This window comes from Eleutherodactylus coqui, chromosome 6, assembly GCF_035609145.1.
Source record: "Eleutherodactylus coqui strain aEleCoq1 chromosome 6, aEleCoq1.hap1, whole genome shotgun sequence".
NCBI classification, from domain to species: Eukaryota; Metazoa; Chordata; class Amphibia; order Anura; family Eleutherodactylidae; genus Eleutherodactylus; species Eleutherodactylus coqui.
The window spans coordinates 173,515,090-173,587,178 of record NC_089842.1 but is presented as its reverse complement, the minus strand read 5'-3'; the positions used below and the strand labels follow the sequence as shown (position 1 = coordinate 173,587,178).

Sequence of the window (72,089 nt, the reverse complement as noted above, 5' to 3'; positions counted from 1 at the left end):
CAACTTCACCAGAATCCAATTGTATGATATCTGGCAAAAAGTATTGTCCATCAGGATGGCTTTATAAGATCTGCCCTTCAGTTTGGAACCTTAGAACAGTTTAGGACTTTCTGAACATTCCTTCTGAAGTTGCCTTTTTTTTTGTCGGAGGAAATTGGCATTTTTCCATTTTTATATATTTTTTTCTCTTTTTCTGAAGGATTGTGAATCCAGTGATGCATATAGAATTTGCCAGCCTCACAGAATGGGAGGAACATATCACACGCTCTCCCAGTATAATGGTTGAGTCCCTTCTGTTAGATATTTGCATGCATTATGCATGGAAAGTATTGGCTCCCATATGCCTTTTATTATGGGCTTTATGTATACTATAATCCTATGTATTTTATATATTTTGTAAATTATATAATACATTTTACATGGTAATAAACTGTCTCTGCTTTAATGCTGTTTAAGATTATTAAATTGGAAAGGAACAAGCTCATCTTCTCTTGTTGTGAAGCCTTATTAAATCTGATCTTTATCTCAAGGAAGACAAATATCCTGTCGGACACCTCCTTTTTGTTCATTTAAATGCAAAATACAGAAAGGGGTCTTTAAGGTGGAACAGTCATAAACAAGCTAGTCTCCATTCCAGGAAATGCCTCATGTCTCCGCTGCCGCTAGTTTCTAGTGAAGTAATGGGTAGCATTCTTATGATTATTAGCTTGGCCAATACAAATGGTGGTCTTTCAAAGGCGATTTCCTTGGGTCTATGTTAGTACTTCATTCTCTCAGAATTTTGCATGTATGTTGGAACATAGTTTTAGCATATGCAGGTCAAGCTTTGTAGTCAGTTTGAGACAACTGAGAAAATGACTTCATTGTTATACAGCAGAAGTTGTGGTGTGCTAAGTTTTGGAGTCTTTATATTGATTTTAGATTTTTTTTTTTAATGTACTTTTTAAGCCTTGTATATTCTCACAAAACGCTAAAGTGATTTGTATCTCTAGATGTTGTATGCAATTGCCTCACCGCTTTTAGCCTTGCCACCAAATGCTACATTACGACTTTCAGGGAAATCCTATACTCAACAGGAGACTTGAGATTTCCTGTTAATTGTGGAACAATTTGCTGCCTTTAGGGTATTTTCACATATAGGTCATAAATAACCATTGCCTTTCTCTACCCCACCCCCCAAATACCTCTTCTATGCAGCATTTTCAAAAACATTAACAAAGGCAATCCACTAGAGTAATGGGATTTTATAATCACTCTGATGTTAAATTGTTTGCTCATGGATTTAAGGTTTCAAAAGGGTAAACACTGCATTTGTCTAGAATACAGACTTAATTCAAAGGATTTGTGTGTCCTTGCCTTAGACCTAGATGGAGTCCCTTGATTTTTCTTTGAAAGTGACAACACTGGGTGTTGACTCCACTACAAAAATTTGCACATTGAATGATTTTGTGCGTTTGTACTCTTGCTATCCAATTGAATGTTAAAATGTATATATTACACTTTTCTATGGCCTTCCAGACTCAGGGCAGCTAACTGCAAACAAGCATAATTTGCTGCGGGCTGCCAATCTTAGTGTGTATGCATGCGTAATATGTGGTCCAAGATCGAACATGTGATCGGCAGCGTGGGAGTCTATGGCAGATTGGTGCAGCGTGCAAAACCTGCGCATGGAGTATGCTGCAACATTATGTTCGCTTGAAGGAGCCCTTAACCACAATAAATAATGCAAGGCTCTGTTCTTCCTTGTGTATTCGTTCACATTTCTGTGAAATAAGCCCCCCCCCCCCCCCCCCCCTGAAAATAGGCCATAGCTTTACCTCATGAAGAGAAAAAAAACCTGCAATACTAACCTAGCCGGCGGAGTCCCTTGCGCTGGTCTCCGGCACTGTGGCAGGCGGCTGTGTCCTCCACGTTCACACAGTACACTTTCTGGTGACGGGGCTTTGAATACCCTGCCTCCAGCAAGCGAATGCTGTGATTGGATCACAGCACCAGAAAGAGTGCTGTGTGAACGCGGAGGATGCAGAGGCTGAGGGCCAAGTGAGTATAAGACATCGCGTCTTTTGGCGCAAAAATTTATGTAAGGCAGTAGCTTATTTTTTGGGAAATGGGGTAGTGTTACTCCAACAAAACATTTATTTGTTGAATGGCTTTATGCAAGAATAAAAGTGATCTCCAGCCCTTAAACAGGGTTGTCTGGAGACAAAAAAAACCTAAGCAAGTGTTTAAGAATAAGTAAAAACTTAAATTAATACACATTACTTGAACTTTGCAGATTTTGTCTTGATGGCATGCTGCTGCAGCAATGATACCGCAACCCTAAAAACGTGTAAGCCAATCATTGGATGCCCTCTGCCAGAGATTAGCTGCAGCAGTAAAATCTCAGGAGCAGGACGCCTTTTGGTATAGAAAGAGCAATTTTTTTTTGTGTGCACAATACTGAGCAGGTTTTAATTTTCTTTTCCCTCTAAATAGCCCTTTTAAAACAGAGCACATTCCAAAGCTACAATATAACAAATGGTCCATCTGTTTATGTAAATGGGAATCTAAAACCTGGAAATGCAGTTTGGGAAGTTAGTCAAGCTGAAAAATATTATAAACCAGGAAGTCCGATGCCAGAACTTCGAGTTTTAAGTTTTTTTTTTTTTGTTTGTTTTTTTTTACATTTTTATTCTTGCAGGGGTTAAGGACCTTTTTAGACGAACTATTCAAGTTCAAACAATTGAAAGTGAATGAGAATAGTTCAGTCTAAACACACACATCACTGAAGGATAACCGTTCATTTTATGCCTAGAAACCATCACTCTCTCATTCAGTTGTTCTCATTCACTTTTATATAGTGACTGAGCGAGCCAAGGATGCGTGAGCGAACAAGCAAACGGTCATTCGCTCGTTCAAACTATAATCATTGTTTGTAAACAGACCCTTATTCAAACAGCAGGATTTGTAGGACAAGACCAGAAATAGGTTAAAAATACGAAAGTGCCGATCTGCTATTTTTCTCTGCAGGTTCCAATCCTGGTTTTGGCTTCCAAACACTAAATGGGGTTTAAGTCTGTAACAATTGCATGATCTTTCGGAGCTAATTATATTTCAAAAGCTAGCAAGAAAGAATACAGATAATGGCATTTGAGCCAGTCCGAAGTGAAACTTTTTTTCTGTTTTGTTGGGGGGTGGGCTGCTTGAACACCCTTCATAATTCAGTCTTCCTATTACATAATGGGAAACCCCCTGTGCTGGGAAGCGGTAACACATTTTAACTTGATCGATTTTTACCTTTTGACTCAAATCTTATATACTGGACAAGAAACTTGATACATATGTTAGCAAAAGTTACTGCCTATGCATGTTCTCTATGCTCACTGTTATTATTGAGGCTGTAGAGAGAAATTTAGAAGCATTCCCTTCTCGGGAATCTTATTTCAATGTGTTCAAAATTGCAAAACATTGTACTCCCCCATAAGATGTCCATTTCCAAAATCCTCCATTCTCCAGATATTGATTCCTCTGTTTACTGCTTTGTTTCCAGGTAAACAGACCAACCCTTTTCTAGAAAGAAATGACAGAGTAGGCTGGCCCATGCGCGGTTCTCTAATGTAAATCTAAGGGCCAGGATCTCGGGAGCGCATGCTCCCCAGCTTTCAGTCCAGTTACCATTGTGTTCTATTTCTTTCTATAGAAGACGTGGTCTGTTTCCCTGGCAACAAGCTCTAAACAACTAGAGGACAGAGGAACCAATATCTGGAGAATGGGGCATTTTGAAAATAAAGCTCCTATTGGTGAAGGCATACTTTTGTGAGGTCGAGTAGATTGAAATAGGATTTTTGAGTTGAGAATACCCCTTTAATCAATATATAAATCTGTTTTTGAAGGACTATCATATCTTATTTCTCCACTGTATGCACTGAACAGATTTGTAGGCACCTTTTTAGGAAGGTTGTACCAAAATTACAAGTTATCCCTTGCCCACCGGATCGGGAATAACTTGCTGATCGATGGGCTCTTGCTGCAGAGACCCCTGCCACTCTTCAGTGCCACTCTGCAGTCGGGGTCGCTTGTGATGTCAGAATAAGGCTAGGGTCACACAGGGCGGATTTGCTGCGGTTTTTCCGTTGCGGTTTTGACGCAGAAGAACTGCTTCTGCGGCAAAACCACTTCAAAGGTTAATTTGGGCTTGCGGATTTTCGTGCAGAAAAATCCGCAAGCTGTTTTTTCCACTGCGCTTTTTTACTTTGTCGCGTATTTGGTGCGGTTTTGGCTGCGTCCATAGAGGTCTATGGACAAAAAAGCGCTGCGGAAACGACCGTAGAATGAACATGCTGCATCTTTTAAAACCGCGACGCAGTTGCATTTCTGCACTGCGGCTGTGCGGAAAAAATCCGTCCTGTGAGAACAGCTTTTTGGCAAATCTCATTTGTGCTGCATTGCACTACAAACGCAACGGTTTTGCCGCAGTGCGGATATGCAACGGCAATCCGCGGCAAATCTGCCCTGTGTGACCCCAGCCTAAATGGAACTCTAGCCAAGCATGTGGGGTTGGGGGCAACATTCATTGCAGGGGGCCTAATGGAAATGCCATACATCATGTTTGAGGTTTGGCTGTCTCCGCAGTCCTATTGAAAGTGAATGGAGTATTATAATGCTTGTGTGTCCAGCGTTCCCTGCAGTCTCCTCCCCACTGCAGTGGGGTACAATAACCCTGCAATGAAGATGATTGGGGCTACAGGACCAAACTTCACAACACAATCTGCACCAAATGGTGCAGACTTTTTCAGCGATCATGCAAGCGATCATCTACCTTGTAAGTGGCAGCAAGAAGTGCCAATCCACATGCAATATTGTTGATCGGCCCTCATTAGAATATCTGCCTGTGTAAAAGGCTCCTTGGGGTACTTGCACATAAGCAAAAGAGTGATTATGGGTGACTTGTTCCATGAAAACACCAGACCTGACTGGACAAGAATCGTTCACTTCTCCTAGTTTCTTGGTTTTCAGCTCTCTTATAAACCAAGAGACTGATGGCCTGTGTAAATGGGCAGTTTATCTATGAACGACTGTCTGGAAGAGATCTCCTGCACGCTCTGTCTCTATTCCATTCAGTGAGTGATCATAAGTCTTGTGTAAAAGCACAAGAGTGATATAATCCTTGGCACAGCTTACCCCATGTAAAAGTACTTAGTTACAGGAAAAAATGTGTTCATCCACTTTTTGGTGTTTCATGGAATGCTAGTTGACCGCCAATACAAATACCACATGGGTCATTACTAAGTTTTACTGTACCAGTGAATGACAAACGAGCCATGTTTTACATGGGCATGATGTCTTTTCACCTTCAAAAAGCTAAAGTTTTTGGCAACCCACTGGGAACTGTAATGGCTACCATATAGGTTTTCCTCAAGCATTTCCAAAGAACTGAAGAGTCTAAAAATATCTAGAAACTGTTAAAGCATTTATTTACAATGATTTTTTTTTTCTCCCAAAATGTTTCAATTCAACTTTTTGGCGGTTTCTTCCGAATTGCTGTTTTGAAATATTAGTTTTGATATATAAATATATAGTAACACACATGACCCTGTAAACAAGTTCTAGCTCTTACATATGGCAAGTGTTGGTCCTTAGAAATGACCAAACCTTTGCCCTTGCTGAACTCTCATGAATAATGTATACTGTGTCTTCAGGGATTGCTATGCAAGGTTATACAATAGCACCGTGGACATTTTTTCTCTTTTCCTGGACAGTTTCCAGAGTAAAATGTATTCGATGGGGGGGCTTTATATGTATTCATGTTTTGGCTCCTGTACATGGAAGTTTATTGGTACAATTTAGTATCCCTAATTGCCGTTCAGTCACATGTTTGACATAATCAATCTGCTGCCTCCTTTTGTTCCTTCACTGGTTTCCCTAGGAGAAAGAATCCCTTTGTCTCTGAAGTTACATAAAAGGCAGGTCACATATTAGGTACTTCCTAGCCGGCATATCATGTCTGGAGTAAATCCAAGGTTTTATGTGTCTGGAAAAAATTTGGCTGATGCATCATGGTCATTTCTTTCTGGAACATGTAATAAAATGCTTACGGTCCAATGTTCACAGGCAGATTTGAATTGCGGATGATCCGCATTTCAAGCCGCCCATAGGGAAACATGGGCGTCCACAACTGAATAAAAGCAAGTGGATTTGACTTGCGGACCTCTTGGGTGTGGAAATCCTATTGCAGTATAATCCATTTCAGTGCGGTTCCCACACGAACAGCTTCCATCGAAGTCAATGGAAGCCATCCAATCCGCTGCCCGTCCATAATTAATGGATTCCCCTGGAAAGCAGGAGTTTGAAAAAAAACAAACTCTACTGCGCACGTGCGCTGGCCAGCACTTCCGTACACATCCGTAGTACAGAAAAAAAATACTACCTGGATGGGTAAGCAGGGTCCTTGGCCACATGCGAAATCCGACCTGCACATGGACTCTTACTATGGGTTTTTTCTTTTTTTTTTTTTTTTTTACATCGAATATGTCTATAGTCTTGAAACTATACTCGGGCTTGTGAGCGTTTTACAGAACATGCAAGCTTTAAAATCAATATAATTTCTAGACCACACATATAACGACCGTGTTTAAATAGCTCATTGTAAGGAGGAAGAACCAATGTACTTAGCAACAAGCTTCTGACATATATATGATATCAGGTGATGCAATACTGCCACCATCTTGAGCTACTAAAATTGCCCCACCGCACGACTAAAAATTAGTGTAGCTCTGGAGTCCGGCATTCTGTCACGTCGTGTGAGGTATCGTTTGATTTAGGCTTCAGTGAGTTCTACAAGTATATGGCAAAAAAAGCAAGTGGTGAACATTTTGAGAAAATTGTGGTGCAAAGAAGTGCGAAAAATTTCTTTCACAAAATGTCATGACATAGGGCTAATAAATGGCTTCAAAATTCTCAAAAACTCTTTAGAGAGGATAGAGTGACCTGTGAGAGTTACAAAAAGTCTAAAATCACTAATGCTGAAAGTCAAAAGGCTTATTGGGAAAGTCTCAAAGTTAAAGCAGCCGAGTGTCACGTCTCCATCTCTGATTTGGAAATGCTGCTGTTCGGGGTGGTGGAATGATGGCTTACTCTCAGACTACAAAGCAGATCAGTAACAACATGATGGTCAATACACGTGCCCATCATACTAGTCGGAGAGTTCATTAACTATGCCAAACTGAACTTGCACGCTTTAACCTTCATAAAACCACATTTTAATTTAGATTATCTGCCCATCGACGCTCCCATGACTCTGCGGGGTACAAATATGGATTTAACTTTTGCCCCTAATATTGACGTTGACCTCTTACCGCACTACGTTACTATCACAGGCACATTGTACGCGGTTTGTATTCTACGCTCCTAAATACTTGCGCACCTGACACAGCCCTGTTTTAATTTTAAAAAAACTAAACTTATTTTAAATCACAATTTTTAATTAGTTTCTCATTTTTATTTACCTTTTAAACATTTTCTAGCTTCCCTAGATTTAATTGATTTTTCCTAACACTTCTATTTATCATGTAATATTCTTCTAGCGCTTTATATGTACAGTATAAATGAATACTCTTTTTTTTTTTTTTTTTAGCTTTGCCATACTAATTACGGCAATTTTCATCTGTCCATTTCATTTATCCTATTTATCTATAAATTCATATACTACTGGATAAAATCCCAAGATAAATGCTATTGATAACAATTTACTTATTTTTTTGTCATAATATATATTTTCGTGGCTTCAATAATGGTCCCAGAGTTGGAATTATTCCATTAGATCAACTTTTAATGGCCTTCAATAAAGACTGAAGACAGTGTGTGATAGAGTACTCAGTGCCTAACCTCAGTGGCACCCCAGGGGCCCTACTGTGCTGCTTTGAGGGTAATATAATGATAGGATTGCCTTCAGTTAGTGGACTTTTCCAAAAAAAAAATTTCTACTCTCTATCTTCTGCCAGCAACCATTTCACACAATTAGGGATACTTGACACCCCATCACCCTTCACTTCCTTTTGTCTTATATTCACTTGCAAAATAAACACCCTGTATACTAAACATTGCACATGTTGTCTCACTTACATGTCCTTTATCTCAGTCAACATTAAAATGTGTATGTAAATGCACATGGATCCATCTGTATTGTCTTGGTTTCATTTGGCTAGTTATATATAGTTCAATAAAAATCCACATTTTATCTTTTTTCTATTTTTTTTTCTCTAAACCTGTAAACATTAAAGAAGAAAAACATTAAAAATTTAGTAGAAATTCAGCTTTGGCTATAATATTTCCTTACTGGCTATAATGTGGCCTCCTATTAGCATTGTATTATATGGCAGTAATTCCTGGTCCTACTGTGGACTTATTACTTGAATGAGCAACATCATAGGGATCTATAATGCTGTTAGTTTGGGTCATTAGACCCGCAATCAGGCAGGAGTTGTGACCACAATACAAGCGCAAAAATATGACCACGGTTCAGTCGTCTAAATAGAGTCTTCCTCTTTAATCTGAATGCTTTATCTGGCATCTGGGTATATTTAGTTTGGTAATCTCTGCCGTGTCCTCTAGTTTGTAAGCGTAAAATAGGTTGCTAGGAGTTCGGGAATGTAGCCCTCCAGCCTCTGATTGGCTCCAGCAGTCACCTGACTTGCTGTGATGGCAGCTTTCGCAACATGGCGGGAGCACAGCGGGGTTGCAGTGCTGGATCCTGGCAGCGGTGGAGAGGTAAGTTTAGCTCAGTTTATTACTTTACCCAAGACGTCTCTATTGAGATGGGGGTGTCCGGTAACTGGACAACCCCTTTAAGTATGCTCCATGCTATCCATTAGAACATTTTGTTCCCAAACCTGAGCATAACCTGAAAATGTGAAAGCCCTGCCTTGACTGTTTGAAGAACAACCATGTTCCTTTTAGTTTCTTTTTTGGCCAAGAATGTCTAAATGTTTAGACTGTTCAGTACGTCCTATTGTTGTTTTTTCTAGGTCACTGATTCTTGTATATACATTGGAGATGATTACACAGCTTCAGATTTCATGAAGTGTAATCTTTTGCATATTACTTATATTATTAAGGTATAATTGAATTGTGGATCATCTTAAGTAAGACACATGGACCACATGTTCTTAAGGATAACACTGCACCCCCTTGTAAGAGACAAAGGAACAGCCAATTCCATATAAAGGTCACAGTGAGAGGTTAGATGCAGCATGCTCGCCCTAGGCAAGATAGGAGAACCTAATACCTGGGCAACTGGTGATGGTATTGGATAGACCTCTGTGTGATTTTTAAAGTGGGCTGCTGCCATTGCGATTTATACATCAAAGAGCTGGGTTAAATGTGACAACAGCATCCAGATTTCTATCAGTGAGCCTGTGGCAAGAGTAATAAGCTTTTTCTGTTGCAGGTAAAAAGCTCCATTATGAACAGATGGCCAGTTAGAAGTTATGCACCTTTCATCTGAGACAGGGAGTATAAAATAAAGATCATCATCAAAGACTAGGGCTTAATTGGTGGCAGAATGAAAAGTGACAATCAACTGGAGAGATCATTGGGTTCTAACTGTATAAACAGGAGTAATTGTATTGTTTGTATATAATAGCATTTATTGCATCAGTCATTATTAACATAATTATATTTTTCACCTTGTTTATCTCTTCATTTAAATGTAAATGTCATCCAAGGGTCCTTTTAGATGAGCCGATTCTCATTTGAACGAGCGGGTGACGACGCTGCTAACTCGTTCGCACTTGGCAGTTTAGATAGGCAAATGTATTGTTGGATCATTCAAACGAGAGTCGTTCAGAATTGTTCAGTTCCAATGAGAGGGACTGAACGAGCGCTGTTTTAGCCGAACGAGAAGCGAACAAGCCGACAATTATTTTTATACCTGCAGAAAATGGACAATGAATCAAACGTGAACGATTCTCGCTCGTCGTTGGCTTGTGATTTAGACCAAACGATAATGTTCACTTTCGCTCATTTGGATGATAGCCTTTCCATCTAAATGCAGCTAAACCCCTTAGTGACCACCCTATAGTGTTTTTATGTCCAGCCGTGCCATCGATGGGGGGCTGTTAACCCTTTAAATGCTGCTGTCAATTCTAACAGCGGCATTTAAATTCCTCTACCGATGTTCAGGGGTCCCACATTCCCTCCCCCCCATCCTGCGATGAGATCGCAGGGCACCGTGCAGGTGTCATGGCAGCCCCAAGGCTGTCTTAGCAGTATGCCTATCAAGCCATCCCCGTGGTGCATTAAATGGTTCCATTGAAAAATACAACTCATCCCGCAAAAAACTAGACCGCATACAGCTACATCGATGGATAAAGGGGTTATTTTTTGAAAGGGGGGGACGAAGAAATGGAAAAAAACAAAAAAGCTCTGTCGCTAAGGGATTAAAACTAGACAGCAGAACAAAAGAGGTCACATCTCGCAAGCTGTAGTGCAAGTCACAGCTATATGTATGAACCTTGTAGGAGCTGTAGTAACCACTTTTCATTGCTGATTGATTCGTCCGGGTACATTCTCATGTAGAAATGATGCTGATTTTCCACAGTGGAAAATCTGCACCAAAATCCACATCAAAACCATTGGTGCTTATTTTGATGTGGATCCACAGAAAACCACACCTTCAGTTCAGCGGATAATATTTGCTGCAGATTCGCATCAGAAACTCCATCAAAATCTGGTGCAGATTTTAGGGATGCTTTGGTGTGAATTTTCTGCTGCAGAAAATCTGCACCATTTCCGCTATGTGTGAACATACCCTTTAAAGCAGTTTTCCAGGGCCAGGCCATCAATGTGTGACAAGTGCTGGGGTCCAACATCCGGAAACCCAGTTGTCACACATGGATGGCATAGAATAGCTGTCATTCTGGCTGACTCGAGCCTTCCGTGTATTATATGGAAAGCCATTCATCTATATCTCCATCATTTAATGCTACATTTCCCCAGCAATAGCCACTGCAGGGTAAATGGCCGGTTAGCCTCTGATGATCAACCCCCTTTAAATGCAATTAATCAGAATTCTACTGTACTATGCAAACACGCCCTCAACTTTGCTTGGATCTACATCTCAAATAGGATGTTTTATAAATAGAACCTTCTGAATGTTTTTGGTATTTTTATATGCTCCATTTCCTTTGCACTGTGTAATATCTTATTGATAGATTAATTGTCCTTAAATATACCAGATGAGTGGCTATTGGAAGTCGAACTACTCTATATTTTAGAGATTAAGACCACCACCGAGCTGCTTCCAAGGAACTTCGTCATTATCATCTATGCACAGCATGATGAAAAAATTGCCTCAGGAAGGAAGACTTAATCATGATACATTTTCATAACGATGTTTAATTGTACATTTCAGTCATCCAATGAATACAATTTCAAAACAGCTGATTTCCATTGCTTGACCTCCAACAAAGCACATGAAACAAGTTCGATAATTGCAGCTTTATGATATACCTTTCTATGATGTCTTAATAGTACTTTACACTGTAGTTCTAGTTGCAATTTATGCTTTCCTAAATCAATTATAAATCACCTTAATGATTATTTAAATAAAAAAGTTCATCTATAGTAAATCAAAGGTGAAACCATTGTACATACAACAGTTCTTTAACCCTGACGAAGGTCATTGATGCTCCTGTGTCCGGGATATGTTCTACTGTTCTTGCATTCCCACTTTCCAATAATTTAAACTTTTTAACTTTTCTGTTATTTGGGCTGTGTGAGGGCTTCTTTTTTGCAAGGCTACCTGTAGTTTTTATTGGTAATTTGGTATCGTATTGAATTTTTTTTGGCATTTTATTCAATTTGTTTCTTGAAGGCAGGTGACCAAAAAAAGTGCAATTCTGGCATTGCATATTTTGCTTTTGATGGCGTTCACCTCGCAGGATTAAAAATTTGATATTTTAATTAATTAGACTTTATGGACACCACAATGCCAATTTAAACTGTTTTTAATTCTTTTTATGCAACAACTAGGAAAAGGTTGTTTTGTTTTTTTTACTTTTAATATTTTTTGTAATAATTAAAAGGTCTTTTATTTTATTTTATTTTTTTAAGTTTATTTTAGTCCCCATAGGGGACTTGAACTTATAATCATTTGATCACTTATACAGTATAATTTAATACTATGGTATCGCATTATACTGTATTACAGGCGGCCTAATAAAGGGAATCTCTCAGCTTGAACAGCCTGTCAAAACTGCAAGCATCATGTTATAGAGCAGGAGGAGTTGAGCAGATTGATATGTAGTTTTATGGGGAAGATTCCGTAGAATTTGTATAATTTTTGCTTAAACCTTTGTTCATTTGAAGTTGAATAGTCCAGTGGGCGGTCCTATCAGTGATTGACAGCTATCTGTGCATGACAGTACATACAGAGGTAGCTGTCAATCACCGATAGGACCGCCCCTTGGACCACTCTGCTTCCAATGAGCAAAGGTTTAAATGAATAAAATGCAGGTTATATGGAATCTTTCTCCATAAAACTATATGTCAATCTGCTAAGCTCCTCCTTCTCTGTAACATAATTGCTGCAGTTTGGAAAGCTGACAAGTTTCCTTTAGGGTGCGTTCACACGAGCGCATAAACGGCGCGTTTTTGCGCCCAATCGTATAAACGTGACCATCTGAGGCGTTGGTTTCCAATGTATTCGTTCGCACGGGCGATTTTACGGCGCGTAAAAACGGCAACCCGAAAAAAAATGGAACATACGCGACCAAAATACACGCCAACGCATATTTGATGGCCGATAGTTTGCAAAGTAGGAACAAACGATAATACGCTTTCTAGCTCTGGTCATGATCGCCGAAAAACGTTCTTTCCGGCGATTAAACGCTGCGCACGTGCGAACGTAAATACGCCTACGCTCGTGTGACCGCGCCCTTAAAGATATGCCACAGGGACATGTTAATAGGCAAACAATCCTGGCAGCCCTGGGAGTTTTCATAAGGCCTCAAGCTGCTATGACACCGGCATGGAAAACCCATGATCTTATCTCAGCTGGGCCATTTGGGCTATTTAAATGCCGCTGTCAAAATGGGTTAACAGCCGCAATCTGTGTTATATCTGATCAAGGCTGTTACAGGCAGGTGTTGGCTCTCAAAGACACCCTATACTTGCCCTGTATATACACTGCATCGACCATGTGAATGGGTGACAAAACGAGAAATTAAGGCCCCCTGCACATGGGCGGAAATTCCGTGGCGGGATTTCCACCGCTCGTAGCCTGCATAGGATTGCGTCAACAAACGAAATCTCGCGCGACAAACAAACCGCGGCATGTCCTATTTCTGTGCGGGACTCGCAGAGCCCCACACAGAAACGTCACTCACCCGGTGCCGTCTCCAGTCTGCGCATGCGCTGGCAGCCGGCACGTGAAAGATGCGGGAAGCGGGTGAGTACGCGCTGGTCCCTGCAGGCGCTCGGGTCGGGTCCCACGTCGAGAATCCTCGCCGTCGGATCCGACCCGCCCATCTACAGGCGGCCTTAGCCTAGACTTGGTCGCAGCTTTCTCCCATTCATGCCTTTTTTTGGCCATGATGCAGCTGGCCCGACAAACACATCACTCGTGTGAAAGAGGCCTTAGAATCTAACAAAATCCATGTTAATTGACAAAATCTGCATCTGCGCTGGGTCCTACTGACAGTCCCGTCCCTTGTTAAAGGTCCCTAACTTCTACAAATAACAGTCTTAAACAACGTGAATAATACCATTAAACAATGCACAACGTAATGACACTGCAATTCCCAAATAACAAAGCTACAGTATGTAGTGCCTAAATAGTAATGCATATAGTGCACATCTAATAGGTAAATAACAGTACTTATACAATATACAGATAAAAGGGCTAATTTTCCAAGCCAGAGACTTGTAGTTGCTGTGACTAGTGCTGAAGAATATGTTTGACCGGTAGATGTGGGAGTCCCCAGGGTATTTTACCCCTATTGCCCTCTCTATAATCCCTGTTATTCTAATGACTCTTTATAAACAGGAAGAATCTGATAATAGAGCATGGAGATGCATGACTTCCCTTTAGCAGATTAGCAAATGTTGGTTGTTTTATGACCACATGTGTGTCAGCTGCAGCCTATATTCTGCTGTCTTATGTGGCAAATGTGGGAACCCTGCTGTCCAGGGCCGTTGTTGGTATGATCCCACAAATAGTGAAAGCAATTCTGATAGTAGATGTCTATTTTGGAATTGCAGCATACCCAGTGTATTAAAGTGGACCTCCGGGTCTGGATAAACAAAGATGGCCACACCGCTTCTCTGACTACCTGATGCACATTGTACATACTATGCATTGGAAGTCTAAAGGCCCACTTACACGCAAGGATTATTGCTCAAAATTCGTTAAAACGATGGCATATGAGCGATAATCGTTGGGTGTAATGTTACCATCGTGAACTTTTCATCTGAATGATGATTTTTGGGTGATTTTAAAAACCATTGTTCAGACCGCACGCTGTGTTCTCCACCGGGCAAGGTGAAAACATTGTATTCTCTCTGCAGCCCGTATGAGAAAACATCACATGCTGTGTTCTGCACTGGAGTGGTTGATTACATTGTATTAATGCCTTCAGCTTGTGACAGCCCATGCCAGAGCAAAGGAGCTGATTGCAGAGCTCAGACCACCAGCTTCTGGTTACGCCTCTCTTGGACTCCATCTGAATGGACTTTGTATGTTGTCCCAAGGAATTCTTCTAGATTATATTTAGGTTTTGTGGCTTCCTAAAGGTACTTTTACACGGGCTGATATCGTTCGGATGCCCGCGATCCAGCAAGTAGCGGAACGATTATCGTTCATTGCAAATGCATGCACCGACTGAATGATGAACGAGAAGTCATTCGCTTCTCTTTCGTCATTCAGTTTCTGCATGCAGAAAACCGAACAATGAATCGGCTCATCTAAACAGGCAGAAGTTCTGCTTACTGTGAATGGAGGCTGGCGGGCTAGAAAGAGCCATGGCACACTCCACCTCCATTCACGAATGATAATCGTTCCTATGTAAAAGCATAGGCACGATTACTGGGATGACCTGTTGGGAATCTTGCAGCCGACAGGTCGTCCCGTGTAAAAGCACCTTTAGCTTGTCTTTCCCCGAGAGAATATGTTTACTTGGGACTAAAAAATGTAACTGAGCGCCATAGAAGAAACAAAAAGATTTGTTCTTTTGCAGTGTTGCACATTTTGCCTGTACTCTAATAAGGCCTGTGTCACAAGAACGTGTTTGCATATGCAGAATTTGTGCGCGCAGTATACAGTGAATAGAACCCATTACTTGCAATGGGTTTGTTCACATGCACATATTTGCATGCGCATTTTATTATTGCCAAAAAAATACACCGCATGCCCCATTTTTTCACGCATGAAAATAGCACATACTGAACTAATTAACTTAATGGTCCATTTCAATGATTGGGAGCATGCTTGAATATTTTTTTACATGAGCAAATACACACGATTTGCGTGCACAAGTAGTACAGTGAGGGCAGCTTTACATGAACATATGCACAAACACACTTGCCACAGCACAGCGTATTTGCACATGAATGAGGTTTGGAGAGGTCTATAATCAGGGTGTTGAACACGTGTCTGCGCATAGTACTGTAATTTTGTGACACCCCCTTCCCATGGAATTAAATGGCTATTAAAGGGCCAGCGGTCTTCTTTTTTTCCTGCGTTTTCCGCAGTCTAAGAGCTTTCCCATTGCGTATTTGCACATAAACGTCTATGGGACTTTTGCTGCACAAAACTCAGAAAGATGGAGCAGCTTCTACTTCTTTGTGTTTGTGTGCGCAAAACATGAGGACGAACCCATTGAAATCAATGGGCTCTATTCTCTGTGTTTAGCGCAAACAGATTTTGTGTGCAAAAATGTATACAAACATGCCCGTATGAAGGAACCCTGAAACACGCACTTGTGCGCGCAAAAATGCAATGCCCATTGTGCACATACGTGTCGTAAATGCGCTTACGCCTGTGTGACCACCGGCCTAAGCAAACAAAATTATTAGAAATTCGTCTTTTAAAATTAACATGTTGCAGAATTTTACAATTTACATAATATACTAAAGGGTTAATAACTCCCTCCCCTTCCTTTTATTGCAGAATTACAGTGCAGGTTATCCACCAGGAAACTAAGGGGATGGAAGCACTGGCGTAACTATAGGGGATGTGGTTGCACCCGGGCCCAGGAGCCTTAGGGGGCCCATAAGGCGTCTCTTCTCCATATATGGAGCCCAGTACTATGAATAAATCATTACAGTTGGGGGCCCTGTTACAGGTTTTGCATTGGGGCCCAGGAGCTTCAAGCTATACCTCTGCGTTAAGGGGTTAAGAGAAGTTGGGGGGTCCCAAGATAAACTTTTGCACCCGGGCCCATGAGCTTTTATCTACGCCCCTGGATGGAAGCATGTGCATTTCTAGGCGCTGTGTACTGAACAGAAAGTGATTATAGTAAAGACTATTGGTATGTGTGAAGAGCTTCTCCCTGGCGGCTGATTAATTGTCAAAGTTGAAAGAGTGTCTCAGTGGTAGAGATGGCTGGAGCAGCTGGCCTTGTTTACTGGAGGACACCTCTCTGATGAGATGATGCTGTCTTCTAGAATGCAAAGTAAACAGTTACAGGATTGAGTAATTGTCTGTAATGTCTATTCTTTGTGTATTCTCTTCACTACAAATGTTGTCTTAGAAGAATCTAGCTTTACAACAAGCTTTACAATACTCTGCCAGTTTTCTAATGTCACATTCTTGATACTTGTGCGGCTTACAGTGTTAGAGGCTTGTATAGTGTTTATATAGAAATAACAGATTTATAGGGAAACCAAAAAAGTACAAAAACAAGCATCTGGCAGGCACGGCTCTGGAGTGACATAACAGACTGCACTTTCGTTTGTTTTATAGCTGTAGTATCTAGAGGCTTTATTTACCAGATATTGGAGGGTTTTCAATGCAGAGAATAATAATAATAATCTATAATAATAATCTTTATTTGTTGTTATTATAGATTATTACTAGAGATGAGCGAACGTGTTCTTAACGAGTACTTACGCACCCGAACCCCGGCTTTTCCGAGGACTTCAGTGTTTGCGCGTAAAGATTCGGGGGGCGCCGGGGGGCGGGGAGAGGCGCGGCGGCGCGGGCGGCAGCAGCGGGGAACAGGGGGGAGCCCTCTCTCTCTCCCTCTCCCCCCCCCCACTCCCCGCCGCACCCCCCCCCCCCGCGCTGCCACGGCGACCCCCGAACTTTTTTCGCCCGAGCACGGAAGTCCTCGCAAAGTTCGGTGTTCGGGCGAAAAGGGGCGGGGCCGAACACGTTCGCTCATCTCTAATTATTACCTTATAAAAATAACAATAGTGGTTACAATTGCAAACAGCAAGATTCCATTTTAACAAACGTTTAATTTTTGATTTGAATAATAAACCCTAACCAGAGGTTTTTTAACCACCGGCCGTCCTGCTATTGCAAATCTACAACTCTCATTATGTCTTGACAGCTGCAGGCATGCTGGGAGTAACAGTTTTGCAACAACTGTTGGAAACCACAATTTTATGGTGTACACAAAAGAGATGGTGCCTGATTGACTGCTTGGAATCGACTACAGTAGAGATGAGCGAACGTACTTGGTAAGGCCGATTTCGCAATCGAGCACTGCAATTTTCGAGTACTTCACTACTCAGGTGAAAAGTACTCGGGGGCGCTGTGGGGCGGGGCGTGGCGGGGGGTAGCAGCGCGGAACAGGGGGGAGCTCTCTCTCCCTCGTGCCCCCGAGTACTTTTCACCCGAGTAGTGAAGTACTCAAAAATCGCGGTGCTGGATTGTGAAATCGGCCTTACCGAGTACGTTCGCTCATCTCTAGACTACAGTATACATATATTTCAGAACCTGACCGGCAATCAGGTAAGGGGTGCAGAGCCCCATCCTTTTGTTTTCCGAGAGATAAGCCACGGCCAGAGCTTCTTGGCTGCAGCTTAACTCCATAAACTCATGAACATCCAGTAGAGTCAACCATTCATGTGTGTGGGAGAGCCAGGGAAAAGAGCTGTGAGATGAAGGATCGTTCATCTGACAGTTGTTGAAGGTATATGTGCACCATTAAGCCCCATTCACATGAGCTTTTTTATGCGGCTATTTAGCTGCGTACATACATTGGCCGAAAGCACTGGATTCCAATGCATTCATTCATGCGAGCGATTTTTGGGCTATCGAAAAAGGCTGGAATCTCCCATAGACTCTTATGGGAGCTGGAAAAAAAAGGTAGGGGGAGGAAGTTTACCTGCGCCCAATGCTCGGAAAAGAAGACAGCTGCCGCTATTGAAGCTATTAAAAGTAATTCCGAGAATTTCTGACAACTGAAGAATTTCCGCGATGTTGCAAATTTTTCCCACAAAAGCATTGTAAATATGAGAGAAACCATTAAAAATCATTGGTTTCATAATTCTGCGTTCTTGCTCACTCTCGCATCACGTGATTTTATCGGCCGTGTAAAACCACCCTTACGCTTCTTTCACATGAGCGTTTAATCAAGGCTATTTTGCCATGATGAAACGTCGGTCGAAAATTGCGACCTTTTGAAGCATTGGGAGGGGGAGGGGATTTAGCATGGCAAGCTCTGCTAAAGTCCCTCCCCTCCTCTTGCCAGCAGCTCCCATAGGCTTCTATGGGAGCTTCTATTGCCGCTATCAGCCGGCAAGGGGAGGAGGAGAGACCTTAGCAGTGCATGCAATTCTGTATATACACTACAGCCTGGCCATGTGAACAGGCGAGAAAACTGGAGATTTAGCTGCAACTTGGTCGTGGCTTTCTCCCATTCATGCAATTTTATGCGGATGGAACGAAAATCTTGACGACCGTGTGAAAAAGGCCTTATCTAGTCGATGTGCATGTCCAGCACTCAGCTTATATATGTGATGTTCACAGTTTAAAAGGCAGTCAATATGGATATAGAGAATTGACAAGGAACAGAGGTTGGGGAAATGATGATGTAACCTAATTTGTCCTAATTTTCACTCATTACTTTTAGTAAAAGTGTGCATTTGGCCCGCCTGCTCAGTAGGTCAGCCTGTTAAGCCAAACCTCTTTTTGTCATTAACCATTGAGCATAATTTACACATTACTAACTGCTTTTAGTTATGTTGATATTGAGATAAATGAAAAAAATATACACTAATGATGGACACCCCTGCTACTGTTATGGGGCCCATAGCAAGAAGCATTGCATTGACCCACCTCCTTTGTTCCTAGTTAAGCAGTAAATTGCGAAGAAGCTAAGTAGATATAGTGATGTTCCTATCCTTCTGTACTACCTATAAATATTGGCCATCACTTTGTAGTGGACTGAGCGTAGTATGGGCCACAGAATTCATAGGTCTACTAACCATTACAGCCACGTTAGAGACCAGCCTATTTTGTGCCTTAGGGACCAAATTATTTTTATCATCACATTGCAAGAGTCATAACTCATTGACATAGCTGTATAAGGGCTTGTTTTTAGTGGGACGAGCTGTATTTTTTAATTGCACCACTCAGGGGTACATATAATGTGTTGTATAGCTTTTATTACATTTTCTGTAACCATTGTTTTTGTGTTTTGTAGTTACAGCATTCAGGATTTGCTAAAACATAACGTTATGATTTTCTTTTGTGGATAAACACGATTACTGTGATGCCGTTTTTTTTTGCTTTTCATTTTTTACTACTTTTGCACAATAAAAACATGTTTTTAGATAAAAACTATTGAGTCTGCATCATCGCGTTCTAAGACCCATAGCATTTTTATTTTTCCGGTAACTGAACTCTGTGAGGGCTTGTAGTTTTTATCAGTACCTTTTTGGGGAACGTGAGTTTTTGATTGCTTTCTATTACTTCTTTTGGGATGCAAACAAAAGAAAAATAACAATTCATTGTTTTTTTTAACTATTTTTACGACGTTCACCATGCACGCTAAGTAATCAAATATTCTCATTGTCTGGGTCGTTACGTATGCGGTAATACCTATTATGTGTTGCTTTTTTAAAAAAAAAAAAATCTGGGTATTTTAATTTTTCTGGGAAAAATGTAGATTTTTTTTAAACTGGATTTTTTTTTCTTTAAGTTAAACTTCATTAAATTTTTTTACATTAGCGCATTCTACTAAGACTATGATAGCAGCCTATTAAACTCTGCAGGAGGTGGAGCCTAATAGGCTGAGTTATATGGCAGACATGGAGGCCTTTGTCAGGCTTCTGGCTGTCATGAGTACCCATTGGTATTTTGTGATTGCATTGCGGGGCGCTACAGTTGCTATTGATGGTGACATGAAAGTGGTTAAACTGCCAGGATCTGAGGTTTCTCTACTAACTGGCTGTTAGAGCAGGACCCTGGCTGTCAGTAGTCAGCCAAGCCACCACCTTAAAAAATGTATGTGCAGGTTTAAAGCCCATTAGTGAGGTTAGTAAAAAGTCAAATTGCAGTCTCTAACAGGTCAAATGATATGCACCCAGATTTAGTGTATGTAACTAAGAACCCCTTTCTTGGGGGTCAGTCTGCTAATGCGACCACTGCAGTAATGAACCTTTTAACACTAGAATGGGAACCCCTGTGCTCCATACAGGTTGTGGCTGCTCCCCTTCCAATCAGAATTCTTTTAATGCAGTCTTCCATTAATGAAATTTCCATGCTCACCCTTATAACCAAGGAGAAAGAGACTGAGAGCAGCCTCATGGACATGACAGATGACTTGAGATCCCCGATGAGATAGGAGTCAGATAGGTTTAGCCCGCATGTGTTTTCAGGGTTGAATGGTATTTCCTAAGTTTCTTTCTCACTTTTAAATCTAATAAGCACAGAAACTAGAATCATATTATCAAACCTCTCCGAATGTTTTCATAACAGTATTTAATTTCAGACAAGAAGAGTTCAAAAGCATCGACATATGTACATAGAAAAGAAATGAAAGAGATCAGCAAAGGCCCACAGATACTAAGTCAAGTGGGCACAGGGACATCTGCACTTACAAAGACCTGAGGAAATAGACAATAAGTCAATTATATTCAAAGGGGTTTTCATCTTTAGCATGCTTGCTCCAAGATATCTGCACAGCTGTACTTTGGAAGCACCAATGATTTCACTATCACTGAGTCATGCGTCCATGATAGGGGACTATTGACATCAATGGCAGTTACACGATTCCAGTTACTATGCTACACGCTGGTGAGTCCAGATCACAAAAGGGGCTGAATGCTTCCACACATTGGAATGCACCAACATAATAAGCAATTATATGTAGAGAACATATTGGTGTCAACATAAATGTTACATACGCAATAGTGCTGAAGATTGTTCGTAGTTATGTTTCACCTGACAAACATTCGTTATGGTGGAAATAATACATTTCATCCACTGTAGTATAATGTATTTGGAAATCTAAAAGCCCTTTGTCTACAAGTTTCTGCAACTTACAAGAACTGCGATGCTATGGGATATGATATTGCCTAATTATGTAATCACACTAAATACAGCGACAACACTACCTTATAGAGTATATACAGTATATTCTGTCCAACATGATATCTCATGTATGGCAGGACATGACGCCTTTTGTGGTTAGTGGCTTGGCACAGGTATCTGTTTTTCAGTGTGGTCCAGGCGTTAAAAACTACACATCTAGTATCTCATTAGTGTCAATGCTTTCCATACAACCTTCCCACCCATGTTTTTAGAAGATCCGTTTTCTTGGCTGTACCTCTTTTTAGACCAAACAGAGGATAGAGCACAGCCCAAGGTATAGAGCAAACATTCCCTAATATTTCCTCTCCCTTGAGTTTTGGTCCGGTCTCACACTGAATATTGAATGAGCTCACTAAATGTTCTGCATTCAGGCAATGTCTAAGCAGTAGTGCTGGTTGTTTATTTGGTCCCAATTGTACTTTATCTCTTGAGGCTTGGGAAGAGCAGGAATAATACAAGTAGGAAGAGATTTGTCATGTTGGTATCATTTCGTCTTGATTTCACATGAAGGACTAGAAGAGTATAAAATTGAGCGTCTATTGAAACTAGATAGAAAATCACATGAAATACATTAAAGGGGTTGTCCCGAGGCAGCAAGTGGGTCTATACACTTCTGTATGGCCATAATAATGCACTTTGTAATATACATTGTGCATTAATTATGAGCCATACAGAAGTTATAAAAAGTTTTTTACTTACCTGCTCCGTTGCTAGCGTCCTCGTCTCCATGGTGCCGACTAATTTTTGGCCTCCGATGGCCAAATTAGCCGCGCTTGCGCAGTCCGGGTCTTCAGCAGTCTTCTATGGAGCCGCTCGTGCCAGAGAGCGGCTCCGTGTAGCTCCGCCCCGTCACGTGCCGATTCCAGCCAATCAGGAGGCTGGAATCGGCAGTGGACCGCACAGAAGAGCTGCGGTCCACGAAGACAGAGGATCCCGGCGGCCATCTTCAGCAGGTGAGTATGAAGACGCCGGACCGCCGGGATTCAGGTAAGCGCTGTGCGGGTGGTTTTTTTAACCCCTGCATCGGGGTTGTCTCGCGCCGAACGGGGGGGGGGTTTAAAAAAAAAAAAACCCGTTTCGGCGCGGGACATCTCCTTTAAAGTAATTTACACTATTGTGACAAGGCGTATAGTCATAAAACGTGTAAAAAGCAGCTGATTTATAGTCATCGTGAAACATATTGACATTTAAAGGATTTTGTAAATCACAAGCATCTTTATTATCAGAATTCCAAAGTCACTGGAAATTGTCTTCAGAGATGTTTATAAGGGCGCCTTCAAACTGGCGATAAAATTGTGCGAGATTTGTGCATTGCGAGACGCACAAATATGAAGCCCATTCTTTTGAATGGGTTCATTCACACCTGAGATGTTTCCCTGCATGGCACTGCCTTGCGATGCGAGAAACAAATTGCTGCTTGTCTATTCTTTTGGCCTCGTGTGGAACAGAGTGTTAAGGCAGCAATTTGCAGTCCTAAGCTTTCACTCACGATCTGAAGGTTGTGAGTTTAATCCCCACTTGGTTCAGGTAGCCGGCTCAAGGTTGACTCAGCGTTCAATCCTTCCAAGGTTGGTAAAATGAGTACCCAGCTTGCGGGGGGGGTGGAGGTGGGGGGTAATAAATTACCGGAAAGCACTGCAGAATAAGGGCTCAGTCACACAGGCGCATCGGCACCCATACACCGGCGCCGATGTGCCCGTGTGACTGACAGTTGGAAGACGGCCGTCTCTCTCCAGCGCTGTTAAAAGAACACATGACCGACAATGGAGCCCGTCACATGTTCTTCCTCCCGACGTTGCAGAGAGACGTCCGACTTCAGGTACGGCCGTCTGCTGGCTGCAGTAACACGGGCGCCAATGTGCCCGTGTGACTGAGCCCTAAGTTGGCGCTATATAAATAGCAAGTCCCTTTTGGCGATATCACCCATTGTTTTCAATGGGCCCGGTGGAAGCAGTGCCGGTGCCATTGAAAACAATGGGAGAACATCACAATCCCCTGCTGCAGCTGTGACACCTGCAGCAGGGAATTCCTTCATCGATCTTCCCCCATTGATTTTAATGGGACTGGCACTGCTGCCGCCGGCCTTACTGAAATCAATGAGAGAAGATCGCTATCTGCTGCAGCACTGTGACAGCCACAGCAGGAGATTCTTTCAGCCCTGCTGGGATGGGAGACTGTTTCCCTGCGAAAACGCCTCACATCCAGGGCTTTTCAGAAGGATCGTGAGAGCGATATTGGGCCGTCGATAACATCCTGATATTGCTCTCGCCTGTGTGCAGGAGGTCTAAGGGTGGCTTCACATCTGCGTCGAGGATTCCATTTTCCTGCTGTGTTCAGGTAGCTGGAAAGGGGAATACCCTAGCCGAGTGGGTACATCTTATGACGGAACAGAACAGCGCCGAAATGGACTCCATTGACTATAAGGGAATCCATTTGGTTTCTGTTCATCTGCCCGGTATTTTACCTACAGTATTTTGTGCTGGAACTACGAAAGAACCTCCGACTGGAGCTCCAGCACAGATGGGAAACCACTTACTCCGCTGGTAAAATGTCCAAGGAGAAGAATTGTCTGCTAATAATAATCCAGCTTATTAAGCAACGCTTGTAATGTTTTTGGGGTATCCACTTCCTGCAAAATAAACACGCAGTGGGCAGTAATTGAACAGATTCATGTATATTATAACAATGGTGGTAGGTGAAGGACCCATGACCATTTTTAACCGCTAATATATCAATGCAACGAAAATGCAAAATATGTGTGTTCTTCTATTCACTAACTGAGAGTTTAAGAACCAGATACATTTGCTAAAGGTCCTGCAAAATATTCCCTACTTTAATTTCATGCATATTTTTGCTGTGATGTGTAATCGTACTATAGCGATGGTCAGTATATAGTAAGAATCTTAGAAAGAGGGAAGCAGGCTTTTTGTTAAAACCTGAGGCTTGTTTACATGGCCATATTTTACCCGTCCATATCTTCATGCCAAAACCTAACTTGGATCTGAGCAGTAGTAAAGCTTTTCTTCATCCTTCTTTTGAATAACGTCTTCTTCTTCTTCCCTGTGCGGGAATCCAATCCCATAAGAGAAATAAACATGGGCTGCCAATATTAACTGTGTCTAAGCCTGTTTGTCCTTTTTATGAAACCAATGAGAGTCACATAACTTCCGAAGAATTATCTCCATGTAAGATTTATTGAAGTTTCAGCATTTGACCTAATTATACCCAGAAGTTGGGTACTTTATCTTAATTATGTAGAAAATTGCCCCATTTAATTAGACAAAATTGTTCAGGTGGAAATTACCCTCCTTATTACAATGGTAATTGGAAGCACTTGAACAACTTTCAGCTACCTGATAAGAATAAAGTACAATAATAATGTTAATACTATTTGTTGCTGTTGCATCTAAATCGGATTACAATTTATATGTTCAATCCCTCTCCTAGCCATAGAAGAGACAATTTACAAAGAGTGTCTCTCTCTAGAGGATTGGCCACATCAGGGTATTACAGTTAATTAATATCAATAGGCACTATTCAATGTCACATTTGCCCTGTAGTAGCACTGCAGACAAATTCAACACTTGACGCAGATCAAGCTAATGATGGGGTTATAACTGGGGTTGCCCGCAGCAGGACAAGGTGATTTGGTCTCCTAGGCAAATTTGCTTCCCCACCCCCTAGAATCAATTAAAAAACACCTTACTTTCTTAATGCAAGCGATTTAAACACATCTTAAAAGAAACACATGCAGGCAGTATAAATATTTAATCTGGTGACTCATTTAACTTTTCTTCTCCATTCAGCCCAGACTGCCCTAGCGATTTCTACTGGTGACTACATACTCTGCTGTTGAGGCATCTTTGTCAAGTAGTATAGCTATAGTGTGTGCAGAAATAAAAGTTGCACCCGGTCCTGGAGCTTGATGGCGCCCAAAAACTTCTCTGCCACAGGAGATGACATCAGTATTATAAATGACACATGGTAGCTAGGAGGCCCTGTTGCATATTTTCCACTAGCTGCCAAATCAACTTCTTAATACAGACCTCCAGATCAACCTCCGAAATTAATATAGAGCCCTTATCTGAATTCACAATTAAAACAGACCCCAGAACCAACCTCATAATTAAAACAGATGTGACGTTGGAATTCAGTGTAGCGCCGATGCCCAGAGCAGAGAAGAACCAGCTGGGAGTGAAATTAAGTGTTGCAAAAAAAATTCTTTACCAATAAAATGGCGCCCTATGTAATTTATGTTAAAGTGGTGCCCTAATGCCCTTTTACACAAGACGATTCTCATTTGAAAGAGGGAGTGACATCACTGCTAATTTGTTCGCAGTTGTTTGCGCCCGTGCAGAATGTTTAGACTTGCAGATCATGGTTAAGAATTGTTCACTTCTCGTTTAGTGCCTCACATTCCTATGCAAAACATTGAGCGGGGAGTGTATAGATGTAACGAGAGGTTAGCGAGCCACCGATGATTTTAATGCCGGCTGAAACTAAGTGACAAATCAAAAGCGAACGAAAAGTCCACGAGGGCTCATATTTAGATGCACCAATTATCACGCACTTATGTTTAAGTGCATTTTGAGCAACAGTCGTTACGTGTAAATGGGCCTTAAGCGGTCGCCTACCCTCTCCTATGCCGTATCTTGGCCCCGCAGTACATGCTACGATGAGTTTATTGTCAGGAAACAAAATGGACAACCCCTTATGTTAGTGCGTGTGTAGAACTAGTTGGTATTTCCTTCATATTGCATCAATTTAGAATCACCATGTATGCAGCTAACAAAACAGCACTTTACTGCAGCTGTGACTCATGCCGCACGACATAGGAGGATGGCTTAATACTTAGTCCTGTTGCTTTTAGTGGGTTCCAGGGTCTGACTCCAACAAGAGCATCAACGTTTATGTATTCTTTATGTATTTGTATCAGTTTCCTGTATAAACTTCTATTTCTTTCCACATTCCAATACATAGATCGGCTATTTGGCTATCAATGAGTCTGTGTCTGATAAAGTTGAACTTGATTATGGGTCCAGATGGTAAGTGATGTGGCTGCATACTTTTTGTGTACAATGCTTTAGAATATGTTGCCACCATATAAATAAAGCCTAATAACTACTGCTGTTTACCGTATTATGTTTTGGCTATTTTACTGGTTAATCAATGTTAACAATAATGACAACTGCAGTTCATGGTCAACTATTTTACACCGGTCTGGTACATTTATATTGTCATTCAACAGCTACTTACAGCATAGATCTTTGGAAACATTAGGCTCCTTAAATAGAAGAGTAAAACACAAAAAAACAAGACTATTGAGAAAGAGATTTTGGAAGTAGTGTCAAATCAATTAATCATCGTTTTCAAGACAAAGATACATATCACTCGACTCTGTAGCTGGGGGGTCAAATGCAAATTTTCTCCATTCAATCAATGTATGACCCCAATAAATTATTTCTGGCTTGTCCTGGAAAAATCTCATTAACAGTTTAAGTCATTACTCAAACATGGGGCAAGCATGTGGAAGAAAAGCAAATCCTGCAGCCTATGAACAGCTCTGAAACAGGTTTGTGAGTTTTACAATGACCTCTTGGATGTGTTCTCTACTCAACAAGCGCATTACACGTTATTATGTAATTTGTCATCTTATCCCAGTCCCATTCGCCATATGTTCCTAGAATAGACTGGCAATTATTAAATGAACAGCCATAACCTGAAATTACATAACAATGAACAATCATATTCTTCTTATAGTCATTATTTCTTTATAGGAATGGATACAGTTTACAGCTTTAAATTGATTTTTGCCCTGTAGTAGCACCCTATGTGTGGAGTTCCACAATATATCAATGAAAAGTATTTTACGGTACAGATTTAAATACTCTATTAGAGAATTCTGAGTGAAAGGGGCTTTTCAGTCAAAATACTAATGAACACCTGTCCGTGAGTGAGTGAGTCACAAGTGATGATGTCACCATCACATCATCAGTCAGTGGGCTTCTGAGCGCCGTCCCTAATCATGTGATGGTGACATCACAGGTCCTAAAACATGCAGAGCCTGTCACCAGCCGTGTGCCTACAGGACCTGTGATGATGTCCCTGTCATGTGATCAGTCACCTGGGCTCTGACCCCCTGGCCCTGATCATATGACAGTGATGTCATCACAGGCTCTTCACTTTATTAAAAACCTGCAGAGCCTGACAGCAGCTGTGTGCTTATAGGAGCTGTGATGATGTCACCATCACGTGATCAGTCACCTGAGTCCAGGGTCACATGACCAGGGGGTGATCAGTGTGTGAAAGACCCTGCTGTGCTGGTTGTGATCCCTTTTGTATGGAATGAAGAATGTATGTAGAAGAGCTTATGTGATTTAAATGTATCAGAGCTGTGTGTGTGTGTGTGACATGTATGTAGCAGAGCTGTGTGTGTGTGATGTGCATGTAGCAGAGCTTTGTGTGTGTGTGTGACGTGCATGTAGCAGATCTGTGTATGTGCGACGTGCATGTAGCAGAGCTGTGTGTGCAACGTGCATGTAGCAGAGCTATGTGTGTGGGACGTGCATGTACCAGAGCCGAGTGTGTGTGATGTGCATTTAGCAGAGCTGTGTGTGATGTGCTTGTAGTAGAGCTGTTTGTGTGTGACATGCAGGTAGCAGAGCTGTGTGTCTGTGACATGCATTTAATAGAGCTGTGTATGTGTGACAAGCATGTAGCAGCGCAGTGTGTGATGTGCATGTAACAGAGCTGTGTGTGTGACGTGCATCGTGCATATAGCAGAGTTGTGTGACGTGCATGTTGCAAAGCTGTGTGTGTGATGTGCGTGTAGCAGAGCTATCTATTATCTATCAAACACCCTAGAGGTTCTATGAAGGTAACGTCATCATAGGTCCTAAACCAGCAGGTCCTAAACCAGCAGCCATGTGCTTACAACTCCAATCTCTTTAACTGTATTATATTAAATCCAAAAATTGCAGTTCAAGTTCCCCGTCTGTAATAACACCATCAATGTAATTATAATTTGTAGATCTTGGTGGCTGATTTGGAATGGGCAGTTAGAAGTGTACACAATAAATGTTTGAATTACAACAATAGGTAATATAATAAAATTGTGAAAGAACCCAAAAAGGAAGAGACATGTGAAGGAAACCTTTTGCTAAACTTCCTATTTGAATCTAACCACAGCACTTTTGCCATCAATACTTTGCCCAAAACTATTTTTTTAAATCATATTTCTTTTTATTGAAAAGTTTTTCCAAACAGAGCAAAAATAACATATTACACAATGTACATATGTTTATATTAAACGGTGATGTTAAGGTAATAGCTTCATGTTGGCCAAATCAAATGATGGCCAAATCTAATTTTTAAGTGGCATGAAGGCATTCAAAGGTGTAATCTGAAACTCCTAGACCCAAATACAAAATCTGTAATTGCGCCTTCCAACTACCAGAATACTGGTGCCTTTTTATGTGGCAGAGGCGCCAGGGCCCAGATGTGACTACTATCACTGAACCCCTATAGCTACCCCTCTGTCTTTACTATGGCAGAAATTCATTATTCACTGTAGTGCAGAATTCACCCCAAACTTTGTGCCACCTTCCTGTCATTCCTTATGAAGTGTTGCTTGTATACCAGAAATCAACAATGTTCTGATGATACTGGCAAAGTTAATATTGCAAATGCTGAGCACAGTGACCGCGAAGTTTAACTTGTAAGTGCAAACAAGAGTCCACTGATTTATTCAGACAATGGAATGCATTGCTTATTCAGTGACCTCAAGATACAGACGGAGCAACCACACTGGAATTCCAGGCCAGCACAACTGCATGTTTCAGACTGCCAGAGACAAGCTGTAACCTTCAAGAAAAGCTTTGTCGAAAGTGAATATTTGTTGAATAGTTTGTAACAAGACATACAACAGTCACTCTAATGATGGGGCTGGGGGTATTGCTGTAATTACTAAGTCTTTAAAATAAAAGCACTTTTTAATTGGTGAAACTGGTGAATCATTTCTTGTTTAGGAGGTCGCACTCGGACTTCCCGTTAAATGCTTCCAAATTACAGTATATCATGTTATAAATAAAGTTTATTTAGAAGGATAAACCATGCTCAAACTTAGTCATAATATAGTCAGTAGCAAGTTTCGGCCAGACCTTGAAGACCATGGCTAGCGTCAGCCTTGGATTTCTTAGGCCCACCAGGAAGTAATTCGAAGGCCGTGTCCTTTGACTTTCTAGAACTTGTGTATGAATACTCTTTCTGAGACCCCCACTGATCCCGAGAACAGGGAGTTCTGTTTGCCCTACTTCTGATCACTGCTGTATTGCTGATTTGACCAGAGTGCTGGCTGCTTATGCGGGGTGCCGCTCCACTCATTACAATAGGGCTGAGGGAAATAGCTGAGCTATAGAGCTTGGCTATTTCCGTCAGTCCAATTTAAATGAATGGAGCAGCACCACACTTGCCTGGCCAATGCTCAGTTCACTCCGGTCTGTGTATCTAGCATTGTTCACCTACCCAGTGGATGAATGAAAATGGAAAGAATTACCACTCTTTGGAATACTCCTTTAAAGTCCAGGGATTTTAGTGGAGGAGCAAACCCCAACTTTCTTGGAATTGGTGATCAGATCCCTACAAATAAGCCTTTTTTGACGTATATAGTGCCAGTTAAAGGCCCATTTACAAATAACGATTGTCGTGAAAATTCACTTAAACGAACAAAAGTACAAGATAATTGCTACATCTAAATGGGAGCCATCATGCACTTTTTGTTCACTCTGCATTTGTCATTCAGTTACAGCCTGCAATAAAATCATCGCCGGTTTGATCACTTCTCGTTACATATAACAATGGGAAGCACCTAAGGAGAAGTGAACAATTCTCAATGATGATATGTCTGTCTAAACATTCCGTAGGAGCATAAACTACTGCAAACGAATTAGTGGTGACGCCACTCGCTTGTGCGCTCGTTCAGATGAGAAGCGGCCCATGTAAAAGAGCCATTAGTCTATCATGGAAAACCCCATTAAGATGGAGAGACTCTATTTGGAATGCTACTTATCAGGAAAGAATTGCACGTCTCCTTTCCTGAGTCTATTGTATGAGGGCTGTGATCTGTGCATACAAAATATAGTGTCTCCATTGTACCAATGTCTATACTGTCATTATTGTATATAGGAAGAATCTAAATAGGCGTGCTGCCAGTGGTAATATAAATACGATTCTTGTTTTTCTTCACTTATTTATCCCCTTGAACACAAGCCTCTTGTATCTTGCAGAGCTGGACATTGTTCTGGAGCCCAGAGGACGTTATAAATGGATTGTTGATGCTGTTATGAGATATGACTGACTCTCATTGTATAAGTTTCATTCTCTGTAGTGAGTTTACCCAGACTCTGAGTTCCTTAGAAGGGGGACTCAACCTCAAACACATCAACCTCTCCCCCCCCCCCCTCCTCCTCCTCCTGACTCTTTCCACACACAGAGGATTACGTTTCAAGTCACTGCAAACACCATTCTCTAAACACTGGATTTGTTTTAAGAATCCTGGAAAATAAATTGACACATTGCGGGAAATCTGTTTATTCTTCTTGTCACGCCCAGTAGGTTTCTTTGTAAAACTATTACTTGATCAAACATTTTTTGTTGCTTTTATAAAACTGGTGATTTTTATTAAAGCAGTGTACAGGATTAGAAAAACATGGCTGCTTTCTTCTAGAAACACCCCTGGCTATGGTATTGCAATTCAGCAACATTGAAGTAAATGGGGCTGCAATACCATATACAAGCTATGGCCAGGTGTGACATTGCTTTTGGAAGAAAGCAGACATATTTTACTAATCCTGTACAACTCACAATATGATAATTGCACGTTCCATGAAAATGCAGATTTCTAAGTCATTTAGGGTCCTTTGAGATCTGTATGAGAACCCCTATGGTCATACACTAGCCTACCAAAAGTCATTGGACATCTGAGCAAGAATCAAAAGTAGCATTTATTTCCATATGTTAATACTTAGTTGGGCTTCTTTGTCCTTAATGACATTGGGTACTCTCTGTGGCATACTTTCTACAAACATCTGATGCACTTCAGCTGGTATTTCCCTCCATTCATCCTGCAAACGTCTGACAGGTTCTCTCGAATGAAGATGCATCGGCCTATCTACAGTGGTGCAAGGAGAATTGTCATTGAACAGTTAAGCAATGGAAGAACGTTCTAAGGAGTGACAAATAACACTACTCCATCTTCAAATGAGATGGATGTACCTGCTTGTGAACAATGTCTTGGAAACGCCTTTTGCCCGAGTGTGCTGTGCCAACGGTCAAGTACGAAGCAAGTTCCATTATGGTCTGGGGATGTTTTACGTAGCATGGTCTTGGTCTATAGGTTGTATTCTAGACAACAATATGCTGTCGACAATGTGGTAATATTCTGGGAATAATCAGCAAAACTTCCAACAAGACAACGCGCCTTGTTACAAATCCAACACTGTTGTACGTTTGTTTGAGGATATGGATGTTCCACAATTCGACTGCCCCAACCTGAACCCTACTGAACATCTCTGGGATGAGCTGGAACATTAAGTTAGGAAATATGAACAGCATCCATTTTCTTTGAGAGAACTTGCTAGACATTTGCAGGATACATGGAGGGAAATAACAGCTGAAGTGTCTCAAACGTTAGTAAAAAGTATGCCACAGAGTATCCGGTGTTATTAGAGCCAAATGAGGCCCCATTAAGTATTAATATATGTAAATCAAGATCTAAAAGGAAACTGTCAAAGGTAGATATCCCCTGTGCACCGTAATCTTCAAATGACAATATGGATATGACTAGTAGCTTGACAGCAGAACTGGGATACAGTACATAACAAACATTATTTAGGCCGCATATCATTTGAGCACTCTCTGAGATTTGATTTCAAGTATTCAACAATATAGCAATGACTGAATAGACCATAGACTATACATAGTTACTTAATGGGCTACAGTGGTCTTTGAAAGGTCAGTGTGGTATGTGTCCTATTTTTCCATGTTAATGACAAAGTAGATGACTGTATAAGTGACTGTATTTACTGCAGGGCTTGCCTTAGGCACATGAATAGCAAGGATACCCCCAAAGGTGCTTTAGAACCACCTAGGATATAATTCATACCTTACAGCAAAAAAGAGACACAATGAGAGGCAAAAAATAAGTAAAATTACCGTATTCAAAGTTCAGTGCTGCTTACGGAAAATTGTAGCTCTAGTTCCTAGTTTGCCATTACTGTAAATACAGCCTTCATTGTGTCCATGAAAGGATAAACATGACTGGAAAGCAATCTACTTCTGATAAAAGCTTTATTTGTGTCAATTTAACAGTTTAGGAAAGTTGTAATGTAACTTAAATTAGTACAACACATTAACTGCCCAATTTTACACACATCTGGTTTTTGCTGACAATTTTTGAGACTAGAGAAGCCATTAAATGTCCAGCTAGCTGTAAACTGTGAGAGAATCGCTTTGTAAGCAGAGGAAGGCAATGGTGTTAAAATGCAGGCAATATGGTTAATTCCCAGTTAATTAGAACGCCATCACACGATTTAAGGCGGCCATAGATATTAGATAGATGTTGCAAAGTGTTGCGCTGGAATATACTGATAATTTGCCGGAATAGTTTACTTAGGACTATCCCTTTGGGTCCTTTAACACAGGGCAATAAATCGTTCAAAATGCCACATCCAGCGCAATCTGAACAATTACCGCTCATACTAAATGCATTCATCACTGAACAACGAATGATAATTCATTCTTGTTTGTCGTTCAGCTTATGCATGCATAACAACTGAATGATGATCGGTCCATGTAAACAGGCAGTCGTTCATCTATAAATGACTACCTGTTTACTGTGAATGGAGGCAAGTGGGCCAGAACAATCTTCAGCCCGTTCCACCTCCATTCATTGAACGATGATTGTTCCTATGTAAAAGTACGGGAACGATCATCTCTGGGAAGGCCTGTTGGGCAACTGCACCCAACAGGTTGTCCTGTGTAAAAGGACCCCTTTCGTTAGAAGGTTCCCCTAATGATATGCACATCACAGGGTGTCCTGCAGCAGATGTTTAATTTTTCTGTGGCACCACCACTGGAGAAATAAAGTATTACACAATAATTCTCATTGAGCTCAATGGGCTACCCATGTAATACAAGGGCACGTTAAGTCCTCCAGAGCAAGATACAGATTTGTAGCTACTCTCTCTTTTGTTCTGTTCTGTTTAACAGATGGGCTGGTACTGGGTGGAAGGAACTTTACTGGAATGACAGTTGATGTTTTTTGATTTGCTACTAGAGATATGCTATATGCAATAAACAATGAAAAAGAAGGAACCACAGGGCTTTACTATTTAGTAACTAGTTAGTAATTACTGTAATGATACAGATGTTAGTGGGGTTTTGAGCAACAGAATCATAATGGGACTCCTGCTTTCCTCATCCTCAGCTTGAAAAGTGTAAAGCATGATTTACCCAGAATGCCATAGACTAGTGCTCTGGCATTTCCCAGTTTTCCTCTATGTTGCCAACAATCCTGAGAATGTGGATATATCACTGATATTGTTTTAATACATACTGAAAAGGGGTTGTCCAGTTGTAAACCATTGATAGCCTAACCTTAGGATATGTCAATAATAGTAGATTGGCACCGCCCCGGACCATTTTGATAAGCTTTTCTCTGGGCCAGCGTGCTTATGCACTGTAGAAGCAGATAACTCAGTTTTTACTACAAGCTTGATATTACAGGCAAATTTCCATTCATTTCAATGTTGACTTGGCCTGCTATACCAAGCCACACCACTGCAGTGGGAACGGAGCTGTCTCCTTCCTGTGGAAATCAGCTCAGTGCACAAGCACACTGACCTGGCAAACCATCTGATTGGCGAAGGTACTGGAAGGCAAACTCTGCTGATGGGCCATTGATAGTTTACAACTGAACAATCCCTTTAAGTAGACTACAATGTTGAAATGAGTTTATGCGACCACCTTTGCTGTAATAATTTCTATACCTCGCCCATTTATATATATTTTTTTATACATTCAGCTGTGATATTGAGTATTGCCTTCCATGTGGTTAACCAGGTTGTAACTAGAGATGAGCGAGCATGCTCGGATAAGTCAGTTACTTGAGCGAGCCTCGCTCTTCTCGAGTAGCTGCATTCTTGTCCGAGAGTGCTCAAGGGCCACGGGCATGAGTGGGGGGCGGCAGGATCTCACTCTCTCCCACGCTACACCCCTCTATCCCCCGCCGGCCCCCCACGAGCAGGCTCGGACAAGAATGCAGTTACTCGAGAAGAGCGCGGCTCGCTCGAGTAACTGATTTATCCGAGCATGCTCGCTCATCTCGGGGGGGGGGGGGGGGGAAGAGAGAGAGAGCTCCCCACTGTTCCCCCCTGCTCCACCCCGCTGCCCCCCGCATCTTTTCGCCCGAGTAGGCAGTTACTCGAAAAAAGCGATGCTCGATCGAGTAATTGTCCTAAACGAGCACGTTCGCTCATCTCTAGTTTTAACCCATCATTTATTTAAAATGGGAATATTGTATAGCTGTGTCATGTATATATTTAAAACTATCTCTGTTGCAATTGCTGTTTTAAAAAAATATAAAAAGGCAAAGAAAGACACTTTAAAGGTTGGCATGGTCAATGATAAAAGTTCCAGCTGAGGAAATCTGATTCTTAAAAAAAAAAAAAAAGATATATTGGACAGTCTTAAGAGTAATTTTTGGAAGCCCTTTGAACATCCCTTTAGATTCTATTATTTTAACAAAGAGAAAGAAACATATTCTCAAGATAAAATCATTTAGAAACTATAAAATGTCTGCATGTATGCGTTTTTTTAAAGATGTCCATAGAACATCTTAATCATGGCCACATCCTAGATAACCATTACACAACAGAATTCTTTAACTTGATGTCAGGGGCTCAGTAAAGATTGCACTCTTTTGTATAGTTGACTTTCATCTGTCTTCTCGCCATACTGTTTGCTTTGTTTAGACTGTAATGGAAATACAAGGAAGGTATTAGAGTGTATCCATCGTTGTTAGACAGTGAAGTCATAAGTCAGCATGCTTGAGTGAATCACTTCTTAGTGATGGGTCAGTGACTAATGTATCCATGTTAGAATCCGCCATTAGATCTGAGGAAAAAAAAGTATGAACGATGCAAAAATCCAGTTTTCTAAAGATATAATTGTGCAAACTGATAAACAGATTATTGCATTGAAGTTATTGAAGAGCAGGAGAAACTGATTCATGGCAAGAAGGCCCTACCATATGTCAGCTCTGTGTTGGAGCATGGCTCTTCATCTTTTACACAAGCTTATGACTTTTATATACGAAAAGACACAGCGCTTTCAGCAGATACACAAACTGGTAATTCATAGCAAAACAGTGAAGTCACTCGTCCTGTATGATGTTCATCAAAGCCAATCACTTTGAAAATACAGTGTGTGTAACACTGACCTACTCCTAATGGTTTCCATATATTCTTCTTATCAGAGATGTCTTTATAATTCAAGTCAATGTTATTTATTCTGGAAAAGTATTTCCAGTCATCACTTGAAAAGAGTTTCAAATATATTTTTCTTCATGTGTTCTTTCATGTATATCATGATGAAATCTACAAAAATAAATACTCTTTTATCAGGGATTAAGGTCGGAATACATACACACATAACATCAGGCTATCTGGTCAATTAGATTATACTAACATGGTTGGATGAACCACTATACAGGCTCAAGCATCTTCTCCTAATATAGTGCAATCAATGCATCCCACCCATATAACAACTAACTAGGTGACTATTCGACAGGAAAGTTAAAGGTCCCCCTTTTTGGCAAAGAAGGTGAATTGGTTATATGAAGGTACATTATGTCCCCAGAGACTTCCATGGTGTTGTATCATGGATCCATACAACGCAGAGCTTGTATGAAGCTATAATACAGCCATGTACTTTATGCCTAAAAGGGTTTTAATCACTTTGGGGGCAGAATGCCTGCGGCTCTGTGGAATGTGTGCCACCATATAGGCAATGCGATATGCATAGGCCCTTAAAGGGGATTCTCCATGACTTTAAATTGTTTCTCAACCACTCTGTCTTTCTTGGTTCCTGCTGACTAGGGTATGTGATTGCTGCAACCAATCACTGGCCAACAGTGACTTTCTCTTGCCCGTTATTGGCTGCAGAAGTCATGTGTCTTGGTTACAAGTAACTAGGAAGGGCAGCGTGGTTGTGAAGCAATTTTAACCCTTTCCACTGTCTGACGTCTGAAGACATTATGATTTAAGGCTGTACAGCTCTGATGTTGGAAGGCGTACTGTATATTGCCAGCCTCTCTGCTGTCAGAGCCTATCCAATGTGTCACCTCATGCAGTACTAGCTTTAGCCAGCATATAGCGCCGTTGTATAACGGCAGAAAAAGAGTAAGCCCCCTAGGAAAACCAGAATACAAATTGGATTGGAAAGGGTTTAGTCATGGGAAAACCCCTTTAAGGTGCCCATACATCTTCAACAACTGTTGGACAAACAATCCTTCGACTGGCAGCTGTTTCGTCATGCTCCCTTACACATGCATGTTTGGCTTGGTGGAGTATTCATGTGCTTAGTGAGGTAAGCAGCAGTGAGACAGCTTTGGCACAGGATTATCTCCCAAAGGGATATTCAACGTTCCTGATGCCTCTTCCCCCAACTTCATCTGTTAGGGGAACGTTGAGCAGCCCCAATACACATTAGAAAGTCATCTGGCTCCGCTGTTGTTGGTGGGTTCAGATGAGTCAAGTCTCATGAGCTGTAATAGTAAATAATGATACGTTAAGTCATTTGATGTGATTGTCTAATCAAATTTACACATAAATAATAAAAACTGAACACATATGCGTATTCCAACATTTACCATATGAAATGCTAACATATCACTATATACATATGGTACAGTTTATTTTCTAGGATTTCAAAGATTTGTTCTGCAGGTAAGGCCACACACATAATGGCTTATTCACACGGGTGTATGTAGTTTTTGGTTCATTAATTAGCACCATCTTCATGGACTGAAACACTACGTATTTTCTACGTATCTGGACCTGCTTGTATTCTTTTTGTGAACATATAATAGTATTTTTAGATGTGCAAAAAAGAGAAACTCAAGTTGGTCCATTGATTTCACTCATCAATATGCAGTGATTACACATGTATCATGCGTTTTCAGGGCTCAGTCACATGGGCGCATCGGCGCCGATGCGCCCGTGTGACTGACAGAAGACGGCCGTACCTGAAGACGGACGTCTCTCTGCAGTGCTGATGAAAAAACACATGACCGGCAATGAAGCCGGTCACATGTTCTTTCCTCCGGCACTGCAGGGAGACGTCCGTCTTCAGGTACGGCCGTCTGCTACATGCAGTAACACGGGCGCTGATGCGCCCGTGTGACTGAGCTCTCACTCTGTATTTACCCACTCCCAATAACTTAAACGGGCTGTTTTGCTCCGTAATACCAAAATAGGACATGCTGTGATTTTTTTGTCATGCATGTAAATACACATGTGAAAAATGCAAATCAGTGGGGATTCAGCACTCCATATTACATGCATTATGAATGAGCCCATAAGGTAAGTGTTGTGAGCTGCAACCAGAGAGCCACAGGTCAGAGACTACTGTTGTAAATGTTCGAGGAAATACTTCTACTTAGATGCTGCTACATGGTAATTTTAAAAATGTATTTATCTTTTATACCTTAGTCCTTTTGAGTGATAGAAGAGCCACATAGAACATAATGAGGAAACACTTCCATCTGTCAACTAATAGATCAGAGTTTTTAAAGATAAAGGAGCATTATGATCTTATTAGAGACAAAGAAAGCCGAGATTGGACCGAGATGGGAACAGGTAGGTGTGACCATAATATTTTATTGAGTAGATACCCAGAGGGCTAGAATTAAAAGATTTTTCATAATTGAGGGTTGTTTGAACAAAGGTCAGTTTTTGTACTGCATTTAGAGTATGGCTAAATTGAGGAAGAAGGGAGATCTGAGCAAAGCTATGGGCTTCAATCATGATGATTTCAGGAGAATGGTAAAGGGGTCAGGAGGTGTAGATAGTCCATCCACTTGCGTAACTATAGGGGATGCAGGGGTTGCGGTTGCAAACGGGCCAAGGAGCCTTGGGGGGGCCCATAATGCCTCTCTTCTCCATGTAGGGAGCCCAGTACTATGAATAAAGCATTACAGCTGGGGGCCCTGTTACAGGTTTTGCATGGGGGCCCAGAAGTTTCAAGTTACGCCTCTGAGTCCATCTATGTCATACATAAAGAAAAAGCTAAGTGGACAAAGTGAAAGTACATTTACTGGTAAAGTAGGAAAAAAGTAACAAAGAGAGACATCTTCTGCGTGGCTAGGAACATACATAATACATTTTGATGTGAACATATATATATATATATATATATATATATATATACATACACACACACACATATATATGTTGGTGATGCAACGACCTGTTCGGAGATGATAAAACGATCAGAGGAAGCATGAAATGCAAACAGATGTGACATTTTGTTTTCATAAAATCTATGTAATCCTCTGGTTATCCCTCCTTTCCTGAGCCTATTGATGTTTTGATCTATCTTCTCCCTTACATTATCTGTAGCAGAAGGACCTATGTAACAGCTGTGCTGATGCAAGCCTTCTCTGATAACAGCACTACCAACTGCTGCCTTCATACAACAGAATTATATAGAATTACACTTGTCTAATGTGTAACATTTGGAAATCTGTACTGATCACTGATTCTGCTATTCCCATCTTGACTGAAGTGTCTGTTTCTTTTTCCCAAACCTTCTGGACTACCAACTGTTATGGGATGCTAACTTCTTGTAGGGAGAGAGATGCTTGCTTGGGACCAAATATTTCAAATAATGTAACTGCTGGTGTATAGTTTACTTTTTCTCAGACCTACACAGCTTGAAAGTGGTCATATATTCTGAAAGTCACCAGATGCCACTTGCTCTGATTACAGTCCTGCTGGAGGCTATGCATTAAGATACTTGGAAAGTAAGTTAGGGTGAAGCATATTTCTATTGCTGGAATACATTGTGCACATAAATTAATATTGGTTCCCATCTGTTTTAAATAATCAAGAAACCATTTTATTTTCTTCAAAATATCATTGATTTTATCATGGAAAGGGTCTAATGTAAGTGGCGATAATTTCTGTACATTATTGTGTGATATGTTGTCACCATAAATAACAAGTAATACAATTTTTTTTAAATCCCATGAGTGATATATATGTTCAGAAAAGTATCTTTTGTACAGTTTTTGTAAAAACAATGTATAACATGTTGTCGTTTTGCTGCAAAACTCGGCATGCAGTTACATCTCAGGCAGATATGCAAATGATTAGAGTTGTGGTGCGTTTAGATGAATGCTCTATTTAGGCCATATCAAATACTGTATTTAGGTCCTCCAACCTTGGGCCTCACCATCTGGTATTATGACCGGTCCATAACTAATCATTTTTTGGCGTAACTATAGGGGATGCAGTTGCAGCAGGGCCCAGGAGCCTTAGGGGGCCCATAAGGCCTCTCTTCTCCATACTCCATATAGGCAGCCCAGTACTATGAATAAAGCATTATAGTTGGGGGCCCGCTTACAGATTTTGCATTGGGGCCCAGGAGCTTTAAGTTACACCTCTGCTAATAATAATAAAAAAGATTCTGATAGGGAACAAGGCTCAAGACATCCTTAGACTTCTTAGAAACTGACTCATGCTTCTAATGACTGCATTACTACTAGAGATGAGCGAGCGTACTCGTCCGAGCTTGATGCTCGTTCGAGTATTAGGGTGTTCGAGATGCTCGTTACTCGAGACGAGCACCACGCGATGTTCGAGTTACTTTCACTTTCATCTCTGAGACATTAGCGCGCTTTTCTGGCCAATAGAAAGACAGGGAAGGCATTACAACTTCCTCCTGTGACGTTCCAGCCCTATACCACCCCCCTGCAGTGAGTGGCTGGGGAGATCAGGTGTCACGCGAGTCTTAAAATCTGCCCCGCCCGCGGCTCGCCACAGATGCATGCTGACATAGATCAGGGAAAGTGCTGCTGATGCTGCAGCTGCTGCTATAGGGAGAGCGTTAGGTGTTATTTTAGGTTTGAAGAACCCCAACGGTCCTTCTTAGGGCCACATCTGACCGTGTGCAGTACTGTTGAGGCTGCTTTTAGCAGTGTTGCACAATTTTTTTTTTTTTGTATATCGGACGTGCAGACCATTGCGTCCTCAGTCTGCAGTCATTGTACAGAGTATAGGGTCAGTACTGGTGAGGCAGGGACAGTGGGAAAGGTGAAAGAGATATACTGTCTATATAGGCAGTGGGCTTTTTCAAAAAAATTGGGGAAAAATACTATATTTGGGCTGCCCGTGACCGTCTTCAGTGTACTGCGTGTCTGCTGGGGGTAGTAGTCCTAATTAATACACAGCTAAGCGTTACAGCAGGCTTGCGCAAAATTGTTTCCTGGCTCTGCTGTGCCCGTTACATCACCGCCGTGATAGCACCAGAGGGAAACAGTAAACATAATATACGCTGCATACAGTATCTGTCTGCTGTTTCAGCTCACCATTTAAAAAAAGGGAAGCCAAATACTTAAGGCGTACCACTGCCCTTTGGCGACTTGACTGCTTCTGCGCTGTGAATTCCACTAGCTCAGTAATACGCACCTACGTCTCATTACAGGCGTGCGCAAAATTGTTTCCTGGCTCTGCTGTCTCCGTTACATCACCGCCGTGATAGCGCCAGAGGGAAACAGTAAACATAATATACGCTGCATACAGTATCTATCTGCTGTTTCAGCTCACCATTTATAAAAGGGAAGCCAAATACTTAAGGCGTACCACTGCCTTTGGCGACTTGACTGCTTCTGCGCTGTGAATTCCACTAGCTGAGTGATACGCACCTACATCTCACTACAGGCGTGCGCAAAATTGTTTCCTGGCTCTGCTGTGCCCGTTACATCACCGCCGTCATAGCGCCAGAGGGAAACAGTATACATAATATACGCTGCATACAGTATCTGTCTGGTGTTTCAGCTCGCCATTTAAAAAAATTGAAGCAAAATACTTAAGGCGTACCACTGCCCTTTGGCGACTTGACTGCTTCTGCGCTGTGAATTCCACTAGCTGAGTGATACGCACCTACATCTCATTACAGGCGTGCGCAAAATTGTTTCCTGGCTCTGCTGTGTGTTCCGTAAGCGAAGTCGGCCTCCAACCACAGGCCAATAAGGGGCACATTTAATTACAGCGTTCTGTTTCTGCTCTACTCGTAATACACCATGCTGAGGGGTAGGGGTAGGCCTAGAGGACATGGACGCAGGCGAGGACGCGGAGGCCCAAGTCAGGGTGTGGGCACAGGCCGAGCTCCTGATCCAGGTGTATCGCAGCCGACTGCTGCGGGATTAGGAGAGAGGCAAGTTTCAGGGGTCCCCAGATTCATGTCACAATTAATGGGTCCACGCGGTAGACCTTTATTAGAAAATGAGCAGTGTGAGCAGGTCCTGTCGTGGATGGCAGAAAGTGCATCCAGCAATCTATCGACCACCCAGAGTTCTGCGCCGTCCACTGCTGCAACTCTGAATCCTCTGGCTGCTGCTCCTCCTTCCTCCCAGCCTCCTCACTCCATTACAATGACACATTCTGAGGAGCAGGCAGACTCCCAGGAACTGTTCTCGGGCCCCTGCCCAGAATGGGCAGCAATGGTTCCTCTCCCACCGGAGACTGATGCCCAACCTTTGGAAAGTTCCCGGGGTCCGGGGGATGAGGCTGGGGACTTCCGGCAACTGTCTCAAGAGCTTTCAGTGGGTGAAGAGGACAATGACGATGAGACACAGTTGTCTATCTCTCAGGTAGTAGTAATTGCAATAAGTCCGAGGGAGGAGCGCACAGAGGATTCGGAGGAAGAGCAGCTGGACGATGAGGTGACTGACCCCACCTGGTTTGCTAAGCCTACTGAGGACAGGTCTTCAGAGGGGGAGGCAAGTGCAGCAGCAGGGCAGGTTGGAAGAGGCAGTGCGGTGGCCAGGGGTAGAGGCAGGGCCAGACCGAATAATCCACCAACTGTTTCCCAAAGCGCCCCCTCGCGCCATGCCACCCTGCAGAGGCCGAGGTGCTCAAAGGTCTGGCAGTTTTTCACTGAGAGTGCAGACGACCGACGAACTGTGGTGTGCAAGGTTTGTCGCGCCAAGATCAGCCGGGGAGCCACCACCACCAGCCTCACCACCACCAGCATGCGCAGGCATACGATGGCCAAGCACCCCACAAGGTGGGACGAAGGCCGTTCACCGCCTCCGGTTTGCACCACTGCCTCTCCCCCTGTGCCCCAACCTGCCACTGAGATCCAACCCCCCTCTCAGGACACAGGCACGACCGTCTCCCGGCCTGCACCCACACCCTCACCTCCGCTGTCCTCGGCCCCATCCAGCAAAGACTTTAAGTGCAGCGTCCAGCCGAACTGTTTGAGCGCAAGTACGCCGCCACGCACCCGCACACTCAAGCGTTAAACGTGCACATAGCCAAATTGATCAGCCTGGAGATGCTGCTGTATAGGCTTCTGGAAACGGAGGCTTTCAAAAACATGATGGCGGCGGCCCCGCGCTACTCGGTTCCCATTCACCACTACTTTTCCCGATGTGCCGTCCCAGCCCTGCACGACCACGTCTCCCGCAACATTGTACGCGCCCTCACCAACGCGGTTACTGCCAAGGTCCACTTAACAACGGACACGTTGACAAGCACAGGCGGGCAGGGCCACTATATCTCCCTGACGGCACATTGGGTGAATTTAGTGGAGGCTGGGACCGAGTCAGAGCCTGGGACCGCTCACGTCCTACCCACCCCCAGAATTGGGGGCCCCAGCTCGGTGCTGGTATCTGCGGCGGTGTATGCTTCCTCCACTAAACCACCCTCCTCCTCCTACGCAACCTCTGTCTCGCAATCAAGATGTGTCAGCAGCAGCACGTCGCCACCAGTCGGTGTCGCGCGGGGTGGCAGCACAGCGGTGGGCAAGCACTAGCAGGCCGTGCTGAAACTACTCAGCTTAGGAGAGAAGAGGCACACGGCCCACGAACTGCTGCAGGGTCTGACAGAGCAGACCGACCGCTGGCTTTCGCCGCTCAGCCTTCAACCGGGCATGGTCGTGTGTGACAACGGCCGTAACCTGGTGGCGGCTCTGCAGCTCGGCAGCCTCACGCACGTGCCATGCCTGGCCTACGTCTTTAATTTGGTGGTTCAGTGCTTTCTGAAAAGCTACCCACGCTTGTCAGACCTGCTAGGAAAGGTGCGCCGGCTCAGCGCACATTTCCGCAAGTCCAAGACGGACGCTGCCACCCTGCGGACCCTGCAACATCGGTTTTATCTGCCAGTGCACCGACTGCTGTGCGACGTGCCCACGCGGTGGAACTCTACGCTCCACATGTTGGCTAGGCTCTATGAGCAGCGTAGAGCTATAGTGGAATACCAACTCCAACATGGGTGGCGTAGTGGGAGTCAGCCTCCTCAATTCTTTACAGAAGAGTGGGCCTGGTTGGCAGACATCTGCCAGGTCCTTGGAAACTTTGAGGAGTCTACCCAGATGGTGAGAGGCGATGCTGCAATCATTAGCGTCACCATTCCTCTGCTATGCCTCTTGAGAAGTTCCCTGCAAAGCATAAAGGCAGACGCTTTGCGCTTGGAAATGGAGGTGGGGGAAGACAGTTTGTTGCTGGATAGTCAGAGCACCCTCATGTCTATATCTCAGCGCGTTGAGGAGGAGGAGGGGGAGGAGCATGAGGAGGAGGGGGAAGAGACAGCTTGGCCCACTGCTGAGGGTACCCATGCTGCTTGCCTGTCATCCTTTCAGCGTGTATGGCCTGAGGAGGAGGAGGAGAATCCTGCAAGTGATCTTCCTTGTGAGGACAGCCATGTGTTGTGTACAGGTACCCTGGCACATATGGCGGACTTCATGTTAGGATGCCTTTCTCGTGACCCTCGCGTTACACGCATTCTGGCCACTATGGATTACTGGGTGTACACACTGCTCGACCCACGGTATAAGGAGAACCTTTCCACTCTCATACCCGAAGAGGAAAGGGGTTTGAGAGTGATGCTATACCACAGGACCCTGGCGGACAAACTGATGGTAAAATTCCCATCCGACAGCGCTAGTGGCAGAAGGCGCAGTTCCGAGGGCCAGGTAGCAGGGGAGGCGCGGAGATCAGGCAGCATGTACAGCGCAGGCAGGGGAACACTCTCCAAGGCCTTTGCCAGCTTTATGGCTCCCCAGCAAGACTGTGTCACCGCTCCCCAGTCAAGCCTGAGTCGGCAGGAGCACTGTAAAAGGATGGTGAGGGAGTACGTAGCCGATCGCACAACCGTCTTCCGTGACGCCTCTGCCCCCTACAACTACTGGGTGTCGAAGCTGGACACGTGGCCTGAACTCGCGCCGTATGCCCTGGAGGTGCTTGCTTGTCCTGCGGCTAGCGTCTTGTCAGAGAGGGTGTTTAGTGCGGCTGGGGGAATCATCACGGATAAGCGTACCTGCCTGTCAACCGACAGTGCCGACAGGCTTACACTCTTAAAGATGAACAAAGCCTGGATTTCCCCAGACTTCTCTTCTCCACCATCGGACAGCAGCGGTACCTAAACAATACGTAGGCTGCACCCGCGGATGGAAGCATCATTCTGTATCACCATCAAAAACGGGGACCTTTTAGCTTCATCAATCTGTGTATTATATTCATCCCCCTCCTCCTGCTCCTCCTCCTGAAACCTCACGTAATCACGCCGAACGGGCAATTTTCTTAGGCCCACAAGGCTCAGTCATATTACTTTAGTAAACAATGTTTATACGTTTCAATTCTCATTAAAGCGTTGAAACTTGCACCTGAACCAATTTTTATTTTAACTGGGCTGCCTACAGGCCTAGTTAAAAATTAAGCCACATTAACCAAAGCGATTAATGGGTTTCACCTGCCCTCTTGGTTGGGCATGGACAATTTTTCTGAGGTACATTAGTACTGTTGGTACACCAATTTTTTGGGGCCCTTGCCTACAGTGTAATCCTAGTAATTTTTATGGGCTTCGCCTGCGCTCATGGTACAGCAAGGTGTGTGGGGTTGGCCTACATTTTTGCTACATAAACATAAATGTAACTGGGTCCTTGTCTATACTGCAACTACTGAAATGTGAAAGAGACTGTTATCTCCCTAAACTGCTGCAACAGGAATGTTACTGTGGCCTGTCTTGACTGCTACTACTACTGAAATGGAACTAATACTGTGCTCCCCCTATAATGCTGCTAGTGATATGTTACTGGGGCCTGTCCCTAATGCTACCGCTGAAATGCTACTAATTCTGGGCTCTACATATACCGCTGCTAATGCTATGTCACTGGCGTGTGGAAACGGAGGCTTCCCAAAGACATGATGGTGGCGAGGCCATTTCCCACCAACGCGGTTACTGTTAAGGTGCATATAACCATGGACACGTGGAGAGGACACGTAGTGCCTCAAAAACGTCCCCCTCCTCCTCCAACAATGAAAACATTCTTGGCAAATACCTTTGCATTGGTCCGTCTGGTGGCAGTCCAAGAATTTCACCTTTACCGACACAACAAGAGAGCCCCCCTACCACCCCCCCGCCACGGGCCACTTAATCCTGGCCACATTCCGTAAACCAACTAAATAAAACCGCGCTACTAGGTCCGCAGTCGCCACCACATTCCCACCAACGCAGTTACTGTTAAGGTACATATTACCAGTCTGACTGGGGCATGCAGTGTGGGCCGAAGACCACTTGCATTTAATCGGACGTTACCTCAGCTGTGATGGGCAATGCAATGGGATATATTTATGTACCGCCGGTGGCTTCCTGGGACCCACCCATGCTGTCGGTCCACACGGAGTTGTAACTGCATGTGTTCACTTCTAAAGAACCCCAGTCTGACTGGGGCATGCAGTGTGGGCCGAAGCCCACCTGCATTAAACCTGACGTTAGCTCAGCTGTGATGGGCAATGCAATGGGGTATATTTATGTACCGCCGGTGGCTTCCTGGGACCCAACCATTCTGTGGGTCCACAGGGACTTCACATTAGGGATTTGTACCTGACAGTGTCTATGTATTAAAAACCCCGGTCAGACTGGGGCATGCAGTGTGGGCCGAAGACCACCTGCATTTAATCGGACGTTACCTCAGCTGTGATGGGCAATGCAATGGGATATATTTATGTACCGCCGGTGGCTTCCTGGGACCCACCCATGCTGCCGGTCCACACGGAGTTGTAACTGCATGTGTCCACTTCTAAAGAACCCCAGTCTGACTGGGGCATGCAGTGTGGGCCGAAGCCCACCTGCATTAAACCTGACGTTACCTCAGCTGTGCTGGACACTGCAATGGGATTTATTTATGTACCGCCGGTGGGTTCCAGGGAGCCACCCATGCTGTGGGTGCACACGGAATTCCCATTGCGGAGTTGTACCTGCCTGTGACTATTTATAAAAAACCCTGGTCTGACTGGGGCATGCAGACACCTTGACAGAATGAATAGTGTTTGGCACATGGGTTCCCCATTGCTATGCCCACGTGTGCAGCTCCTGATGGAGGTGGCACAGGATTGGATTTCTCATTGCTTCTGTACAGTATTGTGGGCTATCGCCCAGCCCCTTTTAAAGAGGGTCGCTGCCTGGCCGTGCCAACCCTCTGCAGTTTGTGCCTGCGGTCCCTCCTCATGGCAGACGCACTTATAAATAGACATGAGGGTGGTGTGGCTATGAGGCCAGCGTGTGGCATGAGTGCAGCTGAAGGCTGCGCAGGGACACTTTGGTGTGCGCTGTGGACACTGGGTCGTGCGGGGGGGGGGGGGGGGGGGTTGGGCAGCATGTAACCCAGGAGAAGTGGCAGCGGAGTGTCATGCAGGCAGTGATTGTGCTTTGTTGGAGGTAGTGTGGTGCTTAGCTAAGGTAGGCCTTGCTAATGAGGGTTTTTCAGAAGTAAAAATTGTTGGAAGGGGGGGGGGCACTCTTGCCGCTATTGTGGCTTAATAGTGGGACCTGGGAACTTGAGATGCAGCCCAACATGTAGCTCCTCGCCTGCCCTATCCGTTGCTGTGTCATTCCCATCACTTTCTTGAATTGCCCAGATTTTCACAAATGAAAACCTTAGCGAGCATCGGCGATATACAAAAATGCTCGGGTCGCCCATTGACTTGAATGGGGTTCGTTACTCGAAACGAACCCTCGAGCATCGCGAAAAGTTTGTGTCGAGTAACGAGCACCCGAGCATTTTGGTGCTCGCTCATCTCTAGTTACTACACCTATAAAAACTAGCACACATGGAATCTGTAAAAATTATTAACACCTTAAACACACAAATATTTTAATTTAGTGCAATTCCTTTTCATATATTGTTACCTTGTGTGTATGCAGCGTGGTTTAATGTTAATAGAATATGCTTTTCTTCACTTTCACGCTTGTTTCACCGGGGAAGCATATTTTCTCACCATTTTTGCATTTATTGTACTTTTTAGTACACTTACACTTCTTGCTTTTAACTATATTGTGTGTAAAAAAGATTTTTTACATTTATAGTTTGTTTTTTTTAAAATTAGTATATTAAAAATATAGTACATGAATGGGTTCCTCATTTTGTTTTGGATGTTTTGATATATTATTTGCATAGTCTCAGATTACAGGGTGCATATGGTAATGGTTTGGGTTGGCATTGGCGGTGGGTCATTTTCTTTTTTACATATATATTTTTATTTGTCTGTAATCTTTTTTTTTTCTCCTTATTTTTGTAACAATTTTTTTTTAACATCTATGTTCCCTATGATACCATATAAGATCCAAGAGGTCATTCACATTAAGGAAAAACATCCCCACAGTAGTCACTGACAGAGCTTCTATGGGTCTGCTGGGACCCTGCAGCTCTGCCTTGGCAGGGGGCACCCAGCAGTCACCTGATCGCCGGGTTTAATAGACTTTTGTTTTCTCTCTGCACCTCATAGTGCTAATTGAGCGCTATGTGGCCTGTAAAGGAGAAGGCAGAAGCGGTTAAAAACCCCTTCTGCCTTCTCCTCCAGGTCCTTAGCTGTGATTAACAGCTGAGGACCCGATCTGCTCCTGCTACATTGCAGAAGCTTTAATTCCATGCCGTATTTTTACTATTGGCTGGGATTAAAGCCCAAGCGCTGTAAATTTACAATGCTTGCTTCTTAAGGGGTTAATTCTGTGTTCTAGACATCTGTATACACACGCATAGTGCCTGCCTTCCACAGTGATGTGTATGTTATCCCGCTTGTTCTACTTTTTTATGCATCTACCCAGCCCAATGTAAGCGGTGCGTTACACAATTACATGCACAGGATAGGTACATATGTGTTCATGCAAACTATGCAAAGCAGCATGTGAAGTGAGGGAGAGGAAGTACTGGGCAGTACAGTACTGGAAGAATGGCTGGCTTAGGATACCTCCCACCTCTAGGTTGGTTGTAAACAGGAGGCAGCAGAAAAATAGAAAAATCTACATGGCAAACGGAACTGATAGAGCTCAAATTAGGTGCAAACAGCACTGATTTTAATGAGAGCTGTGCTTGCAATTACTAGTGCTAGCCACTGCAAAGTGGTCAGAGCTATCGGCTTCCACTCTGTACGCTTTGTGTTTTGCTGGTGACAGCAGGCGCCGAAACAGCTAATCAGCTGATGTCCCCAGCCAATCAATAATAATTGCCTGTAAAACCGTTTTAATGCCATTTATTTTCAATAGATGGGATTATATATACTGTACAGTATGTTATTTTCTAAGACAGAACTGCATTATGAGTGCCATTTACTGCCTTTTATTGTGTTTTTTGGCCAATAATAAAATTGTATCATTTTTTTCAAACTGATTCCATCTGTGCTAATTGGTTTCTGCTCATGTGCAGGAAGAATCACTATTCCATAGCATGCTATGGACGGTATTTGCTGCAGTACCCGGAGGCAGACGCCCGCTCCAGATTTCACAATGCAAATCCTGCCCGTGTGCAGGTTGTCTAATATTGCACCCTTACAATTCAATAGGCCTCTACTATAGCTCCGTGTGTCTCCAATTTTTCTTATTGTTTCCTTAGGTATACATCCCTAGAAACATTGTTTCTAAAGAAGAAATTTGTGCAAGATATGGTGACAAACGGAGTGCTTACATTTCCATATGGGTTCCTAGGACCCCCTTGTATTGCCCAGTAGGGTGTGTGCATACGACATTGGCTTGTGCATAAGGCATAGAACTTCCACATGCGATTCCTTCCAGTGTTTCTAACTGGCTGCGAGGATTCTTGGAGAAGAAGAATTGATTTGACCCCTGCTATCTGCATTTTGGGAAGGCCATTTTGTGAAAATTGTTTCAGCAGCTGTATTCAGGTTATAGATGCCAACTTTTGCAAATTTGCCATGTGTTGATATATTACTGTTAGATTTAAAGCAAAGTCAAAGATTAGGTGCACTTTACAGATCAGCGTATAACTATATATTTACAGTGTTACATGTCTGAAACAAACCTTACTGTGACACAATGGAAGAATTCTTGGTGCTCTATGATAGGATATTGGCACTGATAGAAGAAAAACAGACCTAAATAGATTAGATTTACTTTATGCCTTGCTCTTTAGTATATGGCTATTAATCTGCCAGTGATGCTTAGATTTCTGAAATATAGCTGGTCTGATCCAGATTCCATTATGAGATAATGGAAGAGAATTGAAGCCAACTAAAATCTTGCTTTTAACTGAGATACACATTTTGGCAAGAAATTCAAGGACATTCTAAAGAAAATATTCATCATAGCCCACCCAAAGCTGCTTAATATGCAGTCTGTGTGCTCTTGCAGGTGTTCTTATAAAAGATCTGAAGTAGGCACGAAGTGACCTGGCTAATCCTGTCTTTTTTATAATCTTTGCGTGTTTATTTTTTACCATAGGAATGTGTCCAGTACTGATTACAGAGGGTGGGTTTCTCTGTAGACCAGTTTTAACAATGGACTCTACCTTATGACTCATTCAACTGATGAACTTATCACACAGGTTGATCTGTTGAACGAACACTTGAATAATAAAGTATTGAATTAACCTGGCCATAAACATTATATGGATGCTGAACCCCTGGGTTCTAATGATCTAATACACAGGTACTCAACAGGCGGACCAGGGTCTGAATGTGGACCTTGGCCACCAGCTGTCCAGACCAGTAGAAGGAGCCACTACCAGTTCGCTTTTCCTCCTTCACTAACTCCTTTTAGTGTGATCACACTAATGACCTGACACTAAGCACAGCACTAGCTTCGTTCCTCTCCAGCTCTGGACTCTCAGGCTGTGGCTCATAACAAGAGGCAGTAACAGTACAAAGCTGATGTACATGTGTACTGGTAAAAGGAGGGTAGTGAGGATATTATAGAATCATAGCATGGTAGAGTTGGAAGGGACCTTCAGGGTCATCGGGTTCAACCCCCTGCTCAATGCAGGATTAACTAAATCCTCCTAGACAGATGTCTGTCCTGCCTCTGTTTGAAGGTTTTCATTGAAGGAGAACTCACCACCTCCCGTGGCAACCTGTTCCACTCATTGATTACCATCACTGTCAGATAGTTTTTTCTAATATCTAATCTGTGTCTCCTCTATTTCAACCTTTTTCATGCTATTGCTTCTAGTCTTTCCTTGTGCATTAGGATATTATATGGATGGGGCAGAATAGTGGATAAGATATGTGTTTTACATAGGACTCTATATTAAATCCTCTTAAAGGAGGGGGGGAGATGTTTTACATGGAACTGTATGTTGGAGAGGTAAGATGAAGGTAGAGGGAGTGTTGATTTTTTTCTACATGGGAATGTAAAAGGAGGTGATGGGAGGGAGAGTGTGGTATTTAATAAATGGGACTCTATATTGGGGTTGGAGGGAGAGGAATGATCTTTTTTTGTGTGGGACTGTATGGTGGAAAGAATTAAGGGACAGAGAGTGTGGTTTTTACGCGGTTCTGAATGATGGAGGAGTTTGTGGAGGGAGCACTATAACTAGTGGTGTGTGTGTAACTAGAATTTCAGCACTGCAAGGCAGCAGTTCTAACAACTAAGTCACCATATCTGGCCTTTCTTCTCTGAAGGAGAAAAACAGGAAGGATAAGCACAAAGAGAACATAAAAGCACCATACAGCTACCCCAGCCACTCAAAAACATCTCCAGCTACTCAATCGAATAGAAAATACAAGGTACAACCATTTTAGTTATCCCTTTTTGGACCCATGAACAGTATTTCAGACCAATTACAAATTTCATTCAAATTAAACCCCTCTGGCTTTGAAACTATGGTTTAGGATACTTTTAAATCTTATTTATACAGGTAATTAAAATCCTGTATTTAGTACATTAAAAAGCTACAGCTCAAAAGAGAGGAAGACTTAAAAATTATGAGCGTTGGAACAGAAAATTATATAAACCCAACTGATGCTAATAGAACCAGATGGCTAATGACTGGGAGTGAGTATCTACAAATCATAAAGGAACAGGCAAACGGTAAAATATTTTTTACTAGTTACTATTTGAATTTGGCAATCAATCCAACAAGCTTATAGCTCATATGGTCCATCAAAATTCTTCCTCTCCTCAAAAATTGAAGGTTCGCTGCCCTGATAACTGAATATTTACTGATCCTATTAGTATACTTGACTAATTTACTCAATCTTATCAATATTAATATCAATCCCATGTCACGTATGAGACTAGAGATCTTTGAGCCTATCTGAACAATATAAATTTCCCCAACCTTCCTATAGAACATGTTTTCTTTTTGGATTCATCACTGGAAATAGCAGAAACCTTGTCATCTATGGCCAGGAGTAAAACACGTAGCCCAGGCAGCCTTCCAATAGAAATTTATTTACAGTACAGTGAAATTTTACTCCAACAGTTGCTTTTTCACAGGATTATAAAAGAGGATCGATTTCTAGACTCATTTAATGAGGCAACAATTATAATCCTACTAAAACCTGATAAGAATCCTGAAGAATGGGGGTCTTACAGACTCCTCTCTCTCCTAACTACAGACTATAAAATAATCGTTAAATTATTAACAAATAGACTAAACCTAGTTATTTATGATATTATATTCTCTGACCAGTCAGGATTCATAAAGGCAACATCAGATAATATTAGAGGAGTACAGGTAGTAGCGCAGATAGTTTGGAAACAAAAATTGGTCCCTATCATCCTTAGATACCATCAATTTCCTGTTAGCACTAGCTGGCAAGGAGTTAACCACTTCTTGCTGTCAAGTTGCTAATTAAAGGCCGTTTTACAGGCAATGATTATCACTCAAAATTCGTCCAAATGTCTGAAAATGAGCGATAATCTTTACATGTAAACACTGGCATCCTGGACTTTTCGTTTGAACAATGGATTTAAGTGCAACTTAAAATCTGTCGTTCAGCAGCTCAAAGACTGAGCAAATACATTCCATCTTTCAAAACATTGCAGGATGTTCTCCCTGTGGCATGTTTACACTAGCCGCAAGGAGTACAATGCAATCTGCTGCCAACCATGAGAAGAACAATGGAATGTTCTGGCAGCTGTTTACACAGCTGAGTGTGTGTTTAAGCACATGCTGGGCTCTGCAAACAGCTCCTGGAGGTCCTTTTACATGCAAATAAAGATGATAAAGTGTTAATGGCTATTAAGTTTCATTAACACTTTATGCAAATAGATCGCTAAATCATTCAATATTTCAGTCCTTTGAAAGATTATCTTTGCATGTAAAAGGGCCTTAACTGGCTGAGGTAGTTGGTGGCTCAGTCAGCCAGTATTATTTGCTTATGTAAACCAGTTCCACTGAACAGAAGGTGCTGGTTATACACTTTGTCAGAAGGTATTTTGAGTCTTTTCTGTGGCTTCTGAATTCGGCCTGCTTCTCAGTTAGGATAAGTTTGCTGGTGATCTACTTATTTAATTGGTCTGTTTGCACATCCTCCCCCCTATACTTTAGTGATTTAATATACATCAAGTGTCTTCTAAGTTTTGCCATTACTCCCTGTCACCATTTAGGGAAAGTCAGGGTTGCCTTCATCAGGGTAGGTGCATCTTGTATCAGATGGTTCAGGGTTAGATATTCTTTTTTTCACGTTTTATGTTTCCTTATTACATTTTTGTGTTATCTGTGTTCATACTAGTGTGTATTTATTTGTCCTTATAGGATGCAACTAATATGTCCAGTTCGGACGAAACACCGTGTGGATGAATACAAGGCTCACATTTCATAATGGAAAACGGCAGAATGGCACTCACCAAGCCTGTGTTGATTATCTGTCGGATGTTACTAGTAGCACGTAATGGGTTTAAAGATAGCCAGTGAAACATTTGCCTTTTTTACGATTACTCAAACTTTATCCATGACCATTAATTAATTACTTCCATTATAGCAAGAAAGTTAAAAATGATTTATGAGAGAACAATGCTGCACACAAGTCATTAGCATAGCCCCATAAACACTTTCATACAAAAAAACATAGCTTAACACAGAGATGTTTACATCATCTATAGAGGCCACAACATTTCTCCTTCTATCCAACCATGCCAGTATATGTAACCCATTCTGTGCTGGAAAGGAATGTAGAGATCGTTGTTTGCAGCACACAAGACATTGTGGCACAAAACTGTTGGAGAAAGATAGTAAGACGTGCCTTGGCCTCTCTACAACAGTTTTGCGTTTCAGCTGTAAAAGCTAAAAAATGTTTTACTGATGAAGATGACTGAGTATTTACTTACTGTGGTAAGCAAGAAAAATAAAAAAAGTATCACTGACATAATTTTCCAAAGAGAAAATAATACTGATGACTGTAGTCAATGTGTCTCATTACTGATGTTGTACACAACATAGGGTTGGACTGGAACATGAAAATACCAAAGGATCCCCTGGTGGGCCCAAGCTTTGAAACATTAATAGGCTTCTAATGAAACAATGTCAGAGGTCAAATCAGAACAAGTCTATTTGGAGGTGTCTTTGGAGTCAATCACTGGTCAGTAGAGTCTATTTCTTCTAGACTTTATTGATAATTTGTCCTGTGTGTACAATGATAAAATTGGATGTTCTCTATAGGTAGAGGGTGGGCAGGCAATTGTTTCTTCTAGTGGGCTCAAGGAACACCAGTTTTATATGGCTCGAACAGGTAGGTTATTTTCAGTAAAAGTAAATGAATAAAAGGATCTAAGCTTGTTTCTTTCTTCGTCTATTCTCATGTGTGGTCTTGTGTTAAAGGGGTTTTCCAGAACTTCAATATTGATGATATTGATGATTGGTGGGGGAGCCCTGCTGTTACTTCACTGCATATCAGGCACAGTGTTGTCCATTTCATAGCAGCTGTATTATTGCAGCTCAGTGCCATTCACTCTCAGACCATGTGACCAACGAACATGACATTGCAGGCTGGAGAAAAGACCTTGTCACTCACCTGAGTGCCAGAACCTGTTCCATCAGCTGATTGTTGGGAGTCACAAGCGGTGGACCCTTACCGATCAGGATAAGTCAACATTTTAGTTGCAGAAAACCCCTTTAACACCTGAGCACACAGAACAAATCAAATGTGTTCTCCCCCTGGACAAAATATCTCTCTTACTATTTCTCTTTATGTTCATTCAAAACTGTATATACATATACTGTATAAGTATGATTTCCGAAAAGCTGCCCATATAGTTTAGATAGCCAAAAGGTTAATGCATCCTCCTACACAAGTATATTTGGAACCTTAGGTGGGTGGAGGGGAGTAAGCCATTGCCAACCATCCCTGGTGGTGGATTATCTCGAGTGAGAACAAAAGTATCAGTCATGTTGAAATGTTACATCCCCTTCCCTTTTTTTCCGCAACATCCACTGTGGGGGACAATCTGATCACTGATCGACAGGTTTGGCCAGAATTCATCTAATGTCTATAGCCACCTAATGTCTGCTACCATCTCTTCTACAATAGTCTACTTTAAGTAGTTATTTACACTCTCTAATGAATAAAAAACAGCAACAGGAACTGAGAACAATAGATGACTACAATCCTGTGGAGACTTTGATAGTCCACCCAGAAGAGAAGCAAAAGCACATACCAATGTCTATTGGCTTCACCACCAATAAAAGCTCCTGACAGCCATCCCAGTTACTGTGCTTCTATACTTTACACAAAATGTGAATGGAGGCAGAGTAGGTCGGAGATCACTCTGGCAGCCGGGCTCCGTTCATAGTAAACAGGCAGTCAAAGATTGAGTGACTCCTGTTTATATGGGCCAACATATATTATATAATTAAGTGATTATTTTAGGTGAGCTAAAAAACTAATGACTCCAACAAAAAGGTTACTTAGTGCCCTGCAAGTGGCTGCTTGTACGCGGGACAACTGTCACCCAAATTCGCTGTTTCAAGAAATTATTTGGGCAATAATCATGCCACGCTGACAACTATAATGAATAAACATGCTGTTATTATGGTCCATTTACACAGGACGATTATCATTCAGAGTTGTTCAAATTCCTGTGCCCACAAGGGAATTTGAATGGTAGTCATTCTGTGTAAATGCATGTGGAGTCTGAACGAGAGTTGCTCAGACCTTCAGTTGCTGCATCCAGAAAATGGAACAACGCGCCGTTACGTGTAAGCAGCGGTCGATCACTTATGAACGACTGTCTACTTACTGTGAATGGAGGATGGCAGGGGGAGAACACTCCCTGGCCCACTCCACTTCCATGCAGCACTTCGAGTGAGTCCAGCGATACTCCCTCCTGTGTAACAGCACAGCAGCGAGCATCACTGGGACGAGTGTTGGGCATCGTTTGTCCCTCAGCTTCTTCTGTGTAAATGGGGCATTAGGTAGTGTACATTCTGGCTAACTAATGCAGCTCCCAAATGAAGGACTCCTCTTTATAAATTCGGAATGCCCTATAAGTATAAATGGATTTTCTAAATTAGACAATTCCATTAAGTAAATATGGGGTCAGCCTTTCATTATTGAGCAGTCAACTATTGTTCATTTCAATCCTATTGCCAACTTTGGGAGGAACCTTTCAACACTATTATCAGTCCTCGTGTAACTCCGTTGCTGCTATGGACACATCAATTAAGTGCCTATTAAAAAATCCTCTGCCAAGTCAAAATCCAGAAATGTTTAGCTCTGAGGATCAATTAATCATATTTCTTTACACATCATCAAGCAGAAAAAGAATGCAAAACATAAACACTTGGGGGTAGTTTGATGATGTGTGAAGCAGAGAAGATCTAGTTTTTCTCCCAGGTTAATGATCCTTGATAAGATTTAGCTCATAAAAACTGGCATTTAACTCTTTCAGGGTATGTTCACACGTAACAGAATTGGTGCTGATTTTCCACAGCAGAAAATCTGTGTCAAATTCTGCATCAAAAATTGCGTAAAAATCTACAACAGACCACGTCTCTTCAATTGAAAGGGTCAAATCTGTGGCAGATCCAAGATGGTAATAATAATAATCTTCATTATTGAACTTTCAAATAACGGGGGAAACACAAACAGTACGACAGTTTCATGTTGTATACAATTATTTAGAGACAGATAGGGTGCGGGTGATACAGGAGGTAGATGGGCAGGAGATGAGGCACGGGGGAACACAAACAGTACGAAGATTACATGTGGTATTTAGTTATTAGGGAACAAAATGGGGAGGGGTGATAAGGTGGTACAGGGGCAGAAAATGTGTATGATAGGCAAGGTTGAAAGTGTGGGGAGCAATAGGGGCAGGGGGCATGTTGTGGGAGGTGGAGGATTAGATAGGAGATTTGGTATGCCTCTCTGAAGAGATGCATTTTTTAAGGCGCATCTGAAGTTCTGTGTATTGGGAATTGTCCGGATGTTTTGGGGTACTGCGTTCCAGAAGACCAGTGCTGCTCTAGAGAGGTCCTGGAAGTGAGCATGTGGGGATCGAATTAGAGGGGCGTTTAATCTAAATGTGTTGGCTGATCGGAGTGTGAGAGCTGGGTAGTGTGTGGACAGGAGGGAGGCAATGTATGGTGCTGTGGCGCCATGGAGAGCTCTATGGGTGGGGAGTTTGAATTGAGTTCTGTGATATATGGGCAGCCAGTGCAGTGACTGGCATAGTGCAGAGGTGTCTCAGAAGCGTCTGGATAGGAAGATAAGTCTAGCTGCCCATTTAGTATGGATAGGAGAGGGGAGAGTCTGGAACGCAGAAGACCGATGAGCAGCGAGTTGCAGTAGTCAAGTCGGGAATGGATGAGGGCGACAATGAGTGTCTTTAGTGTGTCTATGGTGAGAAACAGATGGATTTTAGCAATATTTCTGAGGAGTAGGTAGCGTGTTCACCCTTTCAATTCAAGAGTTGAAGTTCTCTGCTCATCTGCATCAAAATCTACAACTATGGTGCGGAATTTGATGTGGCTTGCAATACACGATTTGATGTTAATTTTGGTGCAGATTTTCCATTGTAGAATTCTGCACCAATTCTGCTACATGTGAACGTACCCTAAGGGTGGTTTCTGCCATAGATCTTCTGGCTCCTAGGTCCCTCCTTGGTCTTCTAAGATACTTATTTCACTGCACACTGTGAATTGGTAGTCTGGGCACCTCACACTGGTTTTGGATTGACCAGCACCGTCCATGTGAGTAGCACTTGCCAATCAGAGAACAGTGTGTAGTGTCGTAGACTGGCAATGTAAAAAGTGTGCATCTCTAAAGGCCCATTTACACAAAGCGATGACCACTCAAAAATCGCTAAAAAGCGATCGTTTGAGAGATAATCGTTGCATCTAAACGCGTGGCCATCATTCACTGCTAGCTGATCGTTAAATGTAGGTCAACCTAAAAATTGTCGTGCGGTCTTATCAGGACTGCACGCTGAATGCTTCATGGGTAGTGCTGATAGCATTGTTTCAGCTATTTAACCCGTCGGAGAACAAAGGAGCTGAATGGAGATAAGAGCCCTCAGGTTATTAATTGCATTCAGCTAAAGGCTTAATTTGCACGCTAATAAGATATTAATTAGATGAGTAGCTACCTAATACTTTATGCAAAATGATCACTCAAAGCTGTCACTCAAACTGTCATTTGAGCGATCATCTCTCCGTGTATATGGGCCTATAGTCAAAGAAGAGCTGTAGCCACCTTACAAAACTAAAGAAGGAACCAGGAACTGAAGGATCCTCAGTAGAATGCCAGAAACTGAGGGCACCAGATAATATTACTACCCTCTCTGGTCCCAGGACAAATTTTGGTACTCTCAATCAGGCTTGCTAAGAGATGGTGACATATTCCCTTTAAAGTAGCTGTCCCATCTGTAGGTACCACTGTGTGGTGCTTCCGTGATGCACTGTTATATACTGTCCATAATATGGCTTGTGATGGTGCATGCCATAGAATCCATGAGAAAATTATTTGCACTTTCATATAAAATTGGAGGCACACAATAGTATAATATGGACCTATATGGACCATATTTTGAAGGTGTACAGATTCATTATACAGCTATATGCATGAGCCCTTTTTATTTGAATTCATGATTTATCAAATTAACAATGACTCACTTATGATTAGCGATAGTAACATTTTTTCAAAAATAGATTTGATAAATATTTTAGTGCATTTCAGCTGAATCTATTCTATACACTGGCACGATAGAAGCAATCATTTCCATAACAATTCCTATTATTGGAAAACTTATGTAAACTCAACATGTCTTTACTATAAAACTGAATTATTTAATTGCCCATTTGGTTTTCATAGCACAAAGTAACAAAATTAACTTTAAAAAATCCACTGTTGACTGCATTCTTTCCGATTAACTAACCAACGCTGGCCACAGTCTGTGTTAGCAAAAATAAAGGAAATTCCTCAACTTCATGTACTGCCCAGAGATATACACCACAAGCTTCCTTGTTTTATTGCTCTGTGATATGGTATAAAGTGTTTGTTAGAAATCAAAAAGCTGCAAAGATAGAACGTGTGTGTTAGAAGCAGCAACTACTGTGTTTCCCCGAAAATAAGACAGTGTCTTATATTAATTTTTGTTCAAAAAGGTTTAACTTTTTTACATGTATAGTTGCCTGGACACTATTTAAATTGACTTTTTAAATTAACTGTTAGCAGGGCTTAATTTTGGAGTAGGGCTTATATTTCAAGCATCCTCAAAAAGCCTGAAAAATCATTTTGCATCCTCAAAAATTCTGGAAAATCATGCTATGTCTTATTTTCAGGGAAACAAAGTAATGATAAAAACTAATAAGCAATTAATTTAATTAAGAACACTAAATTCTGTAAATAAATCATTACATATTCAGAAAGTATTCTGGTAGATGCCTACAAGATGTCCATCAACACCAGAAAACAAGGCCAAGATAAGCATGGTGGTTCCTCAGGCCACTCTCACACATGCGTTCACAAAACGCCACATTCGAAACTGCGGTATTTTACCACCATTTCATGCGGCATTTTTGAACATGTTATAGCGTTTGACATAGTTTTATAACGTTCCCTATCATTGTGATGGATGATGATGAGTTAAGTTAAAAAGTGCTAAAATGCGCGAAAATAGAGCAGACAGTGGAATACACCAGATATATTTCACCAGCCTATCGTTGTCTTCAGGGGTATATTGAAGAATACAGGGGCGAGACCTGCGTTCTGCCCCCTACGCCTGTCCTCAGGGATGATCCAGCGAAGCATGTCATGTGGACGGGGGCTAAAGGTAATTGTTTAACTTTTAAATAGTAGCGCCAACTGCCCTTCTGTATACAGTTATTGTGATGATGTGGACTGCAGCCTCTTATCCAAGAGATCCCTATGATACTCGGAGTTCATGTTAGTAGATCTGTGGTGGGGCCAGAAGACTCATCTGTACTACAAGCGCATAAATTCGCCCTTAATACTCTTGTGTGAAACTGGCCTACGTTTCCTTTCACAATGAGAAGTTTAGCGAGCCATTAGTTCTGTTTCGGACTGCTGCATTGCGGACATGTCTGTATGGGTGTGTTCTCTTTGGTTTGATGGGATTTTCCTGCAAATACTACAATTTTCTCCAATACTCCCGTTAATAAGCTTGTAAAGTAACTGGTCTTGGTGTTCATAAACTTGTGGCAGGAAATTAGATTGTAAACTCCGTTGGAGCAAGGATGAATTAGTTTCATTTCATGATCACCTCACTGTCATTAGTTTACACTGAGAAAGTGATTACTGGTCAGAATCTGTCCTCACACAGTATACAAATGCTGATGAGTAGCTCATACACCAATTCTCAAGTCCGGGGGATTAAATTGCTCCTAATATATATATATATATATATATATATATATATATATACACATACATATACACAGGTATAAAATAAAGCAATCGATTGGATTACAGTAGTCCTAAAGCTGGATTGCGATAAACAATACTGGCAATTATTCGGTCAGAAGTGTAATTTGAAGCTGCTGATCCCCTGATGCAAAAGGGCCCCGCAATTATAATGCTTTATTTAGAGTACTGGTATGCTCATATGAAGAAGAGAGGCCTTATTGGCCTCTAGGGTCACCTTCACACATACATGCTTTAGAGTATAAATTGTGGGGAGGAGATTTCTAAAATCTCCTTCACATGGTGTAGAAATTCTCCGCAATGAATCCATATCTATTTGTGCTGCAGATTTACTCTGCGGAATTCAATCTTTGAAATACAAGGGTTAAATCCTGCAGTTTTTCCGCAATTAGGCCTTATGTCCACTGGCGGATTTATGCTGCGGAATCCGGAGCGGGCATTCCACAGGAAAGCAGAATTTTAAAAAAAACACAAAACTGTACTGCGCATGTGTGCCGGCCCTTCCGCACATATCTGCAGTACAGAAGAAAGAAAACAGACAGGTATGCAGGGTCGCCGGCTGCGGGCACTGGCGGATTCCCCATGTGTAATCAGTGCATGCCCGTGGACATGAGGCCTAAGGCTGGGTTCACACGGGGCGGATTCCCAGTGGAAATCTCGCGGTTTGGCCGCAGTGAAAAACCGCGAGATTTCCGCTGGCAGAAGGCCTGCTTCAAAACCCGCGGCACTTAGCTGCGGGTTTTGAAGCGGGCTGGCCGCTTGCTCTTCCGCTGTGGCCGGCGCTCCCATAGAGGAGAGCGTGGCCGCAGCGGAAGCAGAAAAAAACTGCACATGCTGCGGCCGGCGAATCCGCATTGCAGCGCCGGCTTCTGCCAGCTTTGCCGCGGCGCATTTGCCGTCCCGTGTGTACGAGATTTCTGAGAAATCTTGTCCACATGGCTGGCTAATTCTGGGATTAGCGGCCGCAGGCGGATTTGCCGCGGCGAAATTCCGGACGGAATTTCCGCGGTAAATCCGCCCAGTGGGAACCCAGCCTAAGGATAACTTCACACGGGAATGTGCGATTTCCCCCGCGGATGTGAGGCGTTTGTATCAAAAATGTCTCGCATCACTTCAGGAAAGGGCTGGCAAGTGTTTACTATTGTTTTCAATGGGAAACATCGCATCACACTTGTGTGCACCTCACATGCCATGGCATGTTTTTGTCTGTCCCATTGAAAGCAATGGGCTGGTGTTCCGAGGGAACACCTAAAGATAGGGCATACTGTGATTTTTTTCCGCACTGTGATGTAATGCGGAAAAAAACAATCTCCTATATATATGACCTCATTCAAAAGAATTGGGGTTCATATTTGTGTGTAAACAAATCTTCATGATTTTATCGGCTGTGTGAAACGGCCTTAAAAACACAGTCAAATTTGCACCATTTACGTGCGTATTTTCCCACTGCAGATTTAAAGCATGTTGGCTATGGATTTTCTGCTGCAGAAAACCCACAGGAGATACGCGCCCGCCATCTCAAGATGGCCTAAAGGCCCATTTGTATGGAGTGATGCTCGCTCAAAAATAGCTAAAAAGCGATCGTTTGAGCGATAATCATTGCGTCTAAACCCGCGGCTATTGTTAAATAGTTAAATCAGTCCAACCTAAAAATCGTTGTTCAGCCTTATCAGCAGTTCTCCACGGGTAGTGCTGATAGCATTGTTTCCCACTGGAGAACAAAGGAACTGAATGCAGATAAGAGCCCTCCGCCTATTAACTGCTTTCAGCTAAAGGCTTCATTTGCACACTTAATTGCTCTTAAGTAGCTGAGTAGCTACTTAAAAGTCTATGCAAAATGATCACTCAAAGCTGTCACTCAAACTGTCGTTAGAGCGATCGTTGAGCGATCATCGCTCCGTGTAAATGGGCCTTAAGACTCACGAGCCCAGATGTGATTGCATCCTCTACACCCACTATAGTAACACCCCTGTAGGTGCAGACTTCTGCAAGAGCCTAGATGGCTTCCATTCTTTCTGAAAAGTACTATATGTGAAACCACACTAAATGACTAGCACTTTCTATATAAGCTGTATAGTAATGACAATTGTATGAAGGTGGCCCGCTGCTCCAACATTCTCCAGTGTGCTTCTATAATTGCTGCTGTCTGGCATGCCTGTTTGCAAAACCTTTTGGAGGAACTCAAAAATGCCTTCCAGCTAAACTGATCTTCCTGTGGTCAATAAGAAAAAATTGACCTTGTGTCTACTGGGTTGTTAAAAGCCCGCTGTTGTGCCTGGCTGCAGCGCTATTTTAAGGTGCTCACCACAAAGGTCTACGTGCTGAAAACTGAGAAGTAGAAGGCTCTGCTAGCGGGGTTAATTAGTGTGATTTGCTGCAGTTAATACGGAGACAGAGTAGTAACTTTCATTTTGGCTGAATACAGCTTTATGTAGTGAGGGACTAGGGGACGTTTGAGTTAAGTTTTACAATACCTTCTTGTGTCTGTGAGCCATGGACTCATATTTGTGTGGTGCTGATACTCTGTTTATTACAAGTTTGTTCTATTTATTAAAGTTTGCCTATTTTATATAGCTGTGATTTTCTATATACAAGTCCAATTAACATTCAATTATGATAGGGTGCAGTGAGGTTGGTGTAGGTTTGAAACTGTTCTACCAAATGTATGGCTAGATCTATGCAACTGTATGCCTATATAGTTTCATATGTCTGCCATAGGCTTCTTTCCCACTAGCGTATATCGACTGCCGTTTTCACAGTTGGACGATATATGCTACCATCTGTGGCGTTAAAGCTCATGAACGGGCGCACAAATCTAACATTAGTGCGCCCGTTCACATGGCTTGGGCCCCGACGCATATACGCCGAGGCTGCCATGCCGTTGCCCCTTTCCCCTCCCTCCCCTCCGCAGGCTCACCTCTGCTTTCCTCCCTGCTCGCGCTTTGCAATGGGAGGGGATGAGATGGGGCTGGAGCTAAGCGCTGCCCCGTCCCCTCCCATTGCTGGCTGCGGACAAGGGGTGGGGAGGGGTGAAGCTTAGCTGCCTATCCACAGGCAGCAATAGGAGGCGGAAAGGGGCCCCACCCATTACAATCAGCCATAACTCCCTCCCACCTCCCTTCTCATGCCGATGTCATTGGCTCCCATAGGAGCAGCTAACATATTCCGGGCCAAAAGATAGTTCCAGGACTATCTTTTGGGTCTGACGTAAAAACGCCCAGCGCTATACTAGAATCCAATGCATCAGATCACAGCGTATATCGGCCGACCATGAAAACGGTGGGCTGATATACGCTCGTGAGAAAGAAGCCATAGTCTGCCATTTCAAAAGGAATAGAAAATGAAAAGGAAACACGGGCTGACAATCAGGCTTCTTGACTGATCACATTTTTTGTGCAGTCAAAAAAAATCATCATTGTCAGCAGTATATCTCCTCATGTAAATGGAGGTTGTGCTTCCGACAATGATGAAATTGTAAAAAGCCCATTTTGAGTGATGATTTTGTTGATCAACGCTCATCCTAAGAATATATCTTCTGGTGTAAGAGGACCTTAAAGGGGTTGTCTCGCGGCAGCAAGTGGGGTTATACACTTCTGTATGGCCATATTAATGCACTTTGTAATATACATCGTGCATTAAATATGAGCCATACAGAAGTTATTCACTTACCTGCTCCGTTGCTAGCGTCCCTGTCGCCATGGATCCGTCTAATTTCGCTGTCTTCTGGCGTTTTTAGACGCGCTTGCGCTGTGCGGTCTTCTGCTTGGTGAATGGGGTCGCTCGTGCCGGAGAGCTGGTCACCGCGTCGTCATCGTAGCTCCGCCCTGTCATGTGTGCCGATTCCAGCCAATCAGGAGGCTGGAATCGGCAATGGAATGCACAGAGCCCATGGTGCACCATGGGAGAAGACCCGCGGTGCACCATGGGAGAAAACCGCAGTGCATCCCTGGGAAAGCACCGGCGGCCATCTTAGGGAGAAGATTTTTATAACTCTATATTTCGTCGGATCGGTGAGTAGCAAGCGGTTTAAAAACCGCTTTAAATTGCTATTTTATGCCAGGGGGGTGACAGGGGGAATGGGATAATGTAAAATTTTGATGTTTGCCGCGAGACAACCCCTTTAAGTGATCCCTAAGTGATAATCTTCATGGCAGCTCTTTGACAATCAAGATCAGGATTAAAAGGGTATTCCCCAAATCAATGGGATAGGTGATAAAAGTCTGATCAGTGGGGGGGCTCAACACTGAGACCTGTTTGGAAGTAGTCTCAGACCCACACCGATCAGACCTTTATCCCCTATCCTTAGGATAGGTGATAAAATTTGTGTTTGATACAACACCTTGAACATGGCTATAGGTCCAACTGCTATATAAGGTTCAGACACCACCATTTTATTTTATTTTTTTAATAAGTGATATTATCTGTGAGTAATCGTGCATCTGTGATAACAGTCTATGGGGACTCGTGGCCACGAATAGGATAAAAGCAAAAAGACACTAAATTAACTGGGAGAGGTAGGAGTATGAAGGAAAGGATTACAGAAGTTCACTTCTGTGTATAGTTAATTCTTGACGGAATTCTGTAGGTCACACAAGTATCTGCAGGGATGAGTGGAAGATTCATGTGTCTCTAATATTAGATACCAGTTGCTGACCTTTCAGAAGGGGCAAAGATGAGGTTGAGACTATCTAGAGAGTTTCTGACAAACATATTTTTTGTAATGCTTCTTCTGTAGAATGAACCATTGACAAGTGACAGTTCATAATTGGTCCTTCTCCATCACCAACAGCTCTGCCAAAATCTCCTCATGGACACTGGCATAACTATAGGGGATGCAGAGGATGTGGTTGCACCCGGGTCCAGGAGCCTTAGGGGGCCCATGAGGCCTTTATCTCTCCATATAGGGAGCCCAGTACTATGAATAAAGCATTAAAATTGGGGGCCCAGTTAGGCCCAATGTCCATTTCATAAAATCCCACGCGTGGCCCCCGCACAGGAGAGCCATGCGTCTTGCTGCCCATAGGGATGCATTAGCATCAGTAGGGCAGCTAAAAGCATACAGATGTGATTTCTTCCCGATATGCAGGTCGCACACATGGGAAGCAATCGCAGCATGCTCCATTTTCCTGCAGGTCTCCCATATGGATGCCCCCTGCGGCTTCCATTGAAGCCAATGGAAGCCGTCCGTATCGGCGGCACAGCCACAGCTGTTTTTGTGCTGTGCCACGAATACGCGGGAGAGCAGGAGATTTAAAATAAAAAGGATAGCACCGCACATGCTCCGGGAATGTTGTCCGGCACTCCGGGAAGCATCCGCCGTGTTGAAGATCCAACTGGCGCAGAAGAGACCCACGCTGGATCCGGAGAGGTAAGAAATTGTTTTTTTTTCTGGCCATTTCCTCGGGCACGTATGGATACCACTGCGAGATTCAGCAGTGGTATCCATGCGTGCAAGTGGACATGAAGCCTTACAGGTATTGCATTGGGGCCCAGAAGCTTTAAGTTATGCCTCTGCATTAAGGGGTTAAGAGAAGTTGGGGGACCCCCAAGATAAACTTTTGCACCCAGGCCCATGAACCGTCAGCTATGCCCCTGCTTACGAATACAATACTGTATCTAGATATAGGCCGCCTGCAGACGAGCGGGTCGGATCCGGCGGCGAGAATTCTCGCCGCGGGACCCGACCCGAGAGCCTGCGGAGACGAGCGCGTACTCACCCGCGCCCGGCGGCCCTGGCTCTTTCATGACTTGGTTTGGATTCAATGGGAGCTCTACACCTGCAATACCAACCCGAGCTGCTGCACTATGGTTAGTGTGATCGGCTTGCTGCACTGCGGCAGTAGGAATCAGCTAATCATCAGAGATCCTGTGGAAGCTGTTGACCCTCATCGATCACTGTCCTGAGGACAGGTAAGGAATAGAAAAAAAATCCAAAAAGTCCTGGAAAACCCCATTTAAGAGCTCTCATTAACTTAAAGGGGTATCCATCTATAAATATATAGAAATTTTTGAGCTTTGGCGGTCTGACCGCTGATACTCCACAACAATAGCTAGAAAAGAGGACCTTAGTACCCTGTTCCTCCCTATAAACAGATCCACAGTGGAAAGCTGTGCCAAGTCACATCTGCCTGCTGTACACAACTCTGTGGGAAATGCAAAAGTAGTGAAGTGTATTGTATGTCCAACCATTACTATGTTCGACGCCACCTCAGGGCAGTAATACAAGTGGGGAGGGACAGGGGTCCCCATAGGGCAGTAATACAAGTGGGGAGGGACAGGGGTCCCCGTTCTAGCAATCAGTGGGGTACTTAACCTTTTGGTTCATCTCCTATGATTTGCATCTTCAATGTCTTTTCACACTGGACATACACATTTATTTTTTTCCTATTTTTGTATACCCTTCAAAAGATTCAAATAAAGAATATAAAAATGTTACTTACAGTTAGTTACATGTTTACTATCACAGCTTTTGCATGGGTTATTAGTAAATAGCAGTAGCACAGAGTTACTTTTATCACCCATGGTAAAACCGTAAAAGCTACACCAAGAATGGCAAAATGCTATCTATAGGGTACACAAGTTGAAAATGCAGTAAATGTACCACAGCGGAATTAGTTGCACAAAATCCACAGCATTAAGGCTGGGTTCACACAAGGCGGATTTGCCGCCGGAATTTCCCTGCGGTAAATCCGCCTGTGGCCACTAAACTGGGTTAGCCAGTTATGTGGACGAGATTTGTCAAAAATCTCGCCCCCACAGGGCGGACAATCTGTCGCAACAAAGCTGGCATTATCCGGAGCTGCAGCGCACATTTCCAGGATGCAGCATGTCCATTCTTTTTTCTCCATTGCGGCCTCTCTCCTCTCTATGAGAGAGCCGGCCGCAATGGAAAAGCATGCAGCGAAACAGCTCCAAAACCCGCTGCAAAGTGCGCAAGTTTTAAAGCCGCAGAAATCTCGCGTTTTTTCGCTGCGGCAAAACCGCAAGATTTCCACTGGGAAAGCGTCCCATGGGAACCCAGCCTTACAGAACGAGCATTGTGGATAAGATTTTAGAAATCCCATCTACACGCTGTGAACAAAGTCCACGGCATAAATTGGCCTGCACTGTGGAATATAAGTCTGTATCACGTTCAAGCATCTGCTTTGGTGGAATAAGCATTGTGTTATAACTTGCAATAACCAACATAATACACGAAAAAGTGTACACCATGTTACATTGTACTGCAGGTTTAACCCTGTCATGGCTTACGTATATTGTGATGCATGTCGTTTTAAAAACAGACAAAATGCTGTATATGGTGCTTGCTGCGTAGATACTTAATCAAAAAATGCATCTCTCTCCATGACTGGATGGGTCTGTATTGATGAGACTCCCCACAATCCAATCAGTTAATCTGAAAAAAAAAACAAAACAGCAAAAAAAAAAAAACCAAAAAAAACACATTTTTGTTTAGACTACATGAATAAAAAAATTAAAAACTACACCTCTAACCCAGAGATGGATTTAATAATTACACCTAGTAAATATGGAAGGGCAAGTACAAGGCAAGTCTCATTATTTTACACCAGGAGTAATTTTGAAATCTACATTTAATCCATGCGCATATATCTCTTGCTCCAGTGGAGCTTACAGTCTAATTTCCCTACTCCAGGAGAAAAAACACATCAGGATACACCATAGTCACAAGTAAATGAGACTAATGTGGCAGCTTGGAATTGCAGGAGGAAGCTTGAGTGCTCAGAGGCAAGATAGTCAATACATCAATACAAACTCAGAGGGCAAACTCACTCTTTTACATTCTTTAATCTATTTTAAGTTTTGAGCAAGCCACAAGTAGAAGTCATATAACGTAACAATTTTGAGAGTTGGCTGTCATTAATCTGTGGAGTCAGAGGTTGCAATAGGTTTTAAGACTCTTTCATATGGCCGATAATGACAAAAAATAAAAGTCAAGAACACAGAATACAAAGCAAATAGAAACACAGGGGACAAAGCAGAACACAGGAGCCAGACAACAGACAGGAGAACTGAGCAAGCTTACTTGATCAGAAACACTGAAGTATAACCAGCAACTCCAAGCTAGAAAGAGCTGGGTTATATAGGGAGCCGCGAGAAACTGATTGGCTGACAGACCAGTCAATCACTAGCCACTACAGCAGCTAACAGCTGCAGGACTAAATTAACCTTAACTAGTAAGCAGAGGAAATATTGACCCCAGCTAGTCAGGATAGAACCCACAGGTGTGCTGGAAGTGATGTGACGCCATCAATGTTTGTTTTCATTGAGCCAAGAATCTGCCCATTTAAAAAGACCCTTATTGGAGGTGCATCGCAAAATAGGTACTAAGAGAGTCTTAGGCAAACAAAAATCTATTTAATGGTTATTTCTGTTGCTTATACAGCATATTATATTTTATATCAGTCCCTGTCCCCAATGAGACTGACAATTTAATGACACTATTTCAGGTCCACACTAGAGATGAGTGAGCACGCTCGGATAAGTCAGTTACTCAAGTGAGCATAACTCTCTCTCTCTCGCCCCCGCTACCCCCCGCCAACCCCTCGTGCCTGCTCAGACAAGATTGCAGTTACTCGAGAAGAGCGATGCTCATTCAAGTAACTGACTTATCCGAGTGTGCTCGCTCATCTCTAGTCCACACACACTAGGATCAATTTCGTAAGAAGCCAAGTAACCTATCAGTAGGTTTTTGAAATGTGGGAGGAAAACAAAATACCCCGAAGAAACCCATTAAAACTTTGGGAGAACATACAAACTCCATGCATATCCAGCCCTTAGTTGGACTCCAACCTGGTTATGTCCTTTCGTTAATATTTATTTCCAATGAATGATTTTCATTTTCCCCATCACTCTCACCATTGCCTAGTTTTGCCAGAAAAGTAAGCATATACGTCTCTAGGGTTGAAAAATACTAGCCCCAGGGAAACATAAAGAGGAAAAATGTCATCATTTACCCATTATCTACCGTTTCCAGCATGTTAGACATATATTAAGCTGTAATAAATATTCTTCGAAGCTGCCATTCATTACCAATTGTGCAAACTTTCCCCCATAATGTACATAAGATTGTAGAATCCTAAAATAACAGGACATTTCAAAATGAAATATTTCAAACCCTAATTTATTAAGAAGCCCTGTAGAAAAACGTGACATTTTCTCATGTTTGCAGCATTAAATTACACACGTTTAGGAAGAATTTCATTAGGGAGACAACAATATAACTGTTAGCACCGGAGTCAGATTATGGGATTTTTCCTCCCTGTGGTTTAATGGGCTTAAAGGTCCTCAGGATGGAGTATATCAGTGTCACGTCCTTGATGTAAAGTTGCTTTAGAAACAGCCTGCATTCGGTTCCTAATTGAAGAAACAGCTGCATTGTAAATTATCTCACTAGGCCTTATCCTAATTGGTCTTATTTCTTCTATGTTGCCGGATGTTTTCCACACTTGATACTATTAATCACAATTAAATCCATCATCTAGAAATAATTTAGGAAGAGTAATAAGATTTATCTTGGCTTCCCTAGACAAGAAGAAAATATGTCCTTGAAAAGGCTTTTTTTTTCTATGTAGTTTAGTTATAAGGAAAATGGTATGACTGTTTACTATAATATTATTGTAATATTCATTTCTGACTGTCTATATATCTAATATATCTATCCATCTGGCTCTGTCTTTTTACGTCTGAAGGGGTCATTGGCTTGACTTTCTATAGAACTCCTATAGAACTCAGTGGAGAGAACTACGTACATGTGCATCCACTGCCTTATAAGTCAGTGCTAAGTTTTTGGTTAGCGCCCCAATTCATGGGTTTATATCAGTTAACAATTGTAAGGGGGATTCACCTGATGGGGACTGCCCGTCAGACGACAGGCGTCCACACTGTGGGTCCAAGCTTCTTTTTTGGAAATAAATATCCCTGCACATAATCTTGGACTTGTGGAGCATCTGGCGCGACCTTGGGATATACGGGACATGGGGCCATATCTCCTCCATTTATTGATGATCTATCCTGGAAGGGAATAGATGGTGGATTCCAATGCCCGTTAAATAGCATATGAGTCAAATAAAGAATCTGATCTTATTACCATAACTGTATTAACTACAGGTCATTTTTTCCATCTCTCAATGATATACACTACTGGAAGGCTTTTCTTTAAATCCTGTAAAGTCATGGTTGAAGATTTGAAAGACGTTAAATTGGTTGCTCTTTTGTTCAAAAATGATGGTTGGTTGTTTGTGTATTACTGTTGTTTCCGAATAAAGAAAAATTGGATTTCTACAACATTGTCTCGATTACCTGGATTTTAGAGGAGTCCCACCCAGGAATGGACTCTTCTATGAAGTAAGTGCACTACTTTTTATATAGTCATCATCCATCCACCAGGAGCGTGGGATTTTACCTTATTTCATTTTCTGAAGTCCTGAAAGTGATGATATGACAACACAGAGCCCTGATCTCAACTTCATCGAGTTTGTCTGGGATGACATGAAGCGGGTAGAAGGATTGTGAATGGTTGTTGCTGCTGAAAAAGGGGCGGTCGCAGAGTGACAGTCATAATTCCACTTAAGTGAGGAAAGAGATATGGTATGTGACATAGAGCCACAAGAGGAGGGAAGGAAAAGGCTTATTTTGTGGACACCACTCTAGGAGAGGGAGTGTTGTTTTTACCAGCAACCACTGAGATTGGAGTGATGACTGAAAGACAGAGACAAACAGACAACTCCAAATGAGCCCCACCCAACACTGACACTATACTGGGGGAGATTTCAGTACACTGGAGACAGACTCTGTGAACCTGATTCTGATTGGAGTGTGAAGTTATATCAGTAGAGTTCTGTTTGCAAGCAATGTGGCCTACCTACAATCATTTGCTTCCTCATTGGTTGATTCCTCGCAACCCATGTGATCAGATTTCCTTCACATGGTATGTCTGAGACATGGTTAGTTACCCTGGGGATGCAAACACTAAGCACCGGTCCTCCCTCCAGGTTGATCCATGCCCTAACCTGAGAGACACCTTACACTTGGATAATCACCTTAATCCAGTCCCTTCTTGGGGCTCATATTAAGGAGGACTTGGTTAAGGAGATTAAGGAGCCCCATCTCGACTTTCATTCTAACTGGATGGGTGACCCTATAAAGGGT

The 72,089-nt window shown here is 42.6% G+C and overlaps 1 protein-coding gene and 1 long non-coding RNA gene across 3 annotated transcripts in view; one reads left to right on the top strand and one right to left on the bottom strand.

Annotated features, from left to right (window-relative positions):
- Positions 1-484, top strand: part of DACT1 (dishevelled binding antagonist of beta catenin 1) — an 8,241-nt gene extending 7,757 nt beyond the window's left edge. Inside the window, exon 4 of the mRNA XM_066608232.1 lies at positions 1-484. This exon is cut by the window's left edge and continues 2,052 nt beyond it. The gene's annotated coding sequence lies outside the window, so the exon portion shown is untranslated.
- A 34,440-nt stretch (positions 485-34,924) lies between these two features.
- Positions 34,925-68,986, bottom strand: LOC136631546 (uncharacterized). Of its 2 annotated transcripts, XR_010793052.1 has the most exons (4): positions 68,965-68,986; positions 37,126-37,346; positions 36,021-36,177; positions 34,925-35,554 (listed from the first exon to the last, which is right to left on the bottom strand). It is a non-coding gene; the product is annotated as an uncharacterized lncRNA (long non-coding RNA). The 2 variants fall into 2 exon arrangements; XR_010793051.1 differs by lacking the exon at positions 36,021-36,177.
- Between the last annotated feature and the right edge of the window lie 3,103 nt (positions 68,987-72,089).